Here is a 72,089-nt window from a genome sequence, read left to right as displayed (position 1 = left end):
CGTGCCCAAGGATAACTGCTATTTTTGAACCTCATACACACAAAATCACTCAGATGGAGCATGTGCTCTTTGTGCCTGGGTCCTTCCCTCACCCATTCGGCTACGAGATTCCTCTGTGTCGTATGTGTTGTTTTCGTAATGTTTTCTTTTGCATAGTATTTCCTCGTATGACTGTGTTCTACTTTACCTGGTCTGCTTTAATGGGCATTTGGGTTGTCTTTAAGTTTGGGCTCTGAAAACGAAAACAACCTGCCATGGAAGTCTTGTTTATGTCTTCCAGTGGACGTAGGCATTCATCATTTCTATGGGCTTCAGGACTAACAGTGGAATTGCTTTGGACACAATACGTATTTGCTCAGTTTCAGCAGGTACCACCCAGCGATTTTGCCAAGTGTTTGTGCCAAGTTCAGCCTCGTATGAGAATCCCAGCACCCTTCACCTTGCCCACCGTTGGTCTTGTCAGTAAAACATGAATGTTGGGTGATATCACTTGAGCTCCCAGATCAAGTTGTACCCGAAACTAAATGGCCTTTGGGTTTTCTTTAGTTAGGTGAGCAAATACATCTCTTTCCCCCTTCAACCAGATGGCGCCGGGCTTCTTTATCTTAAAATTGTAAGTGTCTTGGCTCATACAACCAGTGAAACCTTCAATAAAGATTGACTCAGTCTGGGTGTTTGGGACTCCCTGGTACAGAAGGAGGATGGCTTTTTAGTGATGCTGGAAAGAGATGTCCTCATGCGTGGGAAGATGAGAGATGGGGAACCTTGAGAAGGTCACCCAACTCTGAGTACGAGATTCTAGATGAGTGGCTGCAGGGCATGGCTTGTTTCAGACTGGATTTAAGCATAAAAAGCTTTCACGGCCAAATGGAAGTTTCTCACCCAGGTCCATGTGGGCTGCCCTGGGGGTAATCCTTCAACTGAAAGGTGCAGCGTTGGCCAAGTGTAAGACATGCCAGAGAAGGAAGGGGAAACCGGTTCTCTATGGGGCGCTCTCTGTTGCATCAGGATCCACCAGCAAGGTCACTTGGAATAGAGTCCCCTGAGGAGTGGGGAGCAGCATGGGGACAGGCTGACAGGCTCAATTCATCAACACAACAACGTGCGAAGCCTGGAGGGGTTTGCATCGGTTGAGGCAGATGGGATCAGGAAGGGCAGCCCAGGAGACCTCTCCAGTCCTTGAGGCCCAAGGAACCAAGGAAGGGACACAGCATTTGGCTGGCTGCTTTGAGGGACTTGAGCCTGGGCCCGCAGTGGGCTGGAGCACCTCTCTCCGCCTCCTCAAGGGCTAGCCGAAGCTTGCAAAGCCCCCCGGAGTTGTCATCTTTCAGGATCCTCAAGGCTGCCCTGTGGGCCAAGCTGGGCAGACATTACGATGCCCATTTTACAGATGGTGACACCGAGGCTCGGAGAGGACCATTAAGGCCTTCAGACTCCAGATCCAGAGCGCCATCCTCCACCAGGTAAGCTGCTGTCTTTAGGACGCTATGCTTGGATGGGTGTCCTGGGGTAGGCCTTTTGGGCCAGTAAGCCAGGAGGGACCAGAGAGCCCCCAGTGAAGGGACGATCGCTGGGACACTGGGTGCATGTGAAAACTGGCACCAAGCACAGGTGCACCACGGAGACTGACGTGGGCCTGAGCTGTCGGGAAAGAGAGACCTCACAGCAGTCAAAGGGCCAGGAACGTCCCAGCTCTGCTCCTGAAAGGACAGGGCGGGTGTCCCCGCGGGCACGTGAGGTCCCTCCCACCACCGCCCCAGTCTCGCCGGGAGCCAAGTGGAAGGATGCCAGTACCAGGAGGCTCTGAGTTACCTAGAGGTGGCCTGACTCTGAACCGAGGCTGGACAACCTGGAGGTGCCCGGCGACTCATACCTCGAGGCTGGGAAGCCCGTGGGGGCAGGAGAGACCAGGTGCCCGCAGATTCCCCGGGTTTCTGAAGGGCTGGTGAACACAAGCAGGAAAGAGTGACAGTATCAGTGAGGAATGCAATCGCGGCGGCTGTGGGATGCTATAAATATTTGGTTTGAAACAGCAGAGACATTCGAGATAAAAGTTGAATAGAAATAAAAGCAGTCAGATGTTTATTATATGTTGCCATAAAATTCAAGAGCAGCCTAAAAAGGCAGATGAGGATTTGTTTAACAAATAAGAGGAGGGGAATGAAGGAGGTAAGGCCTGGTGGCGGGAGGGTATACGTGTTCTAATTTGGACAGTGACGGAGGCAGAGTGGGAGGGACCCGTCCCACAGACCTGGAGTTGGCTGTCGTTGGGCCGCTGAGAATCCTCAGTTCTCAGGGCCTCACAGAGACCTGTAAGTCCCCTGGCTCTCTGCCCTCCCTGCCCACAGGACAGGGCCAGGCCCAAGGGGAGGGGAGGGTGGGATCTTGGGGGGAGTCCTTCGAGGAAGCACAGTGCACACAGGGGCTGGTGGAGGAGGAGACAGCGCTGATGACATTATGAGGCCGAGGGCACATGATTCCAGTCTCGCTGCCTTTTCCATGGCCAGTCCTCCAAAGTGTCATCGCGTGTAGAAATCACGGAATAACACAGCTGGAAGGGACCTCCGGGGACCTGTGCTCATCCAAGGACAGCAGGTTTTGTCTGTAAAGAGCCAGATAGCAAATATTTTTTGATTTTGTGGGACACTCAGCCCCTCACACGACTACTCTGTCATCGTAGCTTGAAAACAGCCATAGATGATCATAAATGGATGTGCATGGATGGCTGTGTTCAATAAAGCTTTATTTACACGAACAGCCCGTGGGCTAGATTTGGCCTCGGCTGTGCTTTGCCAACCTCTGTTCCAGTTTAATCTTCATCTTATAGACAGGGAGACTCAAGTTCAGAGAGGCAAAGAAACTTTTCCATAATATCCCAGTGAACCGGTGATGGAGATGGGGACTCGGGGCTTCTGGGAACTCGTTCATTATGATTCCTATCGAATCCAGGCAGCACGGATTTGGCCAACCCTCTATCTCAATACCAAACTGGACCTGGTTAGCGGTTAGCCTGACGGTCCAAGGGGATGGCATGGATAGACTTGTGACCTGACAAGATGTGTCCATTTCTTTTTTTTTTTTTAAATTAAAAAAATTTTTTTTTTTAACGTTTATTTATTTTTGGGACAGAGAGAGACAGAGCATGAACGGGGGAGGGGCAGAGAGAGAGGGAGACACAGAATCGGAAACAGGCTCCAGGCTTTGAGCCATCAGCCCAGAGCCCGACGCGGGGCTTGAACTCACGGACCGTGAGATCGTGACCTGAGCTGAAGTCGGACGCCCAACCGACTGAGCCACCCAGGCGCCCCAAGATGTGTCCATTTCTAAAATTCAAATTGGAGACCTAGTTCTTCTGGTGAAGAAGGCTCTTGTGAGCCTGAGTCATGATTTTCCTCCCGGAAAATGGTTCCTGATTGGCAACTTTGGGGGAAATAGTTTTAGAAGAAATTACGTAAAGAGAATTATAGAAGGTTGATTGGTGGCCCCCAAAAGATGCGTCCATGTCCCAGAAGCTGTGGACGTGATCTTATTTGGAAAAAGGGTCTTTGCAGATAGAACTAAGTTCAGGGTCTCGAGACGAAGCCATCTCACACTATCCAAGTGGGTCTTAAATCCAGTGACACTGTCTTATACAAGACAGAGGGAGAGAAGGCATACAGGCAGAAGAGGTAAAGGCCTTGTGAAGATAGAGGCAGAGTCCCGTGTTGCAGCCACAAGCCAAGGGATACCTGGGACACCAGTGCCGGAAGAGGCAGGAAAGGGAGGAAAGGGCTCCCTCCCTAGAGGGAGGACCCTTTGCGGGGAACACAGGCACACAGATGCCTTGATTTCAGACTTCTGGCCTCCCGACCTGTGAGAGAATACATTTCTGTTGCTTAAAGACACCAGGTTGGAGGCGATTTGTTATGGCAGCCACAGGAAACTAATACAGGAATTTCCTCTTGAAACCTACATTTGGCAAAGAAAGGGCCAAACACACAGGGGCAGGAGGGCAAAGCTTCAAGAGCAAGCAGCTGAGGCTTTTTGAAAATAAACAATAAGCAAGGGCATCTGGTGGTCCAGCCAGGCCAAGGAAGCCGAAGCAGCTTCTCCTCCCTCTCTGATGGGAGGAGAGCTGTTGAATGTCTCTGTCCAGAAAGTGTTGTGTCTGCAAATGGAGGTTCTCCCCCGGGCCCTCAGGTGGAGGTCAAGGACAAAGGAGGACCTGCATTGTGCCGCCTCCAGAATCTGCAGGCCCTTCGGTTCCAGAGAAAAGAATGCAAAGCCATGTATTGGATCCTGGGGGTTGGGGGGAGGGGTCACGGCTTGTCGGCTCCCACACTCCAGAACCGGTCCATAGCCTGCAGGGCGTCAGGTCCAGCCACGTGGCTGTCTTGGCTCAAAAACGGTATTCACCGTCAAGTGCAGGACTCTGGACTGCGGTCATGTGTCTATGGCAAGAGATTCTGAAACTCCCTGGGCAAGGGAAGAGGGGAAGCGGCAGGGGAGGGGCGAGGAGAAGGGAGTGGAGATCAGGGACTCTGTGCATGCCTACGGAGGCTGGAAACACCAGGAGAGCCAGTGAAAAATGTCGCCAAAGCCTGTACTCAGCATCTACAGAGCCACTGTCTCCCCTTGGCCCAGGTCATGTCTTCCAATGCTCCACCCCTTCTCTTCCCGCCCCATTTCCCCTGCCTCTTTCCCACCGCAGCCATCCCGTGGGAACACCTCTTTGCTCAACAGCAGATTAGAAGCTCCTGGGAGCAAGATTCAAGACATAATTACATTTCTGTCCCCCACCACACAGTGGAAGTGGGACACGTAGAGCCCGGATTAACATTTCAGTCATTCATGCACCGATGGTGACTGGCGCACCTTCAGCCCAAATGGCACTCTGGGGCTGGGGGACCGGGGGGAGGCAAGAGAGCCCCCTGCCCTCGAGGAGCTTATGGAAACTCAACGGTAGCAATTGCCAGTTTCAGTGATACAAGTGCAGGGAAGCAAGTGCCGGAGAATGTAGTAGATAGGCGAGCGGGCTGGGGGCGGGAGACACGGTGTCTTTGGAGAAGCGGCACGTACCCTGAGACCTGAAGTTGTGTAAAGGGTGCCCTGTGGGTTTAGATTTTCATGAACTCCTTTTGAGCTGACCGGGGCGGGGGGGGGCATTTACCCCAGCGTTCCAGGCCACACCCACTGCTGGCTGTGCCTTGTAGGATCTTCACCACCCCCCAAAAGGAGAGCCCAAGATTTCCTCCCCTAACTGGGAGGGAGAGTTCTCCCAGCCTGGAACTGGCCCCCAGGGGGCCCTACCACCACGGGGAGGTCAGTGCCGCAGGTGCATGGCTGATGGTCCCTGTGGCAGAGTATCTTCACCCCTTTCCGGCAGTGGCTGCGCATGGGACGTTTACAGCATTTTGAACGTGAACGAAAATAGGTGATGAAACGGCAGGCAAATATTCACAAAGCACAGGGGTGGAAGCAAATGTGCCACGCCTGCATGCGGAGCGGTAACGAAGGGAACTGGCCACCGGACCCGGCTTCAAGTCTGGGTGTTGAGGCTAATTCGCGGTGTATATCCGAGCAAAATACTTGAACTTCTCCGCCCTCCATGTCATCACACACCAAATGGGTGCAGAAATCATTAGTTTACTGGGTCCTCGTAACAAATCGAGGAGGGAACACAGGTAACTGTACTGACGAGAGATGATAACAACCGCGGAAGGCCCAGTGGCTACAGTCCAGGGCTCTGTCTGTGTTCTGTGTATTTGATTGTTTCGTTCCTCCAGCAAGCCTGGGGGCATTATTGCTGTCCTACAGTCCAGGCACCCGGAGATGAAGTTACTTGTCCAAGGTCACAGGGCCCGCATGTGGCTCAGTTGGGATCTGAGGCTATGTCTCTGGTGTTGGCACCTGTGTTCTTAACCACCATGGCCACTGCCCCTTGATCCAGGCACTTACCAAGAGCCCGGCTGATGCCCGCTGAATCTGAACCCGGGGAATTTGGGTGGGTGGGTAGGAATGAAGCTGCCAAAGAGAGGCCCCTCCATCTCGGATAAGGCAGGCCCCCCCACACCATCTGAACTCCGGCGGATTAATGGAGAGCTGGTCGTGCATGCAGGGGTGCAGGGGCGCGGGAGGAAAGAGAGGAGAGGAGAGGAGAGAAGGACAGCGGGGGCTGTAACCCCCAACCTCTAGCTAGGAGTTACCGCTGGCGGGCAGAATCCAGCTGAATGACAAGTGGCCTGGGCTGGCTTCTCAGTTCCTGCCGCCCGCCCGCCCGGAGGCCCCTCCGGAGTCCCGTGTTCCCAGAGCACCGCAGTGGGGAGGCGCTGAGAAATCACAAAGCTGTCACCAAGAAACGTCTGTGGGTCTGGGGTCAAGAGAGTGGAGAGAGGCCCACCTCAAAGGGTGACTGACAGGAGACACTGCCCGGGCGGGAGACTGGCATTCAGGGGGGCTGGTGGGGGGCAGTCAGGGTGGGGGAGCCTGGAGGAGGGAGGTGGGGACGGAGAGAGGAGGGCCGTGGGCCAACAGCTGGGGACACAGCTCCTGGAGGCACAACAGGAAGGAGAGCTGGCCAGAGAGGGTATTAATTGTAGGAGCGGTCTCATGCACAGCCAATGGCTCGAACCCCAAAAGTGCCACACGGTACGTTCTGGAGACGGTCCCCAGCGGCCACGCGCCATCCTGCGGCAGCCCCCCCCCTGGCGGCTGGTCAGCTGCCATGCCGGCACAGAAACATTAAAGACACACCCTGAGCAGTAGTTTTAATTTTCCTGTGTCATACCGGAGCTCAGCTACAACTATGGGGACCCGCGTCTGGTGATGAGGAACATACCTAGCCCACGTGTGTCATCGGCAAAGCTGGGGCACCCTTCCTTGGTCACTGGGTCACCCGGGCTGCGAGAAGTTTTCCCTGTAATCAAAAGATGCTTTCTTCCATGTAGAAAACGGACACGACACAAACGTGACATTTAAGGAGAAAACACCTTTTTCCCTTCGGATAGATTAATTAATTCAGATAAGGGGTCTGATTCAAGTATCTAACAGATTGCTCATAAATCAGACTTCCGTGGGAAGCTTGTGAGTTTGAAGCCATCTCAAACACTTCTCTAGGGGGGCTCCGTGGAAAGCCAGGAATACATGCCGGGTTGGGGTCAAGGCTCACCCTCAACACAGGCTGAGCCTCGTGACTTTCCTTCTTACGCATCGATCACAGCTCACCTGCGTTGATCGAGCATCAGCCCCACTCACTTGCCCCCCACTCCGGGATCTCCGTGGGCTCCCTCCCCTCCGTACAGAAACAGCCAGAATGAGGTCTTGAATCTGCAGGGCCCTGTTAGGGTCACATTTGCTACCCGAGCCAGCTGTTCCGCTGTGTCATCTGAGTCCCCGGAGTCCCCTTTGGAGCAATCGTTGACCAGAAGACTGGCTTCTACTCGATTCTTAGGGGTGTGCGGGGCCCCAAGCCCGGTCACTCGATGGGGCTGTGATTGCCGGGTCCATGTGGAGAACAGAAGGCGAAATGGAGGGCACAAGGCCACAGAGAGAACTGCCTGGTCTCTTGCTCCCTCCCCAGCTGGTTTGGAGACAACTTTGTCTCACGATCTCCAAAGAATCATTTCCACTCTTTCTTCAGGGGTGCCAGGTGAAGTTTTAGGGATGTCACTGGCTTCTTTGGAGAGCCATATTTATGAATTATTTTTCACAGTCTAAGCAAAGCGAACCCATTCTCACAACAAACAACCACAACTTAAACTCCAATTCAAAGTAATACCAAATCCTACGTGGAATCTCATGAAACTTCCCGTAGTGAACTTTTCTTTTCTTTCTTATGGAAGTATGATCCACATGTAACATTATCTTAGTTTCCAGTATACAGGATAATGATTTGATATTTGTGTATATTGTGAAATAATCACCATAGGTTCTGTAACATCCCTCGCCATACAGAGTCACAAAGCCTTTTTTTTCCTAATGCTGAGGACTTTAAGATCTACTCTTAGCAACTTTCAAATATACAGTACAGTATTATTAACTGTAGTCACCACATTGCACATCAAATCCCGTGACTTCTTTTTTTTATCACTGGACATCTGTACCCTTTGACCCCCTTCATCGATTTCACCTGCCCTCCACCCCAGCTCCCACCTCTGACAGCCACCAAGCTCCTCTCTGTGTCGATGAGCCTGGTTTTTGTTTTGTTGTTTTTAGACTCCCCGTATAAGTGAGATTGTGTGGTATTTGCCTTTCTCTGTCTGACGTATTTCACTTAGCGTAATGCCCTCAAGGTCTCTCCATGTTCATGCAAAGGGCAGGATTTTGTTGTTATTTTTTATGGCTGAGTACTATTCCATTGTATATGTAAACCACATTTGCTTTATTCATTCAACCATCAGGGGGCATTTAGGTTGCTCCCATGTCCTGGCTATTGTGCATAATGCTGATATAGATATGGGGTTTCAGTGCACTTTCTTTTTTATTTTGAGAGAGAGAGAGAGAGAGAGAGAGAGAGAGAGAGAGAGAGGGAGAATCTTAAGCAACCTTCACGCTCAGCATAGATCCCGATGCGGGACTCGATCCCATGACCCTGGGATCATGACCTGAGCTGACATCAAGAATTGGAGGCTCAACCTACAGAGCCTCCCAGGCGCCCCATCAGTGTACTTTCTTACATGGTTCCCTCTTACAGAAGTCACCTATTAGTGTTCAGCTATGACTTCCTCTGACCAGTACTTTCCCCTTCCGGGATCCCCTGAACTCTTACGCTGCCCACAGAAGCTGCCATGACAGGCCCATGGGATGCATACCCCGGCCACGGTTTATTGGTTCAGGGAGGGACACATGACCAAGCTGGGCCAATCAGGTGCTTCTTGGAGAATCTTAGAAATAAGATTAGCTGTTAGGCTGTACAATTTAGAAACTGCTGGTGATGTGTTGTGTTTTGACTACAGGGAAAAGTTAACCGGCAAAAACAGGAAGGGGGACTAGGAAGGGACCTGCAGAGATGGGAGCAGAGAGAGACAGAGGATCCTAATAGAGGTGGAAGCTCTGGTTCCAGTTATTCTTGAAGGCCAGTTGGATTCTAGTGCGTGGTTCCCTGAGATATGCTAATATTCTTATATACCACCCTTTCCTTCCTTACCCTCATTTGAATTGGATTTCTGTCACTTACAGGCAAAAAAATAGCTTCGATCCCTGAGAAACTCTGGTGGCCTGGCCACGTCGTCTCAAGCTGGGGTTTGCTCCTCTCCTCGCCTCCTGCTCACTGACATCTGGAGAATGTTAGAGCCAGAGAAAAGAATGATGAAGGCACCCTGAAGGATGCTGGACTCTTCAAGGCCACGAGATAGCTCTGGTCACACTTCTAAATAATGAGAGAGCCTTAAATGACACTCATGCTTCCTGAGCCCCAACCTAGCATTGCCTCTCCTGCCAAGGGGAGCGTGAGGGAGGGGTGCCCTGCGCTTAGACGCTTGGCCAGGGACGTGGGGAGGGCGGGGTCATGGCACGAGAAAGCCCTTAGGGCTTTGACTGTCATCAGGAAAGACGGAGCCATTTCTGCCCACAGTTTAAGGTTCTGAACTTCGGGTGCCGTGACAGAGCGTTTCCTCTACCTATATGATGAACAGGTATTTGAGAATCAGAGCAATAAATGTCGTGTGCTGTCCTGTACCTGAAGAACTGACAAGGCTGCCTTCCTCTCAACTACACCCCACATTGGCCGGAGCACCCACCTAGTCTCAGTGCAAAGCTGAGTCTCCCCCACATGCTGGTGGCCGCTGTTCCCCGCGTGGCGGCAGGCCCCGCGGAGCGGTCCCGACCCTAGCCATCGCCCTCGGGACTTGCTTCAACACCCAAGTCACTGGCTGGGAAGGAAACAAAAGCCTCGCTTGAAGTCTCGTCGGCCTGTTTTCCTTGGAAATCTGTCCCACAATGCCTCTGTGAGAGGACCAGCCGCCAGGTCGACTAGCCCCGGCCGGACAACTGTCAGATTGGTTGAAGGACATTAGAGGGAAGTCGATCGTGTGTCAACGCTCCTCAGCGCCCACTCACATCGGGGAAGTGATACAGCTGTCACTGTGGCCGACGAGGCGGCTGGCAGGACAGGCCACATTCACCAGCCCAGCTGTCCAATTAGATGCAAGGGCCCGACCCTCAGGTGTGCACGAGGCAGGGAGTGAGGGCCAAGGAGGGCACCAATCACACTGTCTCGGCAGCCTTCTGAGGGTCCTGGGCTGCATCAGAGCCTGCCCGTGGGCGCTGCGTGGATCAGGGAAAGCCAACCCACTCCCATCTGCCCGTCTTTACCTCCCTTCCCCCTTCCCTGCGTCCTGCCAGCCTCCCTCCCTCCCTCCCTCCCTCCCTCCCTCCCTCCCTCTTGGGGTGGATTATGTGACAAAAATATCAGAAGGGTACCTAGAACTCAGGGCGGAATAGATGAGGTTTGATTAAACACGGAAATAAAAGCCAAGCTACAGTAAAGAACTCTTAATTGCTTTGTTCTAAATGCTTTAAAGAACACTACTAGTGTGATGTTTGATTCAGTAACATCATCGACTTGGAAACACTGTTCAGTGTAATAATATGGGAAAGCGTTGTCGACAGCCTTGCTCTTCTGATGGAAACGAAATCCTTCTCCTTAAAAAAAAAAAATACATATATTGGGGCGCCTGGGTGGCGCAGTCGGTTAAGCGTCCGACTTCAGCCAGGTCACGATCTCGCGATCCGTGAGTTCGAGCCCCGCGTCGGGCTCTGGGCTGATGGCTCAGAGCCTGGAGCCTGTTTCCGACTCTGTGTCTCCCTCTCTCTCTGCCCCTCCCCCGTTCATGCTCTGTCTCTCTCTGTCCCAAAAATAAATAAACGTTGAAAAAAAAAAAATTAAAAAAAAAAAAATACATATATATAAAAACACATGTTTTCTTTGAGTCAGAAGCTGAGCCCTGATTTGGGGTATTTTTGTAGAAACAATAGCATTACTCAGGAGGTGAGTTCGCGGTGGGGACTGGGGTTTAGCTGGATCTTACCTTTGAGGGCTCTTGCCAGGGCCCTGGCTGCTTCTCTAAGAATCAGGTAGGCTGGTAGATACGGCATGATAATTAAAACGCCCTGGGGGACCTTCCTCTGTCTTTGCTCAGAGGCCTCTCGAAATAGACATAAGGAAACCTATCATTTTCATCATGCTTTGAGCTTGCTAAAGACTTTTCAACCCCTTAACTCTTTTTCCTCCCCGCTGTAACCCTGTAGGGCGACCGCGCTCTCTCCCATTTCATAAGGAAAGAGAATGAAACCCCAACAGGTGGGTGCCTTTCCGAAGCACGTGCAGCCAGTAAGTGCTGGCAGATAGACTTGAACTCCGAACTCTTGATTCCAAGTTTACGGGTGTTAATCCCGGAAGAATTCCAAAACGTTGAGCTAGGTTTTAAAGAAGCGTTCTGGCTTCCACTCATCTCCTTGATTTTTGTTTGTTTGTTTCTGACTGTGACCCCACCCCCATCTCACCCCCCCACCCCCCACCCACCCCCTCCCACCCCCAGCAGCTGTGTGATTGAAGTAGTTGAGAGCCCCAAAGTAATAGCCCCTACAGAACGCTACCCAAAGACCTTACCCAAATACCCCTGGGGCTTGGGGTAGAGGTGGGGGAAGAGGTTTTCCTAAGCTAGTCCTTATAGACGCTTCTTAGGAGATCTCATTTCAGGTGTTCTGGATAGGAAACCCTATGTCTTTGTTGGGGAAACCCTAAATCTCCACCACAACTGTGGACCGCGTTAGGCTTGGGATCCTGTCCCAACTGCCAGACGCGGAGGTACAAGAATGGCGTTCTTAGCATCGGTTTCTGAAGACCGTAGGCTGCAAACCCATCATATAGCTGAATTTCCATTTCAATTAGATAATAATCAAGGCTTTAGCCCTTTACTCCCTTATGCACACCCTTCTCCAGCCAAGAAGGGTCACGTGTTCTCCCCTTCCTCATTTCCACCTCCAGGACTTTGCTCTTGGGGAATTCTTCCGGAAGATCCGTCTTTCCTAGCTATTATACCTGTTATTCCCTCCACCCCACCTTCCGTCCAGCCCAAACCACCTCTCCTTTCTGGACTTCCATAACACTTAATTTATGCTTCCCTTCTGGTAATTTCCACTTTTTCCCTAAGGCCGCCACTATCCACCGAGGGCAAGTTCTATCTTTGGCTCGTAACAGTGAATGACACCAAGTTCCAGATTTATATATTACCGATGGCTACTTACTGGTAACCCATTAGGAGGGTTATTGAGGGTTAATATAATTAGGGGCTTATAAATGGATGTTAGTAAACGTACCGCAGTTTGTGGAGGACTTTTCTTTCACGTCTGGCTGGCAGCACGGCAGAGTGCCCCCCTTCCCCACGGAGCGCACTCCGCGACTTTCCAGAAGGACACTCCATGACCAGTCTCTTGATTTGATCATAACGCTCAAAGGCTGCCAATATTGCTTTTATCATTTATAAATTATCTTAGTTATAAATTATCATTAGTTTGCTATAGATTGGTGCCCTACCACACAGTACGTAGAAGTGTGTGCTCCACTCATGGCGTTATGGACCTCTAAATTAAAATTTTTTCTTTAATTTGAAGACATCCTGCCTTGTGGTTTCAATATGAATCATCCTGCCCCCCGCCACCGCAATGCTAAAACCGATTTATACATGATCCCCAAACTGTTGTGCTTGTAAAGTCATGCTTCATGGGTGATGGTCTGCCTGTGAATTTGTTCTGTTTAAATGGCTTGCAACGTATTATCAAGGTAAATGTAATAAAATTGCTGGGCTAGTGTTTAGTTTATGAGGCATTGTTTTGTAAAATAAAACCAAGTGCCTATATGCTCATATTCATCGCTTATAGAGTAAACAACACACAATTTATGTGTGTTGCTAGCCACGTGCTTATATTGTGATTCTCCAACTGTTTGTTATCGCCAGGTCTTTCCCCACAGAAAAATGTCAGTGGCCGAGGTGAGCGGATGGTTGCGTCGAAATGAGCAACGCTCAGAAAATTTTGAGAAAGCCGCCTTCCACTTGGTCACGGCCGATCTCCCTGTTTAGCAATGACCTCCTTGCCCCCTTAGCGAGGTGTCTGGTGGAGACATCTCCCCATCCCAGCCTTTCCTCCAGAGCCTGCGTCGCTTTGCAAATCTTCACCTCAAGATCGATAGGAAGCGAATGAATAAGCCACATGCACAGGGACCACCCACAATGTCAGAAATCCAACCATGAAAATAGTCATAAGCGTAGCCTGTATTTTTCTGGCACTTTCCTTCCTGAGAACTCGCAGAAGTGTTTCACTTCTTTATCTCACGTCACCTCGCTCACTCCTACCTGGGGGATTGAATGTGGAGTCCTCCCTCTTTGGGAGGCTGTCTTTAAAAAGCCCTCCCTCAGCGGCTCTCCGGTTTAGAAACAGCTCAGCTTAGGACAGGTCAGGCTTCTGTTCCGGGGGCAGCTTGGAGCCCACCCTCATCAGGACCCATGGATGCAGTCCCTAATGATAGAGAAACACAGGCAAAAATCAAGGGCAGAAATGCAAACACGTAAAAACGAGAGACAGAGAGAGAGAGAGGGAGAGAGAGAAAGGAATTCTGTCGTGCCAGCAGGATCTCTCGAAAGAAGAATGGGGAAAAGAAAGATTCCTGGGCATTAAGAACGCTTAATTGGCTTAATTTACTTGCTGTTACTCTAAAATATGCCCGTGCTGGCCTTGACACCCCTGCCTGATGTCCCGCCTGGCCCTTGTATCAAATGCATCTCACAAACAGGGGGGCTGTATTTTAAAGTGATGGTTTGGAAAATTAACTGTTCTCCTTTTGCCCTTTCAACTCCCAGATGGAAAATCCCACCCCGATTAGCCGATTGATTTACTCAAAATACAAACACGCACTTCCACCCTTCTCGCCCCTTCACTCAACTTCTGCTGAGGGAGGAGAGCTGGTAGATCTCGAATCTGGGTTTCCTTCTCCCCCCGGGGGTCCTCTCCAGGTGAAGGAGGTGCTTGGCTGCCCAGAGGGCAGCATCCTCTGGGAGGCTCAGTATCGATCAGGAGAACGTCCCGGCTTTCTTTGACAACTGGACGCGTGTCTCTGTCCTCCCCTCCTCCCAAGGGCCGTGCCTCTCGTCTAGCAGATGCATCCGTTCTGGGGAGCTGCACTGAGCAGGCACGGGCGTGCAGGTGGCCGACGGCATGCTCAGAGGTGGGCGGGGACGCCTCGTTCACACCAGCATCCGAGGGGGTGGACTGGGCGGTGAAGGACGGAATATCTGGCCGCTGGAGAAGTGCTTGGCCTTGAGTGTCTTTAGATGCCCTCCACATCAGTGTCTGTTTATGAGCTCTCGTGTTCTGGGTTCCACCGGGGTCTCGAATTCCAGCATGGGAGACCAACAAAATGAGACTGAACCCTCAGCCTTGGAGGTGGCGGGAGAGCCCTGGGGAGGGTCTGGAGACCTGGTTCTTGTCAGTCTCAGCTCTCTGTGGGTTTGCCCTGTGGCCTCTGCCGGCACCTCCCTTGGCTGGGCTCCAGCGGGCTTGAGCTGTGAGACACAGGGCTCTCCCCGGCGCTGGTCTGGACCACCTGCCTTCTTCCGGGTGCTCCCCACGCATCCTGTCCTCCTGCTGTCTCAGGAGAGCGTGCGCCCCCGAGGAGACAGTGTCAGGGGAACGATGACACCTACGACATCCTCTTCTCTCAGAGGGTCTCCCTGTGACCCTCCCTATTCTCCCCCTTATCTGGTCCACAAGACAGTCAATGTGTTCACTTTAAGGAATGTGTGCGTATGTAGTGTTATATTTTTTGTTTGTTTAAAGGAATGGATGTATACTGTTATGTATTATTTTTAGATTTTTTTTAATGTTTATTTTTGAGAGAGAGAGAGAGAGAAAGAGGGAGACAGACCATGAGTGGGGGAGAGACAGAGAGAGAGGGAGGCACAGAATCCGAAGCAGGCTCCAGGCTCCGAGCGGTCGGCCCAGGGCCCGACGCTCAACGACGATCATGACCTGAGCCGAAGTCAGACGCTCAACCGACTGGGCCACCCAGGGGCCCCATGTATACAATGTTACCTTATTTTTGGCTTGTACCCCTAGCATCATGCACAATCCTGCCCCCAGCCCGGGGAGGTGTACAAGAGGCACTACCCCATAGTATGGCTGTGTTGCGGCTTTCTGTGATTTAGGGGTCCTGTGCTCCGACGCTCTGGCCGTTGGGACAGATGGCAACAACCTGGACAACGGGGTCCGGTCCTGGGCGCCACCAAAACGAGCGGCTGTCATCGGGGCGGCGCGGCAGCAGGGTGAGGCCAGCGAGGTGCCAGGTGGCAACGGTCGAGAGGGCTGACCCCCCGCATTTGCATGACCCTGAGAGTGAGGGCTTCCTGAGCTTTTTGTGCCGGCCACCCTGGCTTGCCTTTCCTGGCCCTGGCCCTGCTCCCTAAACCCTCTGAGAGGGGACTCGACTCCCCGCCCTGGCCCCCACACTTCCCTTCCCGGCACTTGCCCCAACTGGAGGTGGGGATTTTCTCCTGCCAAGACATGCGTCCTGGTCTTCCCCACTGGCCTCTGGGCCCCATGCAGCCCGGGGTCAGGTCTGCTCTGTTCTGCACCTGTTCCCCCCGAAGCGCGGCCCGGGGTGGGGGTGGGGTGGTGTTCCCCGCAGCTCAGCCCGCTCTGTGCCCCCAGCCTGCCTGCGTTATGTTCATGGGCAGGGTGGCAATAAATATTAGAATTAAATAAACCAAAGATGGCTGGCGAGGGCTCTGTTAGCTGTCTTTACGGCTTCCGCCGCAGCTGAATGACAGCTCAGCCCCGGAGCCGGCCGTCTCCTCTCTCGCCAAGGAAATTCAGCCTTGGGAAAGGTGAACATCAGCCGACTCCTGAGCTGTGATGGTCGGGCGCCAGTCAGTAAATCAGTCAGGTTTTAATTACTGGACGGATGACAGGGTACGGTGACAGGTTGCAGTCCACGGGAGAGCATTCCTTCAAAGCCGCTTTAAGAAGCGAGAGCATGTCGAGAGGAGGACGCAGGTGAGCCCGTGGGAGCCCCAGCTCGAGGAGGGCGGGCGCCTGTCTCCTCTTGTTGCCCACTTCCCGCCCCCCGTGGGGGCGGCGGCTGGGTGGGGGGTGGGGGAGCGACTGCTGGCCCAGGAGGGAAGTTGGCCACCGGTCCCCCCCCCCCCCCCATTCAGATCGGCCCTTCCCCTTCTTGCCTTTCAGGCCCGTGATTTTTAATAGGTTCCTACAGCTCTTTGCCTGAGCAGCTGTTTCGTGCCAAGAAAGCCACGGCAGATTTGTGACGTGGCAAACCCTGCTAATTAGTTAGATGAAGTCGCCTTTCTGACAGTGGCCTTGGCGTCGAGGAAGGCAACTTACCTTAAAGGGACCGCACCGGGGCGGGGCGCCTCTCCCGTCGCCTTCCTCAAGCTCTCCTATCCTTGTTACTGACTCCGTGAAATCACCCTTCCTGGGAAATCCCACCCCAGAGCTGTTCATTCCGGGCCTGGCGCCCGGTAGCAAGTTTCCCGCTCCTTCTGATCGCCCCGGAGACCCCGCGGTCTTCACGGGGAATGCTGGGCCTCCCGGGACCAGGGACGCGGTAGCTGAGTTCGGGAGGCGTGTGCCCAGTATTTCACCTGGCGTGGAGCAGGGACAACCTTGGAGCAGCCCTAGAGACGTGGCCTAAGGGCCAGGACCACTTCCTGGTGAACCTGATGGAAATCATCCCCCCTCCCACCGCCCCATGAGGTAGATGATGTCCTATCTCCTCTTCCACCTCATCACTTCCCTTGAGAGATTATAAGGCCCCCCAGGGACCTGCTGCTATAACTTCCTCAACTTGCCAATAAGAAAATGGGGACCAGAGAGGGGCAGCGAGGCCCCCAAGTTCACCCAGCTAGATGAGGCGGAGGGATGTGTTCCCCGACCCCCGTTTCACTCAGTCCTATCTAGTCCCGTGTTTGCGATCTATCCCAGTTATGCTTTGTAACAAAACAGCCCTCACGCCTCGATGGCTCGAAACAGCAAACACGCATCTCTCACTCTGGGCCCACGGGTTGGATGTGGCACCTGCTACAGGCTGCACGCCAGCTTTGGGTCTCTCCGTGTGTCCTTCACGCCAGGTCCCAGGCTGAAGGGACAGTGGCTCCCTGGGGCACGCTTCTCTCATGGCCGACCGCAGGAGTGGGAGAGGCCAAGTCACATGGTCCGAACACATACAGAGCCTGCGGTCACATCACGTGCGAGCAACGTTCATTGGCCGAAGCAATCACGTGGCCACGTCCCCAGGTAAGAGGTCACCCACTCTACCGGGGAGCATGGCAAAGTCAAAGTCACATCACAGAAGGTGCGGATATAAAATCTCAGAATGGGAAACAAAAACGTGAGCTCTCACGTGTTTATCATTCCCACCACACCCGAGGGAGATGGCCAAAAGGCAAACTGGACAAAATGGCTTCTTCTCTCCTTAAAACATCAGTAGCTCCCTGTTGCCTCTGGCATAATCTCTAAACTCCTTAGTTAGGAGCCCCGTCAGTTGGCCCCATCTGTGTTGTTAGCCCTGCTTCACCATTCCCTGAACACTTCCTAAGTTGTACAAAGTCTGACCTAGAAAGCCCTTGATTGACCTCCTCTTTCCCAGCTCAGAGACAACCAGAGCCGTGGTTCCTTCTGGAAGCCGCTCTGACGGAGGCCCACAGCATCCCGAGTGCTCAAGGCTGGGGGTTCATTGGCTGAGTTGATTGTTTACCAGGGATCAGATGAGTTTGTCCTCAAACCCGCTCGCACCTGGTTTACTTGTAATTATCCCCACGCAATTTAATAAATTGTGTAAACTGATTAAACGGGAGTGAAAAAATAGATTTTTTTGCCCTATGAAAACTAACTCAAATACTTCGGAAAGACTCAACAGATATGGATTCCTGATAAAAATTCCCGTTAGAGAGAATATCGTATTCATCTGAGGACAGAAATCATGAAGATAAGAGATGCTGCGCCTCACTGGCTGTGAAAGTTTCTCTACTTTGCAGAGCCCGAAGCCAGAAGTTGTGATGGCATGTCCGGAGGACTGCGCATGCAAGACTGATAGCATAGGACCCACTCACAGCCCCTGCCCCAGAGGCTCTGCATCGAAAGATCCGGGTTCTCCATTTTTACATCCTTTTACGCAAACATCCCCATTTGGGTCCCAGCTCACAGAGGGAGACCGGCTAACTGCATGAGCAGTGGGGAGTGGGGATCTACAGCATTAACAGGAGCAGGGTCCATGTGGCCATCAAAGTGTTACACACTGGAGAGCCCCTTCAGGACCCAGAAGTGGTGAGATCCGCCCTGGTCTTGGGGCATGTGCACGTGGACAGTGGGCTCACTTTCTCCCTCCAGCTGTGGTCCCGGCTCACCACACTGTCCCCAAAGCACCAGTCACAGATGGGCTCTGCCTCATGCACTTACCCAGAAATCCTGCCTCGGCCTTAGGGAAGCCCCACCGTGGTCCCCTCTGTGGGGTGCCCCATGACCCTGCATGGGAACCGGCACGTGATAAACACATTTTGCATCAAGGATACCATCCCACGTCTGCAAATGAATTCCTCCCCCCCGGGGGGTGGGGAGTCCTGCCACGCACTTGAACTCCCGATTTCTTTTTAGCATTGTACACCCAGCTTCAAAAATTACTTTAATATCTAGACTTCTGTTGGGAAAATGTTGTAATGGAAATACAGTATTTTCCAAGGATTAAACAAAGCAACCTACGGTGAATGGGCGGCGGGGGGGGGGGGGGGGGGGGGTGGGTTCTCCCTGGTCTCTGCACAATTGTAAATATAATTTTTAATGAAATAAGGTATAATACAAATGATTATTTATGCCTCTTTCCCCTATTCCGAGCAGAGAAAAACCTACCCAGTGTTTCTGCTTTTCTCATTTCTTAATTCCTAAAGTAATTTAACAAAAACAAACAAGTAAACTGAAGGGAATGGTAAAATAATCGGTAACTCTCGAAAGAGAACAGCAGTTTTTCAGCTTTCAGATGAATTCATTTTGTTCAATGCAGATGTGTTAAATCTATTCATATCCACATATTCGAGATGAGTTATTTTACTACATTGTTGTGCTGTATAAAATGAGTTATTTTGGTGAATTAAATGCTGGGGTGTAATTTCCAAAGGAAACAGAGATTTGTAAATGCGGCACAATTTATGTCAGTGTTCCAATGTGATTATTAAATATTACAGGAAATACGTCTCATAATCTTTACCTTTTTCCTTTTGTCTTTTTTTACGCTTATGTAAGTTGCAGTGCCCGCGGATGTTGCAACTCCGAAAGGGTCAAAGGAAAATACACCTGCTGCCGTTCATTCAATGGCACGTCCCCTCAGAGGACACAGACATTCTCTTTTGCCGATCACCCTGGGAGTAACTCCCGTGAGCGCCCAACTGGCCTCGCACAGCCCTTTACAAACCACAGGGAGACTGGGCGGAGACACAGTTAAGACCCACGGAAGGAGCAAATCCCACGGAGTGTTCCATTTGCCAAAATGGTGGCTCGGAGAAAGTTAAATTGGTTGACCAGTGTATTCGGTAGGGATTTAGCGAGTGTTCCTTGACTTCTCAAACACTTCGCCTACAGTTGCACATCAGCTCCGTGACTCTAGGGCCAGGAAGAAAATGCATGGAGACATTCCTTGTCTTTTGGGTCCGTGGCCAACGCCACTGAGCCGGCGAAGGTGACCTCCCCCACTCAGCCCACACATGGCCACAGTCCCTCCTGGATCCAGCTGTCCAGGCCACTCTTACGGATCCATCTCGAGTGTCATGCAAATTGGTATCTTTTTTGTTAGCCCCTGTCCTGAGCAAGCTCAGTGTGATCAGGCTATATTGCAGAAAGTCCTCCTCTTCGTCTCGAATCTCGAGGTTCTTAAACTCCGGCCACTGCTCAGAACGGGTGCGCTCCCGCTGGGTCAGTTGTAGAAGTCAGAAAATACACCCCGCCTTGCTCCTCTTGATTGTGTGAGGGCAAAACCACGAGTATCAGGGAGAAAGAAGAATGGAGGCCAAACCCCCTGTGGGGAAGGAAAGCCGCCGTGCCAGGCTCACGGGCCGCCACCTTGTAGGACGCACAGGCTTTGCCCCGACGGGAGCGAGTCTGAACGCTCCTGAGGTTTCAAATCCAAATATGCCCGGTGCTGCGCAAACGTCTTCTCAAATTTCAGGTTGAAAAAGTGCTTAGAGCTATCCCATTGCAAAACAATTTCACACAAAGCGCTTGATTTTCCCGTTTGCTTTTGCGTCTGACCCGGGACTGAGCGCAGCAAGGAAAGGAGGTAAGCGAGGACATCACGAGGACCGAGTGGGAGAAAGAGAATCCGCGTTGTATCTGTTCCAGGGAAAATCTCCTAACACCCTCATCAAGCAGACAAAACAAAAATTAAACAAAGGAAGCAGGAGAGTTAGAACTCAGGAGTTTCGCCTCCGAATGGAAAGCCCTCCTCGGCAGAAAAGACCCAGATCACTGGTTGGGAGCCAGAGCGTCTCCTCCCTTGGTGCCCAGGCGTTTCGGGGAATCGACTGGAAAGGCCCGGGCAGCCCCACCTTGTCTCTCTTTTCTCTCGTTTAAGTGGGAGCTTGAGTGATTCGGCGGCTGGGTCTGGGAACCTGCCTGCCAAACTCCACCTGCTAAAGGGACCTGCTCCAGCTGTTTCCAAGAGCTCCTCCTCGGCAAAGGTTTATCAGGGAAAAGAGACCTAATAAAAAAACATGATGAATCAGGAAGCCGAGGAGAGCGGAGTGGCTCACTGTGATGAGTCTCCGCTCCTCCCTCCCGCCACAGGCGCCTCGGCTCTGCCCAGGGCCCCCCCTGGATGGGAGCTCAGCGAGGAGGGGGGAGCTCAGCGAGGAGGGGCTGGGAAGCCACCCCCTTGGGTGGCTGGTGCTGACCTGAGCCTCTCCGGTTTCCCCTTGCATGTGGGCACCCCCGGGGTCATTGAGACGCCAGCACCCATTGGCAGGGCGGGTGACAACCGGGCTCCTCACGTTAGCCCGGGCGATGCGACTTTGGGGTACACCCTTAGTAGTTCTCGGTCCCCCTCCCCTGGTGTGAGTATCTCACCCTCCTCCCCAATTCAGCATCCAGGCCACTGTTTTGTATTTGTTTTTAAAGTCATTGTGCGGTTTTTGTTTTTTTTTTTAATATTTATTTTTGAGAGAGAGAGAGAGAGAGAGACAGAGTGCAAGTCTGGGGTGGGGAGTAGAGAGAGAGGGAGACACAGAACTTGAAGCAGGCACAGGGCATGAACCCCCAAACCGTGAGATCGTGACCTGAGCTGAAGTCGGATAAATAACTGACTGAGCCGCCCGGGCGCCCCAAGACCACTGTTACCAGTAGCATGATTTTAGAGGTAAAAAAAAAAAAAAACACGCATGTAGATATGCCATGACTCCCAAGGGCACACTAACTTCTAGGTCCAGCGCTCCACCCCAGGCAGCAGTGGATTCTTGCACTGGAGGGAAAGTGGCTCGCGCAACCGACCGGGAGGTCCCCCGGGGTCCCCAACCGGAGGTTGTCCTCAGGGATTTTCAGCAATAACTTCGGTGCCACCTTTAGACGGCACCTCCTATGACTGGCTTAGGAGAGCTGGAGAGCCCTCGCTGACTCTTGGATCTATTATAGCCCAAGAACAGGGCTTTAGTGCGTAAGACCCCAAGCCCCTCATCGATGCATCTGCAAATACGTACTGGGCATCTCTGAGTCAGATCCGTGCCAGACGACAGAAAGATAGGCCCGCCCTCAAGATGCCAATATTCAGCAGTTCACTGCTGCCCCAGAAATAAAGGAACCTCGAGCAAATAAATAACCTCTGCCACATTATTCCCCAATCCAAGTCTTGCTACAAATTTCCCGTTAATAACCCCGTGATGCGCTCGACTCATATGTGCACGTCTTAACATACCACCATCCCCCACTCGGCAAACCTGTTAATCCCTGGGCCAAGAGGCATCAGGAACTCAGGCCTGAGTCACCATATTTTAGAACCAGGAGGAAAGCCCTCTGCTGTCGGCACAGCACATGCCAAACGGGAGTCTAGATGCTGAGGCTCATTCATTCGTTCAACAAATGTTTACTGAACACCTATTTTGCTCAGCACTGTACCTGATCTGGGGGTCGGCGGGATGAAGGGGATCTTGTCCATAAGAGTCCCACACTCAGAGGAGGGAAGAGACACAAACACTGTCATTAGACAACAGTGTGTTCAGCACTTGCTGAGGAACATGCAGGAAAGAGGGACAGGAATGCAGCCTGGGGCCACCAGGGGAGGCTTCCTGGAGGAGGTGAAGTGCTCATCATGGAGCCATATTACAACTGCCTCGTTAGGTATCTGGAGTTCCCTCCTCCACGTGAGCTCTGGCAGGACGGAGTCAATGTCAATGGCGTTCTGCTTGGTATTCCCAGCCCTCCATACTGATTCCTTGCTGACATCTGGGGAAAGGAGAAGTTTGCAGACAGAGAGGGGAAGAAAAGGCATTTCAGTCAAAAAATACGCAGGGCAATATATAGAAGCAGAGACCCAAAGGTCAGACAACGTAAATCTGATTGGGTTACGATGGGGGTTGAGGGGTAGCAGCACTCCGGGACCAGGAGCGGGCTCCCGACTCCTCCGGGCAGATAGAGAGTCAGTACCAGCCCGTGATTTCACATCTATTTGGCTCTGCACACTTCTCCCGTCCTTCCCAGGCCAATGCAACTCTCAGGGTGTCATACCTGGCCCGTTCCCACTTCTCCCCAAGACAGGAGGGTGGAACACCCTCGGCGCAACCACGTCGGAACAGGTGGCATTGTGTCCTTCGCAAGGACCAAGAGCTCTGCACGTTTCCGAGGGACGCGTGCGACCCCTCGCAAGGGGCCTCCCGCGCTTGCCTCACAGACCACCGGCTTGTTTGACTTGCTCTCCGTTTTCCTCCTCGGAGCGCACGTCCTTCGTCTGAAACACGCACGGCACAAGATGCACTTTTGGAAGCCAAGTAGGAGCTTGCCGGCCACCCCCCCCCACCCCCCCACCCCGGACCCTGTGCAGCCTGGGCGGCCCTGGGCCCCGAACGGCACCGCCTTCTCCACCTCTCCTTGTTCTCCTTGGCAGGTTTCAAGATTTTCCAACACGGGTAAAACAGGTATTTCCCAAGACAGCTTCTACATATGTGGCAGGGATCTCTTTTTAATAAGGGCTTTCAAAAGCAACCTTCTGCTTCTGAGCTTTGCAAAACGCTGCTCTATAAAAAGTTAGCGGCAAGCCTCGTTAGCTCCCCTCGCCATCCGCTTCCTGTTAATTCGGTGATTAAACATTTTGCCCCCAACTATACATGACATCAGATGGAATGGAGCAATCCTGCCATGAAACGGTGGATATTGAGAAAGAGGATGGGTTTTTTTTTTTCTTTTCCCCCCTCTTTCTCCTCACAAATAGGAGATTTACAGTAATTAATGCCATTCCGTTTAATCTATAAATGTTTGAGGAAGTGATGCTATTTGTTCTAAGTGCTACTCTCAGCGAGAAAATGCAGAATCCCCTCCAATTTCTGACTTTATGCTTAAGAGCTAATGAACTGAATTCTCAGTAAACATTGGCAAAAGATGCAAATGAACAGAGAGAGTCTCCAAATGCAGAGGGACACATGAGAAAGAGCTAATTTTACACAATTGACTCGGTAACCTTTTTGGATCAGTGGAATTAGAGACTGATTAATCAGCCATGATTAGCATTTATTGGAGCTTTGACACCGATGCATTGTTCGCTGTTGTTGTGGTGGTGCTTTTTCCCCTCTTTCTTGAAACATGTTTTCCCCTTCTTTCCTACTTTCTTCCCCCCCAGTTTGTCTCCCGGGGTTCGCAGTTTCTAATACATTTAACTGCCAGTCTATCATCCTGGATGGGTCAGAGCTAGTCTTTGCGGACTTTTAAAATTAATACTAGACAGTTCTCTTGTGACATGCCCTTACTTCTGCTGCCGCACTCGGCTGTTTAATTGTAGAGATGGCCTCTTGTGGCCGCATGCTCCCAATGTTTAGCAAGGGTTGGAAATATGGATGTTAGGAGAAAATCTGGCAGATGGCTGACAAGGCATTTTTACTCATAACACACCAGTAAAACTTTAACTCAGAAGATTTAGTGCGAGAGCGTTCCAGCCAGCAAGCTGCAGCCATATGCAGATTTTTTTTTCAAACTTCTAAACTGATGGTTTTGCAAAGTGTGCATAAGCAGCCTTTATTGATTATGATGTTAAAAATTGAAAGCGTCAGTATCATTTAGTTCGAGACAGTTTTAAAGGAAAAATGAACATTCATTTTCATTATGAGCTACGAAAAGGCCAGGGGCTGGTGAGGTCCACATTCATTAGTTCTTAAATTCCAGAGAGGAATTCTCTCAACTAGGTGTCTCTTCAAAAAAGAAAAAAAAAAAAAAAAAAGAAAAAGAAAAGAAAGAGAGCAAGACACAAGCGTGCGCACTTGAAGGATATGAAACAAAGTGCCGTTCGCTTATTCGAGGTTAGGGTATAGGTGGCTCACAAGAGCAACTTGTTGGCTCGTGTGGGGCACAGCCCCCGGACTGCTTCTTGGCACATCGGGGATGGTATTTATAATGTGCTCACTGTGTATTGATCTCACCCAAAACTATGCTAAATAACTCTGAAGATCTGGCAGGAGCCCACAAAACTGGGGCAGGCCGCCTCAGGACCTCTGGCACCCGCCCTAATTCATCCCACGGACAAGGACAGCTCACCTGGGCGAGCCAACCACCTTAACCTCCAAGACATTTTTCCCTCTTTGTCCGTTTGCCTCCTGCTGAGGGGGGGGAGGCTGTGTTTGGGTCTGGGCGCGCCAGTGACACGGACACGCATTCCTCTGAGGACAGCTCCGTACCAGATGATGTGACATCTCCCTCCTCTCCCGATTCGCTGTTAAAAACGCCCCAAGGCATTTGTTTCTATTACAGCTTAATGGCTTAGTATTTCCTTTTTCTTAAGACGGGAAACCATGGCAGCGTCGGAGAGAAAGTGAACGACCACCACAACAAAAAGAAGAGAATAAGGCCCAGGGAAATCACTCTCCTTTGCACCAGCAATCGAACGCAGGGTTACCCCCGTGGGGCAGAGAAAGGCAGATTCGGTCTGCCTCCCTTCCTCTGCACTGATTGCTTCTTCCTATCTGCAAATACTGGAGAAATCAGGACCCGTGAGGAGGACTCTCGAGCAAATGGACTCTTCTCTTCACCTTGCAAAGGAGGGGCAAGAGGCTTGGCGAGTGTGACTGAGGCAGGGCAGGCCGGAGGCGGAGCGCCCCATCCAGCAAAGGCTCGCACGCCTGGCTCTGTGCGACGATACTGCAGTGTAACGTCGTTGAAGCTCAGACTCTGTGTTAGGAGCTGTGACGGGGGCCGCTCCTGCGTTACCTAATCTTTGCAGCCGTCTTATATTTCCGTGTTACAGACGAAAGAGTCTAGTCTGAGGAGCACCGTGCCATTTGATGGCCATCGGGCAAGGAACGTGTCCAAAGACTTCCGGTCAGTAAGGGGGCAAAATCCTCCTGGGAGCTCGCCCTGTCTAGGGGTCGCACACCATCCGGCTCACGTTACCAGCGGCCCGCATATTCCTTAAAAGGCACAAACAGGCCTGTTTCTCTGTTCCCTCACCTCAGGCCTGGGGTCAAAGGGCCTGTCTTCCCAAAAGGCACAGGAGAGGTAAGTCGTGTGGATTTACATATCGTGCCCGCAGCTGGAGGGCAGAGTTCTCCAAGTACCGAGAGATTAAACAGATATTCTTTGCAGGACAACCGCGGGTCACATCTGCTGTAAAGAAAAATGACACTGGCTTATGAGTTTTCTGCAACCGCTGGATGAGTATTAAATATTTGGGTAATTGAAGCAGAAAGAGTCATGGTTATGGCTGGAACAATCCTCCCCCATCCCATCACCAGACAATTCCCTCCTGGCGGGGCAGCAGTCTCAGGTAAATCCATTACTCCAAAGCTAGGGAGCATCGTAGGGACGTTTTACAAGCTTAATTACCAGAGAGTTTAATAGAGAGTCCTCACCCAGTGCCCTGACAGGTGATGAAGTAACCAGGCTGCATCAGTCGGGTTTTATTTTCTGTGGGGTTGGGCCGTTTGATTGCCAACCAGCGAGCGCGGCCGGGACACTGGCCCCTTTCCTGGCTGGGGGAAACTAAGGCGGGGTAAGCATTTGCACAGTCACCAGAGCACAGCCTTGACTTCTTCTTTGTAGAAAAGTGGTTTGAAGAGCAGGCGGGCATATAGACTCTACGAGAAGCAGCATGTTTTTTCACCTTAGCAGGGTTCTTCCGAGTCCCAGTGAGATCCGAAGCAAACGGCCTAATTCTCACGACCGTGTCTCCCAGGGCTGAAGGGATGGCATTAAGGGACACAACTCTGACTTCAAACACTGGGCTGCAAACACTACACTGAGACCGTTCTCAGCTATGTCCGGTGTGGGATGCAGAAAGGTCTCTAGCTTGAGGGAGGAGCCAGGAGGAACCAAAAGGACCACGCGGCATCACAACGCCCCTCGACTCGTAGACAGCTCCCGGCGACTATAGGGGTGGGATGGCACGTCTTTATTGGTCCAAAGTCTGCATTAACTAATGCTTATTGGATGGTGAATTATAACAGAAACTCTGTTAATGTGTGGGAGAGCCACATGAATATCAAACAAATTCATTATGATCGGTGCTATTACAGTGAATACCAAATGAGTTCATAATGATGGAACAATGAAAGTGTTACCGATAGATTTTATTTCTGTAACAAATCCTCCATGTAAAAGCCCCTCCTGTAGTGTTAATTCTAATATAAGTTTGCATTTGAATATTAGCCTCATCAAGTAAATGATGTTTTTCAATAGCCCACACAATAACACCCAGGGCAGTGTTTTGTTCAGTTTGGCTTTCTTGCCACTCGGACCAGCCCTGCACCCCACAATTTCCAATCTGCCTATAGAGTTGGATGACTGCTCTAAAGGGGTCACATTTTCCTTTGAGTGTCCAATCATTAGAAATTCATTTAGCATTCAATGTAGTAACACTAATGCGGCAGGACAGGATGAGTCCGAAATTCATCTTGCATTCACATAGATGGGATGTACTTCGGAAAGAGTGCCACCGTAATTCGACATGAGTTTAGCCCTAGTTCATGGACACATTAAAAATAAAGCGTCACTGGAGAGGAAGGCTCCATTTCTCCTGATGGACATCTGGAATTTCGTGGAGTCACAACTATCATGTCAGAAGAGTTTTTCTAGCCGGGTCTAAAGCCACTCAGAGTGTGGACACTGGTGCTCCTCCGGGCCAGGGCTTGGGAGGCAGAGGCAATCGATCTGAAATGTACTGATAGCTTGAAGGCGAGCCAACATGTATGGTGAGTTTGCTGTGCTCCAGACTCCATGCTGAATGCGCGTAGGTTACCGCTTTAAGTCGGGGAGCTCGGTGCCATTTATACCCAATTTACAGTGGAAGGAGCGGGCGTTTAGAGAAGGTTCTGGTTCCATGCCTTGCAGGTAACGCGTGAAGGAGCCAAGAGGCAAGCCTGTGGTCACATCCACTCTCCGGAGCCTCCTCTTCAAACTGTGGCTTCCCTCCCAGAGCTCAGCCAAGTTCAGGGGCTCAATATATATTTGAATGAATGCACCGTTGAAAGGTGTCCTCTTGGCCAAAGCAATGGCACACTCTGCAGAGAGTTGTTAAGTGATATTTCAAGCTCAGGCACCAACGTCTCCTGTGTATCTTTATTAGCTATTTCCTGGGACCAAATGGTGGATTCCAGAGAATAATAAGGTTTATATTTCTTTGCGCCCTCCTGCATCTGAGCTCCTCTGTGCCCCCCCCCCCCCCACTCCCCCCCATACACAAATAAAGAAGAAACTCGGAGGCACCACGGAAGAGCCTGAACAATCCCACCCAGCCCTTTGCATCGGGCCGCCCTTCCCACTAGGTGTTTAGCACAGAAAATGACCGAGTCATTGCCTGTCATTTCTGGTCTGGGGAAGACACACCCAAATGCCTTACACAGGACTGAGCGAGCATCTTCTCAGTGAAGACCTCATTAAAATGTACACGTGCGCGTGTCCAGTCACACCCTCCCAGCCTCCTGGACGGAGCGCGCGCGCGCGCACACCCGCACACGCGTACGTCCACGCGCGCCCGCGCGCCCACGCCCACGCCCACACCATCTTAAACCGAAACTCAGACTGGCTGATTCCCAGGCTTACAGTTAGCTCCCTATCAAGAATTAATGCAATATCATGCACACACCATTACTGAAAAATTCTACGCTGTTTTTTGCCAAGTGTTCCTATATAACAGTTTTATCACAAGTCTGACAGCCTCCATAAAAATTCCAGGCATTCTATATCAACAGCCCTCTTTGTACTAAGTTATTAAACATTAAATTTTTATTCGTCATTTGTATTCTGTTATGCAAAATAAGCTCCTTGATAAGATGTGTCTTCTTAATTGGGCCCTTGATGCTTCTTGGATCGGAGTTGTCAGATTAGCTGGAAGAAGAGGCACTGCGTTGAGCCAGCTAGCTACCAGGAGACCAATAGCTTTGTAACAACGATATTAAGTTAGAGAGGCCAAATGGAGGGCAGCGCCAGGCTCAGGTGAGGCTTTGCATCTGTGCATGTCTTATGCTCGCGCTCTTTTCTCCTGGCATCAGCAGGGCTGATGGAAATAGATTTGTTTGTTGTTTACAGCATGCAGCTGTGGGCAATGCTGCATGGGAGTTGTATAAGATTGAAGCAAATTTGTACTGAGACTAAAATATTGAGCTTTGCTCCCGTCAGCAGTCTCTGGAATCTTATTGTCGAAAACTTTATCTAGTTGTAACCTTCCCCAGGGTGATTTTCATTTGCAGCTGCCCTGTTCCGTCTCTCATCTCCTGTCCCCCACCGCCACCGCGGCATTAGTACTTAGCGGGAGCCAGCCAGCCAGCCCCGGCCGGAGCTCCGGCTCCTTCCTGACAGGGCCACACAGAAAGGCCTGGCGACAGGGCGGCCATTTTCTCTCCCTGAGCCCTGCCCGCCTGCCTCTTGCCTGCCATCCCGGGCCCGGCTGGACGGGCTCCGGGGAGGGCGACCGCTCGCCTCCCAGCCTGGCGCGGGGCTGCCCAAGGCCCGCCAGATATTTGAGCAGGGAGAAGGCAGCTGAAAATAAATGATTTGTTCTGTATTGGAGCGCATTTGTGTACCTTTCCAGAAATATTTCTACTTTTACCACACGAGGCCTGTTTAGAGTATTGCAAGTTCCTCTTTGTCTTCGGAAGCTGCTCAGAGGGAAAGAAAAAAGAAAAACAAAACAAAAAAAAAAGACTTTCCAGGGACCCCAGGGTAATGTCAATCTTCGATGGGGATATGTGCCTCCATTGTAAGGTCCGGCTGGTCTGGTCGCCAAGTTGAGTGAATTTTCCCCGGCAGACGCGTTAGTGTCTTTAAAAAGTAAGGTGTGTGCCTATGTCTATCTGTGTGTGTGTGTGTGTATGTGTGTGTATGTGTGTGTGCATGTGTAAGGGGCAGCAGCGTGGGGGAATGTTGGTTCTCTGATGTACAGAACACTATTCTCCGATCTTATACAGCTATTGACCATCGTATTTGGGAGGGTGGGGAAGGGAATATGATTCTCCCTTGCTGGTAGGCTCTGAATCTCCTTGACCAGACAGGAAAGAATGCCTCTGGGCTGGATTTGCTTCCTGTGCTGAGAAAAGCCTGCTATCCAGATCCCACGGGAGGAGGGGAGGCACTCACCCATCTCTGCCTTGTGGGCCAACAGAAAGGCCACTGTCCACTTCCTCACGGAGACAAAGGCTCCAAGAGAGAGTAGGAAGAGGGCCCAGACCTTCTGCTGGAGTCTGGGGTCTCCCTGGAGTAGGTCCTCCACACGCTTGAGCTTGTACCTGGAGAGGACTCTACCTTCTGGGCCATCCCACATTGACATGTCTGTGGGGACTGGGGGTCGGCTGCAGCACCAGTGAGATGCTGAACCTTTCAGAAGAGATCTCTTCCATCATTCAGCAGCTTCACTTGCATTTTCTGCTTTGGTAGCCATTGTGATTGGTCTCCTAGAGGGCCTTCTCCACGGGCGGGTGGCAGGTCCACACCGTAGGTGTGAGGGTGGCGGTGTCTTTGCACCTGTTGACTGCTGGCTGAGGTCTCACAGAGACACTGTGTAAGCGGAGAGGTGGCTAGGTGCCTGGAACAACGTGCAGATGTAGCCTACACTGTTTGTGTAGGACTTCTTCCCCCGTCCTGTCATCTGATCAAGGGACCAGTGGGTTACCCTCAAAATGACTGTGGCAAGAACAGAACTACTAGTGACACCAATGTTTGCCATTGTATACACCAAGCTTCTCTGGGTTTCAAGAGACAGAAGTTCAACTCAAAGTTGTTTGAACTAACAGGTAAATGGGAACATATCATCTCCCAGGGTGAAATCTAGGAGTGGAGGAGTTGGCTTCGGGCATGGCTGAAATCAGAGGCCAAATGATGCTGTTATCACCCTGACTTTCTCCATCCCTCTCCCCTTTGTCCCTCTCTGTTAACATCATCCACAGGCAGGCTATCTCCTCACAGCGCTGAGATGACCTCCAGCAGTGCTAAGGTTATATTATTGCCCGCTCAGAAATCCCAGTGGAAATGGTGTGCCTTGTTTATGAAAACACTAGCCCAGCCCTCAAATCACAGGGCCGATTCTCATTGGCCCAATCTGCATCATAGGTCATCCCAAACCAGTCACTGTGATGCTAACTAGACATGTCGTCATGGCCATTTCATAGTTGATACACATATTGAATCATCACGTTGCACACCTGAAACCAACATAGTGTTCTATGGCAGTTATATCTCGATGAAAAAAAGAAAACAAAAAGACGATTAAGTGGCCAGAACTGGCTCACATGTCGGTCCTTAGAACCCAGCTGTGGGGTCAGCCCCAGCGTGGATTGAGAGTGGGGAGGACTGACTCATCAACAGCCTGGAAAGAGGACAAAGGTAGAAGGAGCTGTCACTCCAGCCGTCCCAGTCCTCAGGCTTTGGGTGACGCCCAGCCTTTTAGCTGCATGTGGTCTAAGGCTTTCGTAGGAGGGTCTTTTTTCATGGAGGTCCATCTGTATGTAAATACATCTGTATTTAAACCTGCCCCATGTTCACGAAGATAATGAACCTCTTAGCCCAGTATATTCCTCCATACGCTGCAGATTCCTAGAGTGTCTAATGTACCTGTACATCAGGCACCCAACACAGTGAAGGGCCCAGACTCCATGCTCAACTGAGTTGACAGGTGAGTTCATAAACGGCCCGCATTAAGGGCTCGAAGCCCGTAGCCCAAGTGGAAAAGAAATAGAAGAGAGGGGACCCATCGAAGATCAAAATTCAAAGTTGAGAATCAGGTTTTTTTCACCTTTAGCCTCACTGATAACACAGCAAGATCTAAGTGGTTAGAACAGCTACAGAATTAAGGCCCCAAATTGCCACTGACGATAAAGAGATATGATGGCCTGACTTAGTCTCCAAACAGGCCCAGACTCACTGGGGAAATGCCGAGACCTCCATCCCTCCAGTCTCCCCACACACAGGCTATGAGGATGATAAAAGACAGACATTATCTACATTCTAAATACATATAGGTTAATGAAAAGATCACCATTTTCTGGTAATCCATAATTCTCCCGGGATAAAGGACTCCTTCCTGGACATTCAAGAGCCAATAGCCACTTGGACTGGAGTGGCCTTGGTTTCAGCTCCTGGCTGTGTTTTGACATTTCAAATTTGTAGAGGTCATGTGTGCAGCAGGAATGGCTTGCTAGAACACTGATGATAATATTCCTGGCAGGCTCAGGCGCTGGAAATTCCGGTTTCAAGATATCTCATTATCTGCAGGTGCCATAATGGGAAGCTGAACGCAGAGCTGTCAATCATGGAGGAACATTTGGAAACGCAGCAACCACAAAAAAGCTTTCCCTGACTTACCCCCTCTGCTCAACGGAGGAGAGAAGGAAGCTCAAAGAAATGGTCTCACAAGCAGTTCAGCGGCATCAGATGAAACACTGATGGACTTGGCCATCTGAGGTATATGGTGCCCACCAACAGCAGGCCACGGGAAGAGCCCCAGAGAGCACTTGCCTCTCTCTAGAGTCGAGCGTCAGGGAGGCATTCCTGTCTGCAGACCTGGTGTGGGTTCTCCCACCTCCACACCCCGGGGGTTGCACTGGTAAGACACCCCCCCCCCCCCCCCCCCGTGGAGGTGTAGTCACACCCTTGCTGCTGGAGCTAGATGCTGTTCTGGGTTCTCTAAAGACTTGCCCTTACAGTTCCTAACAAGGGTCCTAACAGGTGGACGCGTGTGGACAACCGCGGATAGTTTCGTCTACACACGTGGAGGGTGCTGGCAAGGGCAGGAGCTCGAGAGGACAGGGACCGCGAGGATCCCGGTGCTTTTGCTATTGTTGTAGTGTGGCTTCACACTGGGGCCAAAAAGTCTCAACAACTCTCGAAACTAAATTGGATGTGCTGCGATCATTAAAAATTAACGCCTCCCACCTGACAAATAAGCACTTGAAAATGGAACCCGTAAGCGGAGGGGCACGGCGCCATGATTTAGCAAGGTTCCACTAATGGCTGTGTTGTTGGCTTTTGCTGGTGACTCCCAGGCAGCCTGAGGACAAGATGTGGACTTGAGGGGCTTTCGAGCCAGAGCCCTTTTGCAAAGACCCATGGGTCAAACAAAACGAATGAATGAATGAAGTTTCATTCTTGCTCGGCACTAAAGGTACACACTGGCTACAGAGAGGAACCACCCATGGAGACGCTTCCTGGAACAGCCAGGATCTACACAATGTGAGGGGCAGGTGGGGGTCAACCATGAACTCGTGGTTGGGGACTGCTTCTTAAGTGGCAGCTGCTACTCAGTTCTGACTAGCTTTTGCCAGGAAGAAAGGGTTGACCAGAGATCTTCTAGTGTTTCTTTCTTTTTCTTTCTTTCTTTCTTTCTTTCTTTCTTTCTTTCTTTCTTTCTTTCTTTCTTTTGTGTGTGGCAAATGTTTCTCTTTTTTAAAAAATTAATTTATTTATTTTGAGAGAGAGAGAGAGAGCAAGCAAGTGAGGGAGGGCCAGAGAGAGAGAGGGAGAGAGTGAATCCCAAGCAAGCTCTGCATTGACAACACAGAGCCCGATGTGGGGCTCAAACTCACAAACCGTGAGATCATGACCTGAGCCGAAATAAAAAATTGGATGCTTAATGGACTGAGCCACCCAGTCAGTGCCCCTGATATCTTCTAGTGTTTCAAAGGAAGTTAGAAATACAAATTTTTACTTAGTTTGTTTTTAATTTCTGGAAAACGGATTCAGATTTTAAGAACAATTTTTAAAAATGCTGTGCTTTGAGGGCGCCTGGGTGGCTCAGTATGTTGAGCGTCCAACTTCAGATTACGTCATGATCTCCCAGTTTATGAGTTCGAGTCCTGCATTGGGGCAGACAGCTCGGAGCCTGGAGCCTGCTTCAGATTCTGTGTCTCCCTCTCTCTCTGCCCCTCCCCTGCTCATGCTCTGTCTCTCCCTCTAAAAAATAAAAAAACATTAAAAATACCGTGCTTTGGATCTTTTATTTACTACTTCTTTAATATGAACTAAAAGGTAATTCTTAAATGCTAGAAACCAAGAATTAGGCTAGGTTATCTATAATCCCCAATAAACACATCTCAAATCCTTTTAACTTTCCCTAAAAAGAAGTAACTTTAGTTATACGAATGGCTTTCCTTTCATATAGGTTACATGATTTTTATCTTTAATGGAGTGCTTCGTTCATTCATTCATTCATTCCTTCACTCAACAAAGAGCTGTCAAGCTTCAGTTGTGTACCTGAGCCATAACAGGTGTTGCTAGAACAAAGATGAATGAAGCTTTCCTTAAGGAACTCAGGGTCCAGCTGGCAAAAGAGAATAGACACGGGAGGATATTTGCTGGATGAAGTGTATGGGCCAAAGACAATGCCCAGGCCCCGTGGGAAGAGGTCATTCCCGCTGGGCTCTAAGAAGGGGCGTGGTTGTCCGACGCCTGCACCTCTGGCCCCTGGGAAGATTCCCGTGCTGCTTCTGAGGACAGTGTAAGCAGGAGGTCACCACTACAGAAAATGCACAAATGGTGTTTGTTTACTCAAACAGTGATGTTCACAGAGGGCTACGGGTCACTTACAGTGCATTTAAGAAAAGGCGACTGGGTTTTTAGAATGAAATGTAGAGCATGGAAAAGATGAGGCTCTAGGGAAGGCCAGAGGTGGATGGATCATGAGCAGGGATGGGAGAGGTGGGCACATCCTCTTACTGGGCCTCCAGGGTGTGATGGCTAATTTTAGTGTCAACCTGACTGGGCTAAGGGGTGCCCGGAGAGCTGGTAGAACATTATTTCTGAGTGTGTCTGTGCGGGAGTCCCTGGGAGAAACTTCCAACTGAATCAGTGTACCAAGTGGAGCAGATTGCCTTCGCCAGCATGGGTGGGCATCGTCCGATGCATAGAGAGCCCGAACAGAACAACAAAGCAGAGGGAGGGTAAGTTTGCTCTATGGGCTGGGACAACCATCTTCTTCTGCTTTTGGACAATGACGCTCTTCTCTCAGGCTTTCCGGCTCGGACCAGACTTATGTCATTGGTTCTCTGATTCTCAGACCTTCAGACTCAAACTGAATCATAGTACACACTTTCCTAGGTCTCCAGCTTACAGACAACACTGCGGGACTTCCCAGCCTCCATAACCATGTGAGACAATTCCCATAATCCCTCTCTTTCTCTCTCTCTCTCTCAATATATTACATAGATATAGATATATAGATATATATAGAATATTATATATAATATATATTAATATATATCTCAATATATATGCGTATATATATGTATATATATCTCAATATATGTGTGTGTATATATATGTATATATGCATATATATGTACATATATGCATATATATACATATATATAACATATATGTATATATGTTACTATATGTATATATGTGTTACTAACAGTGGGATCTTCAGCAAATGGTCTGAGTCTCAGTTTCTTCCTTTGTAAAATAATCCCTTCTCACAGCCATGTGTTGTTTTGTTTTGTTATGTTTTGTGTTTTCAGCAGCCTCCACGCCCGGCGTGGAGCTTGAACTCACAACCCTGAGATCAAGAGTTGGATGCTCTGCCGACTGAGACAGCCAGGCACCCCTCACAGCACGGTTGCCATAACTGAAAGAGATAATATGGGTAGAGGATTTAGCCCAGTTCCTGGAATGTCACAGGAGTTCAGTAAATGTTTTTGTGGACAAAAAGAAAGTACATCGTTATACGAAGTCAACAAACACAACACAACACAACACAAAAGTCAACTGCCTACATAGGAAACAGGCTGCTTCTGAAGGAGTGAGTTCTCCATTATTACAAGTGATCAAGTAGACACTAGGCGGAAGGAACCTTTTTCTCTACATATGGCTTGAAGAATGTTATTACATAACTTCAAGTTCCTTTCTAATTTTGAGCCTGCAGGATGCTTAGGAAAGAATCAGGTACCATACAAGTATAACGTGTGTGTGTGTGTGTGTGTGTGTGTGTGTGTGTGTGTGTGTCTGCATGTGCACTAACACAGAAGACAAGCGATGGGATCTTTAGCTACTATGACAATTAACAACCATGAGTGAACAAACGAATGATTACAATAATTTTACTTCACTTGAGCTTTACATGTAAATATCGGAGACAGTCGACTGTCTCTGCTAATACACCTGCTCAGTTCCCCAAACAAACAGATGTTGTACCGTATCCTCATGAGATCAAAAGAGGCGCTCTCACAATTACAAAGGCTTGGGACCCCTTGGACACCGCAGCAGTGGCAGCAGGAGGGGCACCATCCTGGAGGTGGCAACATGATGGGACCAGGGGACACGTCCAGGCCTTCCCTGCTGCTCTGTGCACGTTTCCCTGTATGTGAGTCCCTGAAAGCGACTGGCCTGGAAGCCATATTGGGATATCTTCTGACAAGCTACTAGGAAAGTTAATTTAATTTTTTAAAAATTAAAAAATAAAAGAGAGGAGGATGTCTGGTCAGTTTGTGGCTCTCCCAAGTCCCATTCCTTGAGCGCTTTGATGTCCTGGCGTCTTCCTTCCCTTCTGTGTGATGTTGAACACTCCTTCACACAAGACGACCCCTCTACCTTGAGCCACTCAGTGATGCTGGCGGTTTATTTGTTGCTGCAGGTGTTTGCCCGTGAACAGAAGTAAAATCCTAGGCCAAAATCAATTCCAGTGGTCGAACTTCTGGCTGGAGGGGGTGGTGTATAAGGGAATCCACTGTGAGAGAAACAGAATAGGGCACGTTCTAAATGAAATTTCCCCATAGAGGCATCTGCCTGGTTTGCTAGTTTGCCCCATGGGGCTCCATGGGTTGCCCCATGACATAAAGATTTGAGCTTCCCAGAGGTGCGAGAAGAAACCACTTACTGTTTTTCACTCCACTGGCTGTGTTTTACTCTGAAGTTTTAAGAAATTGTCCTTGAACTCAACCTATAATTTGGTCTTGGATTCATTAACTAGCTTTCACCCAACAGGAGCCATTCTAGAGACTCCCCAAGCTCAAAGAGTGTTGGCTGAATCCACAGGCCACCAGCGCCCGTTCACCCATCCAGGCCCCCCCCGGGGGAAACCTTGTCCCCAGAGCCTCCTTGCCTCCCATCGCAAACTTGCCTTCGAAGCTGTTCAGTTCTGTCCTGTTCCACCTAAGCTAAAGAAAGTGCTTTTACTCGTATTTAATTGTCTTTATCCCTTCCTTTTGGCCTTTTTGAAAAACGGGATACCAGAATGGCTTCCAGGGCTGCCTTTTCCCTGGCTGTGCGTCCTTCATCAGGTTATCGAACATCTCTGAACAGCAAAAACGCAGATAATAGTAAATGGCCTGGAGTGGCCCTCCACTGGAAAAGGTGGGCTGGAAAGGCCCCAAATACCACCAAAATGCAAGTGAAGAAGGTGACTGTTTTCCTTCTTCCTTTCTTCCTCCCAACCTTCACTCCTCTCTCCCTTCCCGCCTTCTTTTAAAGAAGAGTTAATAGTGGAAACTCCAACGACAGCCAGGAAACAAGCCCGAGTGACCATTGTCCGGCCTCTTGAATGACTGATCAAGAGCCTGGACCCAGGGCATCTCTCCACCCGGGTGTGAGACACTCAACAGGACCCAGGTCATGCTCATGTAGCCTCAGCCCCCACCCCCCCCTCCCCGGGCTCCTGTGCCACAGGCTTCCTCCCCCCCTACTCCCTGGGAGCCGCCAGGCCTCAGCAGCACAGCCTCGTCCGTGCTGCAGGGCTGGCAGTACAGACCAGGAGGGGACACCCTGCATTATGAAAACCTCGCCTTGAAGACGGACTTTGTGGTGTTTCGATGGATTGATTCTTTCCGGCAACGTTTTCTTAAAGGCTTCTTTAGCCTCGTCATGAATTTGAGCCTTTGCGAAAGGCATGTGATTGACAGAGCCACAGACTGGCAGCTTGAAGCTTTTCCCAAGACTTAGGGTTTACAGCAGGCTGTCTGGGCCCAGGTGAGCAAGGGAGAGCAGGAAAGAGAATAGGCCCTTGGCTTTCATTTCGGAACACAGCCGGATTACCTGGCAAAGGTCTTGGGGATTGTAACTTTCTCCCGTCTGCGTTGCCCGAGTAATTGCTTCAGGGTTTTGTGAATTCGAGGAACATTTTTTGAGTCTCCAGGATTTGCATGCTGGATGACCACAGGATGCAAAGTAGGCTGAAATGGTCCCTACCCTCAAGGAGCTCAGTCTGGCCAAGTAACTAAACAAGAGAACCGCGGCCACAGAGGAGGGTCCCCCTGCAGGGCAGCGATCGCTGGGCTGAGACAGCATGGATGCGGGCTGCTAACGGAAGCTGGGGCTTGAAAGAATCACATCATGAGGACACAAGGGCAGGGAACGGCACCTCACCCTCACTTATGCCTTTGCTTGGATGGGCTTCTCAAGTTCAACTAGCACAGCCCCTCACAGGGTGAGTGTTCTCTCATGGCGGGAGTGTCAGATCTGCAGAGGAATGCCATAACATCAGGGCTTGAACATGCCCAGGTTAGAGCATCAGGGGAGTCCTGGAAGGCACGTTAAGATGTTTGGGATTTGGCTTGGCGCCTGGGTGGCTCAGTCGGGTAAGCATCCAGCTCTGGGTTTCAGCTCGGGTCATGATCTCGTGGTTTCATGGGTTCAAGCCCTGCATCAGGCTCTGCACTGGCAGCACAGAGCTTGCTTGGGATTCTCCCTCTCTCCCTCTTTCTGTGCCCCTTCCCCATGCAGGCTGTCTCTGTCTTTCTCAAAATAAATAAGTAGGGGCGCCTGGGTGGCGCAGTCGGTTAAGCGTCCGACTTCAGCCAGGTCACGATCTCGCGGTCCGTGAGTTCGAGCCCCGCGTCAGGCTCTGGGCTGATGGCTCAGAGCCTGGAGCCTGTTTCCGATTCTGTGTCTCCCTCTCTGTCTGCCCCTCCCCTGTTCATGCTCTGTCTCTCTCTGTCCCAAAAATAAATAAAAACGTTGAAAAAAAATTAAAAAAAAAATAAATAAATAAGTAAACTTAAAAAAAAAATACTAAAACATGGGCACCTGGATGGCTCAGTCGGTTAAGCGTCCGACTTTGGCTCAGGTCATGATCTCACAGCTCGTGAGTTCGAGCCCTATGTCGGGCTCTGTGCTGACAGCTCGGAGCCTGGAACCTGCTTCAGGTTCTATGTCTCTCTCTCTCTCTCTCTCTCTCTCTGCCCCTTCCCTGCTCATGCTGTCTCTCTCTGTCTCTCAAAAATAAATAAACATTAAAAAGAATTTAAAAAATAATAAAATGTTTGGGATTTATACTACAGCCAATGGAGAGTTAGGGAGCCTTTCTGAGGAAGCACGTGGTACATATATATATGTGTATATATGTTTAGAGACGTCTCCATCCCATGTTTAGAGATGTCTCTGCCTGCGGCATGGAGGGCAGGTTGGAGAGGGGATACATCAGAGGCGGGGCTGCTCGGTGGGCTCGAAGTTTCCTAGTGTTGGGGTGGGTAGTGAAAGGGAGGACACAGGGGGGATGCTCTAGGTCCTTCCTCCTGCCAACCAGGTGGACGTCAGTGAGTTTGGTCGTGACCATGTTGACGAAAGTATTGATGGAAAACCCAGGAGACACATCTCATAGAAGTTTGAGTTTGGTATTTCAGAGAGAGGGCTGACGATGCTTCAGATTCTACTAAATACTGGTCGAGTCCATCATTCAGAATGGAACTACACTAATTCATCCTGAGCACCCCGGTACAGACTGGCGGTTGGGCTCTAAGTTCACAGCGCAACGCATCTCCACCTCAGTCGTCTGACCAAGTTGACCAGTCATTCACGGCTGCCCCGGGGTGACCCTGGGTGGGAGGAGGTTGTTTGCCGCCTGCGGGGTTCGCACTGCAGTCCTCAGACCCCAGAACGCACAGGTATGTGGGGACCAAGGCCTGTTCCCAGCTCCAGGGTTTTGCAGGCATCCTCTCAGGCACTGCGTCTGAGCGCCTGTCCTCAGCAAGAGGTCTGTGATACTCCTCTGTGAAAGGATCTCTTGCCTTCCCCTTGTTTTGGGGTGAATTGTTTTGTTTGATCAGAAGCATGAGATCATCCAGTGCCAGTTTTTAATTGATGACATTCAGTGATGCATTTCATTTGCAACAATAAACAAAAAAAAGAAAATAAATAAGGAGCCCACACAATGCCTTAGGTTAGTTCAGTTGACTGACTTGGTATTAAAAAATAAAAAAATAAAAAGGAACTGGCAGGCACCGTCTTCGTGAGCCTTCCAGCAAATACCAAAGCCTTTTCGGAGTCCGCTCTGCTTACTCCCGCCATTCCCCAGGTGTCTCTTTCGTCCTGATCGTTGAAGGCTCCTGCCACCCTACCATGGTTTAAAATAGGACGGGGTGAGCAGCATCCCCCTCTCCACACTTTGCGCCTTCATCGGATTTCACCCAGAAACACAGGCATGAAAAAGAAGGAAGGTGCCAGAGACCCCTTTCCCTTACCCGGGAGAGATCTGAAGGAAGAGGAAATAAATGGATGAGAAGGTCCCCACCAAAGTACCCTGTTGGGGAAGTGGCCTTCGGAGGACTCCAAAGGGAACTCCACCAGGATCCCAGGTGGGTCATAGCCTGTCTCCCAGGCAATACTTCAGAGAGTGACATGACGGAGCCAGTAAATTACAGATTCTTCCAGGAAGGGTGCCAGAGAACTTGACATTTCACATTCACTCACACATTGGCAGCTGTCACCATGGGTAACAAAATGCAGGCACTACCTACGGCTCAATAGGTAGCCCGTCCCCCGGAATTTAGAAGCACCCATCTTAATCTCTGACAGCCCAGTGGCCAGGGATGTGACTCCAGACGCAATTCTGATGAAACATGACTGCACGCATGTAACAGGAACAGTGTTTTGTGAACGTGCAAGTTGGGCTGAGCATAAAAACCAGAAAGCAGACAGCTTTGGACCGTATAGGTTTGGCTCCAGATATTTTCACATTCCTCTGTGTGAGTTTTCTCCTTACTTTAAAATAGGGCATTGTCATTGCAGAGAATGTAGAAAACTCAGATGAAAGAGATGAGAAAAAATCTACGAACATCTATAACCCCCTCACCAAATATAATTATTTCTTGTTGTAAAACCTTTGAGATATATAGAAGGTAGGAGATAATATAATATATGTGGAATTAGCAAGTGTATAAAATAATATAGTATAAGGTGTTATATAAACACACATGCTCACGTGTGTGCGCACACACACACACACACCTTCTCTCCTAAATTCAGTGACAGCGTCATAAGAAATACCGTAGTTTCTTTGTTTAGAGAGGGGGTGGCAATATATTCAATGAGCAGAAAAATGTTTTTTACTCAGCAATAAAATGTTTATTTATCCATTCAATTTCATTCTGGTGTATTCTTCTAAATCGCAATTAAAGTTATCAAAATTTGAATCTATGCTTTCTTCGTGTTCAATTTCTCTTGGCCATAAGTGGTAATGCCCAGCTTCACGGGAAAGATGCTCTTTCAAAAGCCACATTGGCAATCTTGATTTTGATATCGTCTCACACTTTTATGATTGACAGCCTGTCTTTGAAGCACATGAAAGGTAATTAGGATTTGGTCTGCATTTCCTCTTTGATTAGACTTTTAAATAAACTTCCCCCCCCCCCCAGCCCCCTGTGATTGAGACATGCATTCTTTTGAAGGCAAGGGTCTTCTCTTGAAAGTCAGTTGGAAGCTTTAGGCAGATACAAGTTCGGCGCTGAGAAAGTCCTTCATGAGTTAGACAACGGGACTTCTCCCAAATGTGAAATGCCTTTGCCTGTCTCTGGAAACCTGCTGGTTTCCACTGCTGTTAATTGCATTGTCAGGTGTGTGACAGTCAGTCTTTGTCCACGTTAACATACTGGTTTTATCCTTAATCATGGCACCGTCTTTCTAAAGACGTTTCGATTGGCAACCAGGAGGCCAAATTTAAGTTAGCGTTCTCTTTTCAATGCTAATGACTCTCGGCAGAGGCGAAGTTCAGACAAACAGGTACACTTCCATCTGGAGCTAAGTTTGCCTACGCATAGATAAGGACAACAGTGCCCCAAAGTACTCACCAAGGGCCAGCTAGTTGCTCTTCAGACATACCGCATGCGTCGGAGGGCCCATATTTGAATCCTGGCTCACCGCTTGCCAACCCAAGACCTTCGACAACTCTCTACATCAGTTTATGGAGACTCTGTGAGGATGGAAATGGACAAAATGGCTTATCGCTGGCACATAATTCAGGTTCACTGAGCACTTCTTCCTTACCCTACCCTGCGCCTACCCTGTGCGGGGCTCTTTTTCAAGTGTTTTACCTGTATTTTTTTTTTTTTTTTAGGGAAACAGGGGAGGGGCAGTGAGGGAGAGAGAGAGAATCCCAGCAGGCTCTGCACTGTCAGCACAGAGCCTGATGCAGGGCTCGAACCCACTAACTGAGAGATTGTCACCTGAGCCAAAACCAAGGGTCAGACGCTTAACAGACTGAGCCACCCAGGCACCCCCAAGTGTTTTACCTGTATTAACTTACGAATTCCTCACTCTTGTCTGCCAGGTAGGTACTGTTCTTATCCATGTGACAGATGAAGAAACTGAGGCATGGCAGAGTGAAGTAATTTAGTCCATATTCCTTAGCTAGTAAGTAGTGAAGCCAGGGTTTAACTGGGTGGTTTGGTTCCAGACCCTAAGTACTACGCATACTTTACTTATGTAGAATGTGTGCATTTACATAAACCTGCGCCCTATGCGCTTATGCATGACACATCCTCTTCTGTCTCCCCCATGTCTCTACAGGTTCCCATAGCACATCCTCCATCCGGGCAGCGGTGCAGCCTACCGGGTGCAAAGAGATGACAATTCTTAGCTGCCTTCTTATTGTTGGGTGCTTAGCTCATTTGCAACCTTTCAGCATTTTAACTAATGCTCTGGCAAAATCTTGGTAGCTAAATCTTAACACACATTTACTGTTAGAAGTGGTATCGATGGGTCGCATGACCATCCACCTTGGTTTAAGTAGGACTGAGGAGTTTTCTCGAAACGGGGCTCCTACTGCCAACCTAGGGCAGTCCTGGGCAAGCCAGGAGGGTTGGGTCACAAGACTTTTTTGCATCTGTCGCATTTGCTAAAATGTTCCAATGGTTGTGGCCTCCTTAACGTTGGGCTAACGGTTGGCTATAAAAATGAGGAAGAGGAGGGAGTCTATCTGGTTGGCCTTTGGAGAGTGGCCCCGGCCTTGTCCAGGGGATTACCATGGGGACTATGGATGTCAGGAGTCCTGAAGAGGGCACTCAATGAGTCACAGAGACCAGTAAATAAATGCAATACAAGGAAGGCCTCGACACCAAGACATGAGGTGTCAAAACAGTCAGAACCACAATGGGGAAGGAACACCATGGCAGCTTCACGAAACCACGGCCAACATGGCCAAGGACATAAAGGGGCATGTTTGCGCTGACGTCAAGACCCGTGTCAATTCTTGAAGTCAGCGCAGTGGGCTTATCCATGCTGGACTTCTCTTCAGCAGTTCAACTCGGCAGACGTTTCCTCTGCGTCTCCTCCGTGCCTAGCGCTGTGCTAGCTGCTGGAGGTCGAGAAGAGGGTAAGCGTCTCTGAGGCGCGGTACTTAACAGGACCTGTGGCGTCCCCACCCCTTGCCAGACACCCAGACCCTCGCGCTGTCTTCATGTATTCATTCATTAGGCAAATATTTACTGGTCATCGGCGCAAGGCAGCCTCGTGGAATTTACAGCTTTCCTCTCTGCCTGGCTAAAAACATTCTTAGGAAAAAAAAATCTAATCTCTGTTTTCACCGGTAAACCTTTTTGAAACTTAATATCATTTTTTAAAAATATTTATTTATTTTTGAGAGTGTGAGTGGGGGAGGGGCAGAGGGAGAGAGGGAGACCCAGAATCCGAAACAGGCTCCAGGTTCTGAGCTGTCAGCACAGAGCCCGACACGGGGCTCGAACTCACGAGCCACGAGATCATGACCTGAGCCAAAGTCGGACACTTAACCGACGGAGCCACCCGGATGCCCCCCTTAGTATCATTTTTCAATATCTCACCTTAAAACATACCTCTCCCTGTTAAAGGGGGCTTCCAAGTCAGGCTGTGGGCAGGGCAAATCTGGGGAGACACAGGACCCTCCTGTCCAAGCTGGCATCACACTAAAGCCAGCCTGCTGTGAGAACAGCCACACAGCCTCATGTAAGGAAAACACAGACCTGCTCCTTGCTGGGTCTGAGCAAAGAGGGGGGGCTCCAGGTGAGGACAGGTGCCCGGGTGGCCAGCTTTAGGGAGTAGTGAGCAGCTAGTTAAGGGCTGGGCCCCAACTCCTGAGGCTTCTCAACCCTCTGCCCTCCTTTACACTGTGCAGTCACAGATCATGCTGAGAACATCATTTCCAAAGTACAAATTTCCTATCCTAAGATTGCGGGAAAGACATTTTATTCTGATGGGAGCTTCTCCTTATTGAGCATCCATCGTGATCCGGGCACTGTGCATAAAGCTGTTGTGTTTTGGAAAGAAGGTCATGGAAATACCTGATTTCAGTAAGCTGGACAAGGTAAGTATTAACATGTCAATTTTCATAGAGTAAGGATGAAGGTCCCTCAGATCCCCCACCATGAAGTGATCACAGTCTAGCCTCAAGAAACTGGCTGACTTTGGCCAATAGCCTTCCTGACTTCCTTCCTCGGGTCTCGTCTTGCCCTGGGACCAGGGGACGCTGGTAGCCATCTTGCTTTCCTCTGGCCACCAGGAGCCAGCAATGACCCACCTCACCTGGGCCCCCCAAAGCACCCCTCCTTGTTCCCACTTGTCCACCGTGTGGCCCATCTGAGGTTTGGATTCCCCACCTCACACCCCAGAGGGCTGGGCTTTGGGCAGAGACTCAGGAAATCCCAGTCTCTCCACCCTCGTGGCATTGAGTCTGCCTTCTTGGGGAACGCTGACCACCACTCAGGTGAGCTCTGTGTACACACTGCATCATACCCATCTGCATTCCCAACACCCCACCTTTTGACTTCAAGTCCACACTGAGCCCCACCTAATGCCAGGTGCTGAGTGGGCCTCTACCCAACTGCCTGCCTGTGCCTGCCTTCCGAGACTTTAGAGGCCATCTCTTCCCAGGACACCAAAGGGGAGCACCTCTGAAAGCAGCCGCGGCTGCTGGAGCCCCTGAGCGAGGCGTAGAGCTGAGTGCTGCCATCCAGCTTTGAGCTGGGAGGTGTGGGCAGTGAGCCTGCTGCCCAGGGTCAACTCCTTCACCGTCCCGGGAAGTCAGGAAATAATGGCGACTCAACAGTCGTGAACCTTGGTGACAACTTCGTGTATGCCGCGTTCCATTAGTGGCTGCATCTCAACCCCATGGGGTAAAAAGCCTTATTCTACCTCTGGCAGGGCACCGAGACTCATAGAGGTAAAGTCACTTGTTCGAGGACCCATGGCTAATCAGGGACGGATCTGGGAGGCCAAACCCAGGTGTGTGACCAGCGCACTATCCTGCCTTTCTGCCACTTCACGCGAGGCCCCCCGAAGCCCGGCTGGTGGCAGAGATCTCGAATCACTTAATTGTGTGTGTGTGTGTGTTTTAGAATGAGCTATAAATGAGATGGCATTTGAAAATCAAAATCGACATCATCGAAGTATAAAAATAATGAGGTGGGCTGTATACAGCACATTGGCGTGTGTGAGCAATTTGCACAACGGAGGAACGGGGGCCATTTAGAGCCAACAAAGAAATGGCTTCTCTGTAGTCACAGATAAAAAACGATCTCCAGTGTTAGGCGAAGGCAGCTTTTAAGCAGTTACACTTATTGTCCGGCTTCCTTTTTGATTATGGCAAATAAGTTTTCCTTTAACGGGAGACTGTCTTCTAGAAAGGAGAAAGGGTGAATACAATAAGCCTGGCATTCTGGTGCAAATGATCTTTTCAGGAGGACTGTCCTCGGCCCACGGCCCGTGCTGTCTGCACATTTCCCCGGGTTCCGTAAGGGCCTTTTATGGAGCAGGGTCTCCGAGGCTGACCATCGAGGCGGCTTATTATCTCCCAGAAGCACATAATGTGTTGTACCAAGTGACTGCATTACAGCAAAGCCCCTAAATTGTATTTGGACAAAGAATAATTGAACGCTGGACAGAATAACAAATGCCCCGGTCAAGTTGGCTTCATGGGTTTATCGTGTTGTATTAACATGATAGAAATATGAATACTTAAATCTTATCTCAGGTATAGTTTATAACTGCATTAATCATTTACTGTATTATATATTTTTCATGTCAGTAAGATTGTGAGGAAAAGATTCAATTTTCACAGCACAGTAGGAGAGTGTGTTTCAGATAAGTGGGAGGCCGGGATTACACCACGGCAACATGGCTTTCAGTTGCAGACCCTATAAAGGAAAGGTTAGCATATATCAAGCAATATTAAGGAAGATCCTTTAGGCTCTGGGAGAATAAATCACCGAGTCACTCGATGCCATCACCGTGTTCGCCCGAATCAGATAAACACTTACAGACTTTTTACTTATACGTGATACAGTGATGATTGCTGACTTCGGTGTGAGTCTGGGCAGGTGCGTAGGGCCAGGCAAGCCGCCGTGGCTGCGGTGGCATTTTTTGACTTGGTGCCGGGAAAAGTCATCACTGTGACACGTGCCTTCCTTCTGAAGGGAACAGTCTTCCAGAAAGGCGGTTCTGGTGAGCCTGGTGCCGGGGCCGGTGCTTCCAGAACTCGGGAGTGTGTTTGCTGGAGCAGCTGAGTGGGGAGGGCGCCGGGTGCTCTTCTCCCCTCTCTAGGTGACAGAGGCGTCCCTGCTCCCCACCTGGCTAAGTCCTTGAGGATCCTGTCAACAAACCACAACAGACATTCTTGCTGGGAAAGAGACATATTTCCAAGTCGCCGGCTTCAGTCCGTTCTGAGGAGGGGCTGGGAGGGAAGAACTTTGCTTTTTCAGTGTAAACTTCCCGAAATGTCACTGCTCCCCAGCTCCCAGCAACGTCTTTCTAAGAACCGATCAGAGGTTCGTCATGGTTGTTTGTGTCCTCTGAGCCTTTGTGTTTGCCCAGCAAAGTGAAGCAGAGGTCACGACATGGAGTAACTTTTTCTCCAAGTTTGGGGAAAAAAAATCAAAACAGCAGGCCATAGAATAGAAAGGTGAGATGCAAAGACACAAATCACTTCCCAGTCACAAAAATTGCCAAAAAATAGCAGCTTGCAGCTGTGCACAGCAGGGACAGAAAACATTAAACACATGTTAAATAACAAATAGGAGACTTAAATATCGCTAAAAATGGACCTTATTCCGAATAAATCATGCAAGCTGCATCTTAACCGTCCTGAGAAATGTAATGGATCATGTGAAATCTGCCAAATTTGTATTTAAAAAAAAAAATCAATAGCGTGTGCCTCTGCTTTTAAAATGACATGATGCTCGGTTCAGGGAAGACGCTCTGTGCTTCCGCTGTCCCCCCCCCCCCCCCCGCCCCCGCACCCCCCACCGCCCATAAGACTACAGCTGGATTTAAGAAATTTCACTTTAGTTAAAGACAAGCAAGACATGCATTTGAATAAGTCTATTTTTTTTTTGGTGGATAAAAACTATTTAACATTCACTTTGCACTGCCTTAGCATTTCACAAGATTGTTCCCTCTTTCTTTTGAACATGGAAAGGAGTTGGCTCATCTATTCCGAACCGTTTTTTTTTTTTTTTTTTGAAAACCGCAGAAGTTCATTTCTCCGATACTTCTCATCCATTTTTAGCCTCTACTAAGACGTAGCCATTGCCACGCGGGCAAAAAGGTTCTTATCCCCTCTCCTCCACCGTCTGCAGGAGGGGGGCATTTGCCTTTTATGACGATAAGGCAAAATAAATCTCCAGGCAGAGTATTCAAATCAATCGTGCTGGCAAGTCTCCTTCTCTTGAAATGTTTGCTGCCTATATATTTCTGTCTTCAGATTATTTTCGAGTCCTTTGGCTTGCCTTCAGCACTTAGGGCCGTATTTTGGTATATCCCATGTGTGTCTCTCTTTGGAGATTAATGCACCTTTAATCCCGGGAGCGAGAACTTGGGAAAGACCGCTTAACTTCGCCGTGATTTTGCCACAGTAGCACATTTTTGCGGCAACCCCCTCACCCACGCACTTGTGCACCGTTTAGTACGGCAGTCGGTTTCTGGATGGAAAGGTGGTCCGCGGTCATGTGCTTTCAACAGCAGTGGGATTCCACTGTTTCCTGTATTTTTTGTCATTGGTAATTAGCCGCCAAGGAGTTTAAAGTGAGGGGCTGCGGGTGCATGGAGGAGAAAGCTGGGGGAGATGGGCAGAACGCTCCTCTGGGGGGGTTGGGAGGAGTCTCACTGACACCGGCCTTTGTGCCTTGCATTCTATTTCCATTCAGAATATTCATAATACTCTCCTAGAGAGAGCAGCAAATGTGTGGCTCTGAGGGCAAAAATGTGTGTGTGTGTGTGTGTGTGTGTGTGTGTGTGTGTGTGTGTGTGTGTAAGGAAGAGAAGTAGACAGGAAAAATCTGAAAAGCAAGGAGCCAGTACAGCCCTAACAGGGAGCCTCCTGAAGCATGCTTAGCATACCTCAGAAGCTCCCCTCTGCCCCAGCGTCCTCCTTAGGCTCCTGCTAGAGCTCTCCCCGAGCTGTGCTCAGATGGGCGCTCTCCAAAGTCAGTAAATGCTCTAATGTACTGAGAAGTCATAAATATGGAATACACTGCACCACTGCTTCCATTTCCTGTATTTCAAGGATATGGGTGAAATTACAGATGGTAGTACAAGTAGTGATTAAAAAAAGGGAGAAAGAAATGCAAGAAGGAAGGAAGGAAGGACTTCTGGTTAAAAAAAAAGGCAAAAAGAAACAGAAGAAGGATGGAAAGAGCAAAGATTGAAAAAGGGAGGAGAGAGGGAGGGAGGGAGGAAGGAAGGAAAGAAGGAAGGAAGAAGGAAGGAAGGAAGGAAGAAGGAAGGAAGGAAGGAAGAAGGAAGGGAGGGAGGGAGGAAGGAAGGAAGGAAAGAAGGAAGAAGAAAGGAAGGGAGGAAGGGAGGAAGGAAGAAGGAAGGAAGGGAAGGAAGGGAGGGAAGAGAGAGAGGGAAGAAGGAAGGGACAAAAGAAGGAGGAAGGAAGGAAGGAAAGGTCTTGATGTGGGTTTAGAACTTATTTAGCATCTATTTGCCCCAGAAATATTGTTTCCAAGAGAAGGACCAATGGACGAACCCCACCTCCCTGTTGGCAGTAGGAAGGGGAGGAATGGTTTATCTGGGCAGTGATATCACCTCCTTAGAGAAAGGTCTGGTCTTCCATGGCTGTGAGAAATCAATTAGGTTTGCTCCTTTGGCAACCTTCCCCCACAAAGAAAATTCCCAAGCTGCCAACCGCCCCTCACACGTTCCCCAAAGGCAGATTGTTTTTGGATTTTCCAGTGGAGGATTAGCTCAAGAGGCAACAGCAGAAAACTATTATTCGCAAGGTTGGTGGCCCACCTCAGCACAGCCCTATTTTGAGACCATTGAAAAAAGAAGAAGAAGAAAAGAAAAGAAAGGGGGAAAAAAAAGAGTATGTTTGCAGCAGACCCCCCCCCCCCAAAGCCGGGCAGATTAATGAAATAAGATCTGAAATGTAGCTTTATTAGGACCCTGTGTCCAACTCTCCCCCTTTCCCCATGTTTGAATCCCCACTAATACAGTTTTTGCTTTTATGCTTTCCTTTGGCTTTAATGGTCCCGGGGATTTGGGGGTTATCTTTTGCTTTGTGTGCTTTTTTTTTAATCTGTTCCTTTCTCTTATAATATTCCTCCTCCAACTTGCCCATTGTGATTCATTCCTTTAAGATCTTGTTTTATTTTTAAGTCATCAATTACTCAAACTTTGTGGGCCTATCTATCCTCAGCCATCTGGACCCCATACCTTATTTTAAAGCATGTTCAAATAATGACAACCTTCTTTTCTCAATTAATTTATGGGCTGTGGGGACCATTTTTCATTTGTTATCATGCAATTCCATTTGATCTTTCATATCTTTCTTCTGCATCTGCAACCATGGAGTATAAATCTTCCACTCCAGCTTTGTCATGGTGTCCAAGATATATAGGTATAACTCCCTATTAGTTCCACAAAACTGACCTTAATTTCTAAAAATGGTATCAGATGTGAATAAAGTTTGGTAAGATGATTTGTTTTGATTTACTTTGTACCACTTATCTTTGAGTTTTCTTCCTACTTTTCTTTTATCTAATTTAGACAGTAGAGTCTCGCAAGCCAGGTTACGGTTTATCCATTACCTCCCCGCCAAGGCTGCTCCTCAGAGAGATAGGGCTGGGAGATTTTTGGCTGAGGATAATAATAATGTGGCCTGTGGACATGCTTGAGGTTGGGTTGTGTTGTTTTCTATTTTATTCAAGCCGACCTCCAAGCTTCAATGTCTTTTCTATTTCAGAAATGTGAATATGTTCCAACAGCATGTGTGTATCAGGTTATTAGGTATTGGGTCTGATTGTTACCTAATACAATTAAGCATGCAGATCAAAGCATCTTTTTTCTTCCGCTGCTCAGTTTGACAAGCAGGGGTGCTGGAAAGACCCAAACCTCTCACCAACCATTAGGGGAGGCTGCTTTTGGATTTCTGGGGGGTTGTGGCCCATAAAACAGAATCTGTGTGTGTGTGTGTGTGTGTGTGTGTGTGTGTGTGTGTGTGTTTTGTTTTACATAAACAGACTTCCGTCCAAACTAAGGAATGCTAATTAAGCAAAAACCACGGCCAGATGTTTATTAACACTTCTCAGGTTCATGGGATTTGGAGAGTGTGCAGTTTTCAGGGGCTAATTTAAAAAGGGAAACACCTTTATTGGAATAATGGCCAGTTATAATTGCCGACTTTGTCTATTCTTTTCTGTGCCGGGAGCTGGGGGAGGTGGTCTCTCACAGTTGAGAAGGGAAGTGCCGGGCCCATCCTGGTGCAGCTGGCTGGAGCCTGCACCCAAGCTTTGGGCGTGGTCTTGCAGCCACACATACTCGTACACACACACACGCACACGCACATGCACACATACGCCCCCGCAGACACACAGAACGAACCCCGGACGGTTTGCTAGGCGGAACCAGTTTGTTTTGTTTCGTTTTGCTTTGAATTGCACTGTGAGTTTACCTTGTGCTCGCCTGCATGGGTATGGGGACAATCGGAGCGAACCCGTTGCCAAAAAGTGGAACGTCTCCGGAATGGCAGCAAGCAGTGCGACAGGAAGAGGGGCTGTCAGGCCTCAGCATGGTGACTTCACTCTGGGCCCCAGATTCAAACTGTGGAGTAATAAAACTGAATAGCACCATATAAAACTCTGCGTTTCATAAGACAAATATTGCTCTATGCATTCGTGTCCCTTGCACTATGTTAACTGTAGGAAGAAATGGAAACAGTTTTAGTGACCCCCTGGGACCTATAAAGGCTATTTCTGAGTCTGAATCTTGCTGTTTAATTTAATCATTTATTATATTAATATTCAAATGGGCTGCATCTTATTAGCTACTGCAAAGATGTTAGTATGTCTGAAATAAATACCTAATTATGCTTTTGAAGAGAGGGGTTCTAAAGACTTTGGTATGTTTGTGCTAATAGAACAGTTCATTTGCAGATTTTTCTGCAGAAATCAGCACTTTGAGCCTTTTTTCCCCCCTCTCTTTTAAGAAAATAAAAACAAGGATTGAATATACACTGAGAGGTTTCAATAGCAGGTCCCAGTTCTGCAGGCTGCCAAGCAGCCTTGGAATTATGGGGTTTTGTTCTCTGCTCCCGAGCGACTGTCCACCTTGGAATGACCAGCACCCTCGGCTCAATAACACATTAATACAATTAACCGTTTTAATCAAATGGCTATGAAATTAACCGTGTTCCTGTTCAAAGGGAAAAAAATAGGTATCTTCTTGAAAATATATTTTTTAGCCCAACATACTAATATTTTTAACATCACCGCTTTATTGTTTTCTCTCTGCATCTCAGTCTCCCTCTCCCTCTCTCTCTCTCTCTCTCTCTGTCTCAATTCCCAGTGCAAAATCAAAATCTTATGTAGGTCATTGATTTTTACATCCACAGACAATGGACACCAGCAACTTGCAGAAATCAGACCGTGCCATTTGGAGACACTGCACAGAGCGTGGAGCCACGCGCACTCTGGGGGTGGGGGGGCGTGGGGGGCACCAACCCGCCGTGTCTGCTCGGGTGTGTCTGAGGCCAGAGGCTGGCAGGACCCATACGGAGTCCATTTTCCTAATGCCGAGCATTAGCTTCATGAGGACGGATTATGCCGCTGGCGTAATATACACAAACGGCGATGATAAATTCTGAGCTAAATGTATACACTGCATTTGGAGCAGTGGAGAAATTAGTGGTAAGTGCAAAAGTTACAGTCTGAGAAACTGGGAACTACACGTTACTATCTTTCTAAAGTAACTGCCACCGGGTTGGTAATCAGTCTTGTTTTTATTTTCTGAGATTACTGAAATGGTTATGTCTGCTAATATCCAATTATCTGCTTCACGATTTTTTTTTTTTTCCCAGATGAATGTGAGGGCCAAAGGTGAAAGTCCTGAGCGAGTGACCAGGAGACTGTTCCCATAGTCGGGGACCGTCTCCTCCCCCCCCCCCACTGACCTCCGTTTAACCTTTAAATTGACCTAGAACGAGTTTATTTTCCTGCTCCTCACATGGATGGCTGTCCCAGGAGAGGGGACCCCTCTTTTCCTGGGTGGATAATTACATTGTGGCTGAAATTTGCTTTCAACTGCACAGCGCTCTCTGTGTCATTCCTTGTTGTGTTGACAAGTTTCCTGCTCCCTTGCACACAGCCTCGATTCTTGTTGCCCTGGACCTGCGTCCTTCCCGGTCCCCACCGCCCAACCCTTTGGCTTCATCCTCACACCTGCTGGATATCGGGTCCCGGCAGGCGGGTGGTTGTTGCCCAGGCGGGGCCCTGGGAACCATGGCAGGTGCTCAGGTGCTGTCCTCAGGAAGCTTTCCTTCTGGCATGAAGGTCACGGTTGTTGAATTTCGTTTGGTTGCGTGTGAGTTTCGTTTCTCTGTTGCGTGTTGCAACAGAGAATCAGTGTCTGCTGTGGCAGAGGGTCGACTTGTAGACGGGACCATGGCTACGGATGAGGAATATGACGCTGTGTATGTGTACCCCGTTGGGGTGTTACTCTCTCTGTCTTCCCTATTTCAAGGCCATGCTGAGTCCTGGATGGTAGGAGGGGGGCTTCCATGGACAGGGCAGCAGGTCTCTAACCTGAGGGCACCAGGCCCCACTCCTCTCCAGGGATCTAGAGGGGAAGGCAGTCTAGGGTAGAAGAACTCACACTTAAGTTTTGGGGTCTCCGAGGCCACTGTGAAAACACCGACAAGTCCATCGGAGCACTTTGGGAGCCAGTAGGAAGTGGGGCTGGTGCCTTCAGTATTAAGATGAGGGAATTCAAGGGGCTGGTTTGGCCTTTCCCCCGAACATCAGCCCCACGACACCATATCAGCTGTATCCAAAAGCCCCAAGGATGTCCCTAGGCGTGAGGACACCTCACGGTGGCCAGTCTAGGAAGTTCTCTGTGGCACTCCTTGAATTTCCCATGGAGCCTTCCGAGGGCCAATAGCGCAAGACTTAGGTGACCAGGAAAGAAGACCCAGGGGCCTGATTCCAGAGGGTGCATGGGGGAGGCGGAGGAAGGTGAGGTGAGGCGGTCCTGCGGGGGGTGCTCCTTGCTGGCCCCAGCAGTGCTGACGCCAGGGAAGGAGGTGACGGGAGCCCCCATCCTGACCTCCTGATTTCCCTGTAGTGTCGAGAGGGGCAAAGTCTCCACCATCCCACACATCCTGACCCTAACAGAAGACGAATCAACTTATTTAAGCAGTGAGGGCAGCTGGTGTGCCTCCTCCCTGTGGTGGGGCCCTGCCACTGTCCATGGACAGTGTCCTCCCTCCAGCTTTCCTTGACTTCCCTGTCTCAAGTGGCCCCCCTCCGACTTCCTGCCTCATGGCTATGACCGCCTCCCCCCTCCCCAATTTCTCGTTAATTTATTTGTTTACTTGTACATCTTCTTCCCTGCACCTTGCAAACCCTTGAAAGAGAAGATCAGGACTGTTGTGTAATTATACAAAATGAGAAGGCAGGGCCCCAGATTAAAAAAAAAAAAACATTGTGGGGCGCCTGGGTGGCTCAGTCGGTTGAGTGTCCAACTTTGGCTCAGGTCATGATCTCACAGTTCGTGGGTTCAAGCCCCGCGTCAGGCTCTGGGCTGACGGCTCAGAGCCTGGAGCCCGCTTCGGATTCTGTGTCTCCCTCTCTCTCTGCCCCTCCCCCCACTCATGCTCTGTCTCTCTCTGCCTCTCAAAGAAACGTAATAAAAAATTAAAAAAAAAACAACATTGTGCATTTCAAGATGGTGACATCAGAGCATTAAGTCAGTGAGGGGACTTTCTAAGTGGCAGCGGGGTGGGGGGGGGGCTGTGGGGTCTCTGAGGTCACTCTGGGAAGGACCCGGCCCGGCACACAACAGAGCTCCAAGCGTACCCAGGAAGGGACGTCGTGGCACCACACGGCCCGGCTGGTGGCGCTCCTCTTGTCCTCATTTCCAGACGAGCCCAGGCAGAAAAGCTGTCTAGGGGTAAGCCCTGAGGAATGGAGGAACTCATGGGGCCAGAATCCAGTCTCTCCTTACATGTATTTCCCAGTGCGAGGCAGAGAGCCTTCGGCTGAGTACTAAATGAGTGAGTGAACGAATGAATGAATGAGTGAGTGAACGAATGAATTAAATATCCAAAGCACTAAAGGGCTCAAGAAAGGAGCGATAACTTTCACCGTGGAAGGTGAGAAGGGGCTTCAGGGGGACAGGGGAGCTGTATTTGTAACACTAAGTAATTTTCAGTAGGAGAGAGGTGGACCCTCCAGCAGAGGCGTGGGGCTGCGGAACTCTCCTGCCGTTTGGGGAGCAGTGGGGAGCTCCCCCTATGGAGCTTTGCTAGAATCCCTGGCGTTTGAGCCAGCAGGAGCTGAGGTTCCGCTGGGAGGTCTTCTCCAACAGCGGTGCGACAAGCAGTTATGTGCAGGGTTGGGGCAAGGCCGCTCCAGGGGCTCCATTGGATAGCGAGCTTCTAGAGGCCGGCGGGCCTGCTTTCGTGTCTTGACATCCCCAGAACCAGCTGGGGCACGGACTGCCGGCATTTGGAGGCCCTGGGATGCCTGTCTAGAAGCTGGGCCTGTGTGGTGCGTAGGAGTGGGATAAGCCAGGGGCTGGCCTTGAACAGCATGAGTTTGCCGGAGGCATGTTTGGAGATACAAAATTTGCTTCCCGTCTGCGTGAAGTCCTGGGTGGTGAATGGAGAAGTGTTCCAGAGTCAACCACGTAGGTCCACTCTCAGGAACAAGAAGGGGCTTCTGGAAAAACAACAACAACAACAACAAAACTTCAGAGTTCTAATTACGTTCATCATGTAGGGGTCAGGGGCGTGGCATAGCTTTGATCGATCCTTGGGGGTAAAATCTCTATTTTAAGTCAAATCCCTGAGCCCACCATCCCATGTGAGTGACTTTTCGTCCCCCGCACGTGGCGCTGGCTTCCAAAGTCATCTTCCCGCTCACTCCTGGACACTGTCTTTAACTTTTTCCGAGGTCTGCTTTGGACTGCGGATGCCTGAGGGAGCAGGGTTAGAAACTGGCGGGAAGAAACCGATCATCCTTGGCCGCAGGACTCTGTCATCCTGTCAGTGACGGCATGGGGTCTTTGGAGCGCGGTGGGGCTGGTTGAGTTTGGCTAGTCCATCCTTGGCTGCTATGACCTCATCGTTCGTTCATCCACCGTTCATGGGGCGAGTGGGTTATGACGAAGCCTGTATGGTGTGTAAGATACTGGCCTGGTTGTGAAAGAGTTAATACGGTGTCCTTGCAACTGAGGGTGCCACCATGCCCTGGGATGGGTGACCACTATAAGGACGATGGTGGATGAGTAGCATATGAGTGAGAAGCTAAAGGCAGGCTACGGGGGCGGAGAAGAGTAAGGCCTGAAGGTGGCAATCAGGGAAGGCTTCCTGGATGTGAAAGATGCAGCCGCCTCCAGGGAGGGGCTCCGTGTCTGAGCCAGAGGCGTCTCCACCTGGTTCCCAGGTCACATGGGTCCAGTCTGGGAGTCCAATGTACCTAGTTTCCAAATGGACCCTTCCAGCCTTCCACAGTGCCCCTCTCCCCAGGGATGGGTCCCAAACCCAGAAACACTATATTTCAGGGGGGATATTAGACGCGGATAGAGGAAGCTTGAGATGGAGCTTGGGGCAGGAGGGGGCCTGACAGACGGGGGTCATCGGAAGAGCTGCCTTCAGACCCAACGAGCCTTTGACCCAACAGAAATTAGCTCCGATTTTTCCAGGTTTCTGTGGCCGGATTCTTTGCATTTAGGTTCGTTATTACAGCCTGTCTTTCTGCTCCCCCCGCACCCCCCCTCCACGAGACTAGATTAGATTCTCATCAAAAGTCTGGGGGTGGGGCAGAGCATTTATGCAGATCAGCCTGTGTTAGGGCACCAACGGTTAACCCGGTAATATACACTTCCATTACCCTCCGTGGAACCCTCGGAGGATCAATGTAAGGGTTTAACTACCACACAACCTGCTGCCTTCGAGCAGCCATCGGGAGGCTGTGTATATGTTTCCCTCATTATTTGGATGTGCCGTTTGAATGTTGTGATCAGTGATTCAGTGCACATGATTCATCAGGAAGACATTTGCTCGGCAGACATGTGAGAAGCTGTCTGCCTCTTCAATCTCACTGACAGGGCAAAAATGCTGATTTATAGTAAATCATTAAAATCTGCTTATTATGGCACGGCTTGTTCCTCTTCCCCACTTCAAGCCCGCAACTTGATCTGCATCGTGTCTCTTACAATTTTATACTACAGCAAGCAGTTATTTAAACAAGAGAGGAAAGATCCTTAGTCTTTATTAGCACATATGAAAGGATATTTTGTTTAAAGAAGACTAATTAAGAATGCAGACTATTTTCTTGCTCAGTTTAAGGGGGGTGGGAAATAAAGATTTAAAATGTCGAAGCGGAACAAAGAATTACTGTACGAAAACAATACCGAAAAATGATGATTTGGTACATATTTTAAATCGTCGTAAAATATCAGTTCACATGTTGCCAGAATTATCGGAAGGCAGGGGCTTGGGGCCGGTGGCCTCCTGGTTTGAATTGGAAGGAGGCCATGTGGATCTCTCTAAAAATGAATGACAGGAAGAAGATAATGGTATTATTGTGTTCAACTCCAATATTGTGACAATGGTTACATTGCTTTAAAAATCATTTGGAAAGTTTTGTTCTTTAAAGGGAGAGATTTAAGATCTGGTGGAAACATAATATGGGAATGTGTTGCTCGCTAGGTAAACAAAGAAATAACACAAAGAGGTCTATATTTTGTGTGTGTTACTTACAGTAAAAAAAAAAAAATTAATTTGATGCCTGGGGACAAAAATCCTTGCCACTGAATTACAAAGACGTGAATAAACGGACTCAAAATTAATCCATACAGATCTGTCCCCTTAATAAGACTAATTCCAGAGAACAAAGCAGAGCATAATGCATTTTAAATTAAGTTGGAAAATGCATAATTTATATTTGTTTTATTTCTTCATATTTTAACACAGGTGCATTCCAGCATGCTAAGAACCAGAGGAGAAGGGCATGCTTCTGTCCGCGGTTTTTCTTACTTTTACGAACCAAACTAACATCTCTCCTCTTGTCCAGAAAGCGAGAGCAGAACCGGGCAGAAAAACTGAACACCGAACCGGGAAAGTGAGTACGTTTGGTTATGTTTAATTTTAGGGACTCCTCATTCCTGATGCAACATTCGGAAACAGAAAATAAAATACGGAATTGATGCAGACGAAAATCCTGTGGTCTTTTGTCTCAAATGTCAGTTTTAGGAGAATCTGGGGGCGGGGAGCTCAGGTGGAGACGTGGCTCCAGGTGGGAGCGGAAGGGGAGAGGTCCTCACGCTAAGGTGTCCAAGGACACTGGGCAGCCGGAGGAGATGACCGGGCCGGGGCAGGGAGGTGGCCGCATGTCCTTGCCACATTCTGCTAGATGGAGACCCAGTCTCTTTCTTTCTTTGTCACCCTGGGTGCCTTCCCTTGATTCTATTCTATGCATCCCTCACCTCACCTTTGCTCCCTCCCTTTACCGTGATGGCTACAAAATGTATCAAACCGGCTGCTTCAAGCTTTCAGTGTAACTCATTAACTCGCCTTTGCTTCCCTCCTTTTTTTTTTTTTTTTTCAACTGTGTTTTTGTTGTTGTTGTTGCTATATTTTTACATCGCCAACAAGACTCGGCCTAGAAAGGACTACTAAAACCAAAGGAAATGTCTTAAAATTGTTCTTTCAAAGAAATGGCTCTTAGGAGATCCCTTTGCTAATGATTAAATTGGAAGAAGCATCTAGGAGACAATAGAACCAGTACCTGCTTAGTTCTCAAGCACCTGGCCTCGGGGGCTTTGCCTACAGTGTTTCCTCTGCCTATCACGCCCTAGAGCTGGGGCCATCCAGGCCAGCTGCTTGGAGAGACCGGAGCCTGAACAGAGCCCCAGACGTGACATTCCACAGGTTCTTCTGAGCCTGTATTTGCGACCATCACTCCTTATGAGCTCTAAAGACGGCTAGAAACAAAGTCCGCCAAAACTTCACACAGGCATTGATGGTTTGAAACCACCCAACATACTGGGGCACCTGGGTTGAGCCTCTGACTCTTGGTTTAGGCTCAGGTCATGATCTCACCGTTCGTGGGTTTGAGCCCTGTGTTGGGGTCTACAGTTAACAGTATGGAGCCTGCTTGGGATTCTCTCTCTGTCTCTCTCTCTCGCTCTCTCTCTCTCTCACTCACTCTTTCTCTGTCCCTCCCCTACTTGCGCTGTCTCTCTCTCAAAATAAATAAAACTTAAAAAAAAAAAACCTGAAACCACCAGCCGTCTTATTTCTGAGGGCTCTGTAAAGCAGAACTGACACTATCACAGGACGGGGACCCCTACCTTTTAGACAAGGAAACTACACTGACTGCTGAGTGGAGTCTGGCTTTGGGGGCTTGGCTCTGATGTCTTCCTCCTTGAGATAGCTCAGAGTTTCTTTTACTTGCGTCCAAAGAAGAAACCAGAAAGCACCGACTTCTGACTTGCGGAGGGGGCATGCGTTGCTTCCGGGAAGTGAAATGGGATGCTCCTTAAAATAGGGGCTCAGGTGTATGAGAGTGAATGATAAACTGGACAAATTTTTATTCCTGTCAAATGTCAAATATTGGTACTTGATAGCTTTGGTTGAATCAAGTCTTAATTTTTCCTTCTTTCTTTTTTCTCCCTTCCTTCCTTCCTCCCTCCCTCCCTCCCTCCCTCCCTCCCTCCCTCCCTCCTTTCTTTCTTTCTTTCTTTCTTTCTTTCTTTCTTTCTTTCTTTCTTTCTTCTTTTTTGTGATCCATGCCAGTCGTATATTTGCTGGATGAAATGGCCTGGTGGTACTTTCTGGGCTTGCAAAGTCACTGCTCTGTTCCTGAGTCACCTTTTGTCCCTGTCTCTGCTGCAGCACACATTTACTAAGCTTGCAAGCCTTGTCCCCTGTCTGACCTCTCACCACTTTCTTAACTGGCTCTGCTGTGCCTTAGACACCATTAATCGTAGGAAAGAGGAAGAGAGGTAGGACATTTTCAAACATGGAAGACAATGGTCATGTACTGGGGATTTCCTCGCAGTCTGGCAGCTGGTTTTCGGCTGCGGTCGGAGTGTTGGCTTTGCGTCCGCTTACAGCACTTTGGTCCCTCTGTTTAACGTCCTCCCACAGGGAGTCTTCCTCTGTCTGGGCAACCAGGGCGTTCCCAGTGTGGGTCTGTGTGGGGAGAATACGCAGGGTGCACATGTGCTGTGGCTTCTGCAAAGCCAAGGATCGCAGTGTCCCCATCTTCCTGCGAATTCTGCTCCCCTCCTTGTGTGCTCTCCAGATGGGTGTGCACGTCCAAGCCTGGCCATTGTGTGCCTGTGCCTGGACTCATGACCCATTCCTCGGTCCTGTAAGACAGGTTCCCTGCCCTCCGGAGAAGACTGATGACAGACTTGCATACTCCCAGTGTCTCCGCCAGGCCATCAGAGAGGACAGATGGAACCAAGACAAGGCTGTCGTTACTGCAAGCCACATCCAGGCAAAGACCCCCGTGGGCACCGTGTCTTTGATGGCTGTCTGTCTTGTCAACTTGCTGGAACATTCCTTTGCTTCACCCCAGGCATGCGGCACATTCAGCTTTCTGACCAAGGTCAGGAGAGACGTCTGAGGCCGGATGCTCTCAACTGCATCACATTGCCCCTTCCTGGGGTCCTTGCCCCCACAGAGTGGCCCTGAGAGAAAGTGTGCTGAAACCGTGGGCAGCGACCCATGGAGGAGTTTCAGCCCAGCGTCGCAGTTGTGGAAAGGCAAGCGTTGGTGGCCACAAAGACTCTTCAGCAGTTTGGAGAAATATTATGCTTTGGGAAGCTTGCTCCAAAGAGAGACAGACTGAAGCCAGGTTCCAGCTCTGAGGGAGCCTGGACAAGTTTCTCTACTTCCTTGAGCCTCGGTTTCCATATTTCAGACAGAGAGGGAAATGTCCCATGTTTTTTTAAATGTTCCTGGGCCCCGGCTTTTTCATCAACAGTTGACAATATCTTCTCTGTTCCCACCATCCCGCCTCCCTCCCGTGGCTGCAGGGAGTGTCCCCCGCCCTCACGGCCCCACAGTCCCTGAAGGAGTTGTCTGCGTTGTGTGCACAATTCTACAGGGCTTGACTGCCCTGAGAGCCCCGTGCCTGGCCCTGGGACACCTCCCACAGGCTGTCACCGCACCTCTGCACCTGCTCCTCCTCCTGCATCTTGACCCTTTAACTGCTCCCTCCTTTCCTGTCGTGCCCAGCCTGCCTGTGTCCTCACCCAGGGCATCTGCTGCTCCCCAAGGCAGGAACTTGCTCTGTTATCTTCTCAATCTGCACAGAGAACTCTTTGCCTCTTTTGAATTCTTTTTCACTCTCGTGGGCTCAAACGGCCCCCCAAATCAATGGCTGTTGGCATATTGGGGATTCCTTGGGAAAATCTGATACAAGCTCAGAACCCTCCCCTCAGAAAAAGGCATCGTATTGGGGCACCCGGGTGGCTCAGTCAGTGAGATGTTCGACTTCGGCTCAGGTCATGATCTCACTGTTTGTGAGTTCGAGCCCCATGTCGGAGCCTGCTTTGGATTCTGTGTGTGTGTCTCTCTCTCTCTCTCTCTCTCTGTCCATCCCCTGCTTGTGCTCTGTCTCTCTCTTTCCCTCTGTATCTCAAAAATAAATAAACACTTAAAAAGTTAAAAAAAAGACATCATATTTTGTATCCTTTTCAGGTGATTCATAGACTCACGAAAGGGCCACAGTATAGTAATAGTAGCAATGACATCAGCAGTGACAGTGACAGCAGCCGACAGGAACTCCTCGAAGGCAATAGAGCAACAATGACTACAGTTAAAGGGATTAGGTCTTCCTCACTGGGGTGGGAGTGCAAAGTAAAGAGAGGCAGGGCTGCTCCATGGACTTTTGGCCTACATTGACCCCATCTCATGCGACTGGTGAGAATTCTCCCCAGGGTCCTCAATATTGTTGGTTAATAAGCCGAATTTCTGTGGCTGTTGGAAATTTCCTCCCTGTCTCCATGAATATCTTTGGGAATCCTTCAAGGGAGGAAAGGGAATCGGGCACAACGCTCTAGCTGCCATTATAACCGGAGGATCCCTTGTGAATGCCTTTCTGTTTTCATTCCGATCACAATTCCGAAATGGTCATCACAATTGCCACCCCCCCCAACCCCAACACTGTATTACAAATAAGAACAGGGGACTCAGTGCCTAGTGTAATTAGGATTTGCCCCCAAGAAGACCTCACCCAGGGAACCGGGGGGTGGGGGGTGGGGTGGGCAGCTGTTCATCTGGGATGTGATCCCAGGAAGCAGAACAAGGTGGGAGACGGGAAAGGAGCAGATGAATAGAATGGGTGTTAACCGGGGTTCCCACTAGGGCAGCCAGAAACAAGGGGTGTGGACCCTCCAAGGGATGCTGTGCAGCAGAACTGTTAGAAATGCAAATCTTGTCCCCCTCTTCCCCACCAGACCTACTCGGTCAGAGTCTCTGGAGGGTGCCCGGGAAGCTGGGTTTTAACAAGGGCTAATCTCTGAGAAGTACCAGCCTAGGACACAGGTGCGCCCTGGTTCCCCAAGGGGCTGGGAAGCTGGGTCATGAGCCAGCAGCGGCCTTCCCTCACCTCCCAGTACATCCAGCCTGCTCTGTGCAGGCACCGTGCAGCACCCAAGGCAATAGAAGGTCTCCAACAAAGACACACAGGCCTAGCCAGGGGGTGCACGTAGCAGCCAGTGTGGGTGACCTTGGGAACACTGGCGGGACACTGACTGTGCTTTGGAACTCCTTGTCTATGGCAATTTTCACACCTAGGTCTCTCCTTCATTCCAAAGAATGGATACACCCACCCAGGTGCCCCAGCCATGTACCCCACGCCTGAGTCAGTGTAGCCATCCCACACATCCCACACTTCCTTGCCCCTCATCACATCCACTGAACCACACATCACCCCATTTCTGCCGCACAACCCCCCAGTCCTTCCACCAGACCAGCCATGGAGTGCTGCCAGCTTCACCTTCTTAACAGCTGGCTGATCCTTCCCTATCTCTCCCTCTTTACTACTTCGAGCCTTGGTCACTTCTGCATGGATTTTTCAGCTGATTAGCCGTTTTATGCGTATCAACCCATTTCCTACATAACTGTCGCTACAGTCTTTCTTCAACACAGGTCTGAGCATGTGGCTCTTCTGAAATCTGTCCATGGCTCCCATCGTCCAAGGATGAAGGCATTGTCCTGACCCACCTGTGGCACCCTCAGTGTGTACCCACAATTCCTGAAGGAGTCGGGCTCCCCCACACCCCATGCCCCTGTTCCTCCTCCTCTCCCTGGCTTAATCCTCTTATTCCCCACACTCAGTCTCTTCCTGGCCATGCGTCTCATGCTGCGTGCCCAGCCTGGCAGCCTTCAGACTCTTCCTAGAGTATTCCAAAGAAATCTGTGTGGTCTCCACTCTTATCATCTATCACACTGTAATGTACTTACCTGGCTACCTGTCTGCCTTCCACACTGGATTATAAGCTCCCCGTGGGAATGGACCAGATCCCACTTAGTTTTCAATTAACAGCCCCAAGCACAGTACATAATATGTAGTAGGAACTCAATAATTCATTCAAATGAACGAATAAATAGATGAGCAAATGAAATGTGCTTCAGTAGGTGTTGGACCAAAGATCGTTCCCTCCTCCTCATGTTCCCTCTAGTCTTGTCGTGTTAGGCAAATGCATAGTCTGTCTTTGAGAAGTCTGGTTTGAATACCAGGTCCTGCTATGCTACAGGCTTGTCGCTCGTCACAGGGCTCCAGCCTGCCCTCCTCTTCCTATCTCAACAGGCCTTTATGGTACAAATTTGCATTCGAGTTCTTGTTTCAATTCACTTCAAAGTTTGTATTTTTCATACTTGTTCCTGCAAAATGGCTATTGTTTATTATGATTGATGGTCTATTTTTAAATTCTGGCATCTCCCTTTGGCTGTGTCTATTTATCATGACGGTCCCCTCCCAGGATCATGGACATGGGAACCAGATGGTTGTCTTTGTGACTTCAGGAGAACCATTATACCATTTTCCTTCTTCTTTAAGGAAGCCATGAAGTCTAGCTTGATGGTGTCTTTAAGAGTAGACAAAGGAAGGCGTACACAGACTTCACATCGCAATACACGTGACCGATGGGGAAAGTCTGTGATGCTTCCTCCCAAGCCAGTATTGGCATCTCTTCCCACTCTAAAAAGAAAGACCCTTACAAAGATGCATTTAAATTGATACAGGGAACCCTGGGCTGCCAATTTCCATATTTTCAATGAGTAGTTATGGTTTACAGCTGAGGTAATCAAAACAATCTATAAAAATTTTGTGTCTAAGTGAAAACATAATGAGGACTTCTGGTTTCGGCTCCAATATGGAAAGAACTTAGATGTCATCATTCTTGTCCTAACAACAACAGAAATTTGGACCAACTGGAAGTCAACAGGTCTTCTTGGGCCCATCAGAGAAACAGGGTGGTGAGGCAAAGCCCTTGGAAACCTAGGGAGACAGGTCCATCCAGGGACATGTGGCAACAGAAATCTACTGACTTGAGCTGAAGCCACTGGAGTCACCAACGGTAGTGTCTGTTAAATGGTAATGGATGAATTGCTGGAGGCTGAATTTGGGCTCATGAAAGAATGAAAAACTTCTGGGATGGAAGTCTTAGGGAGGCCCCCACAGCCTTTACCTCCAGGACCCCCACCAGATTCTCACAGTGACAATAGAGAAATGTTTTCTTATAGCTCTGGCAGTGGGAGAGGGAGTGTGATAATTAATTGAGTAGTACTCCCCAAACCTTCTCCATAACAAAGGCCCACTCTCCGGGGAGGCGGATTTGCCAGAGTGTAATTCTGAAACATTATTGCACTCAGAGGAAGGGCATTCATCTCCACTCAAGGCCCCTCCAGACTTTCTGTCACAATAAAGAGTGGTTAGGGATGGGGACATAGCCAACAAGAATCATGGCTTCAAGGAGATTATTGAGGAATGTCACAGCCAGAAAAGAGAGTAGGAGATGGAGGGAGGAGGGTAAACTATAGCACCTGAGAAGCATTTGTGAAGATCACACAGTGAAAATCACTTAAGTACTGAGATTTAATCAGAGTATTACAGAACGGTCCTCTCCAACACTTTACCACCACACCCACACAGCTCGTATAACAATAGTGGGTCACTGCTGACTCTATCTGAGGAGGATGGAGACTCTATCTGAGGAGGAGTTCATAGGGAAGCCTCAAGTCGAGAGGGGAGACAGAAACATAGACATGAGAAATTTAAAGCTGCTGGTACTTACAGTGAGAACAGGCAGTGAACCCAGCCGAGGTCCTACCGTATTAACATAAATCTTCACTGTAAAGGCCTATTTACCTCAATCCCTAAGGCCCATTGCATGTTTGATTGTCAGTAAAGCGTCGTAAGGCAGGCCAAAGAGCAGGACGAGACATAGTCCAAAGAGACAAAACAAGCTTTAGAAACAGACTTAGGTATGACACAGATTTTGGAAATATCCGCCAAGGGATTTAAGATAAGTGCAAATAAAAGCAAGACCCCGCTAGGGTTTCAAATATTTAACGCCATACTTAAATCTCTCGTTCTCTAATTTTTAGAAAATACCACTAGACTTAATGTCTTGATGTTTAAATTTAAAACAAAGGGAACACAGGAAAACAAAACATCATTCAGAAAGCATAAAACAAACAAACAAAAGGAATCGCTGAGGGAGGACAACAGCGTTGAGCACATTGACTGAATGAAGATTCATCAATTTAGTAACCAAGAAATGACAACAAAGTAAATGAGTTCATCTTCCTTGTTAAGGACAATATTTTGTTGTGGTGGTTGCTCAAGACTTGTAACGACTTAAATAAAAGCTGAAAAGTTGCCAAGGAAAGGCTAAAGCCATAACGATGGCGAAGGAGGTCAGCTTTTCCCAATCCACACTGCCTCCCAGCATAGACCCACCTGTCTTTCACTCAGAGGGTAATCTGACCACTGTGGGGATCACGCTGGCTGTCAGCGCACAGGTAAGACATCCGTGCTCCCTGTGAGCACGCACAGGTCTGCCAGTTAGCCTGGAATCGCTCCCTCCCTTCCTGACCTGCAGTCTTGCTTCCTCTGTGTCTCATGTCGCTCGGCTATTTGGGACCCTGTCCAGCCCCGACAGGGGAAGAGCGAGCCCTTCCATCTTTCAAGGAGTAAATCATGTCACTTCTGTCTTCCTGACTGAGTCCTGACAGGTACAGCAGACTTCTGAATGGCTTTCACGATGTTAGCTTTACTTCTTCCGATCAAACTCAGCAACAGTGGCCGAGAATCTACAGATCAATCTCCAATTTGAGGATGAGAATAAAAGGACAAATGAAATTACCAAGGAAAGAAAATTAGCAGTGTTTTAAAAGAATCATACATTATGACCAAACAGGATTTTTTCCAGGAATGCAAAGTGGTTTAACATGTAAAGATTATATTAACATATGAATATAATTAACCATATTAGTTAATTAGCCATCTACTAATCTGGTTAATTATATCAACATGTTAATGTGATCTTTACATGTTAAGCCACGTTGCATTAATTATATCAGGTGATTAATAATTAATTTGTGCTAATTATATTAATGTGTTAATAGATAAAATGTCGCCATTAATAATAAACAGGAAAACAACCATATTAGTAGCAAAAGTAAATATGTAACTGTGAGAGGCAAGATCCTAAGATTACTCCCAATGAACTGGTACAGTCCCTGTCTCCTGACTATGTGTTGGAACTGTAATTGCTTCTAACCAGTAGAATATGGCAAAGATAAAGGGTCCTGTAGATGTAGTGTTCCTCTGTGAGTTGACGCTGAGTTAATCAAAAGGAAGGTCATCGTAGGTGACCTAATCAGATGAGCCATTTTAAAAGTCTAGTGAGAGCAGAGACTCTCACCCTCCCCCCAAGAAAGTTTCCCTGTTGTGACCCATGGCTCCACGGAGAGGGTCACATGGCTAGGACCCGCGCTCCCCAGGAGCCTAGAGCCGTTCCTGGCCCATATCTTGGCTCCACTCTTGGAGTCACGTCTGTCCCTATATCTTTCTTACTTTTTGCAGCAGAAGGTTACCCTGCAACATGCTTTTCTTGTGGTGACAGCAGAAATCTGCACGAGATGGGACGCCCAGCCACACGGGCACGTAGTTAACCTCTGCTCACAGGCAGTCACTAACATCCAGTTGACCTGTGCGCAGTAATAATAGGAAAGAAACCTGCTCTTCCTCTTGAGGCGAAACCTCAGGTCTCGTGGGAATGTGTGTGAAAACAGGGCGGGCTGATGAATGGCGAGGAATGACACCTTCAATACCTAAATGGTATTTACTAGAATTCAACACTAATTACTGATCTTAAGGAGGGAAAGTAAAACAGAAATAAAGAGAATGTCTTTATCTGGCAAAGATTTTTCTATCTTAAATTAATATTTAACATTTCTCCAAAAGGTAAAACCCAAGAGAAAAAAAAAAATCCCTCATTGGGTTTGATGAACTTTGGTGATTTGTGGAGGAATTTCAAAGCTTAGGAACTTTGAGTTTGGGTGTGGGTGCACATTTGCTTTCATCTGGAGGACAGTGCACATCTTTCAGCAGATTTTCAAAAGGGCCGTGACCTTCCCCACACTGAAGAAAAATTAAGCAATTAAAAACTACTGCACTAGAGGCCTTCTCATTAAAATCAAGACCAATATCACCAATATCAGCCAGTAAAGTAACACATAAGAGATAAATGACAGAAGCTGAGAGAACAGATGATATCATCATCATGTGTCAATAATATGGTTGTTCTGCTTATAAAATCTAAGTTTATTCATTCTGAAATGCAGGAGCTTTTAAAGCTCAGAATGCATTTTACATACAATGTAACCATTGGATGTGGCATTGTTTCTTTGGTTTTTCTAAAGAGTTTGCATTTAAAATTTTGATCCACCTAAAATTTGGTAGTACCTTAAAATAAAAAAAAAAACATACAGTTCGAGAATGGTTAAGAAAGTTCAGAAAGGTGACTAGTTACAAAATAAAAACACAGAAATCATTAGCTGTACCATATGTCAAAAATAACCAGTAGAAAATCAATGAAAACAGAAATCTATTCTGAAAAAAAAAGGAAAGAAATCTATTCTCAGTAGCATTAAAATATGTAACCATGAAAAAATGTCATTAACCAGAAATAGGGAAAAAAACCCGATAGGAATAAAATTTTAATGACACAAAAGATAAAAGTCTCTAAAATAATAAAATATATTAAGCTTTGATTAGGAAATATATTAGCTTTGGAATACGGTAAAGATATCAATTCTTCCTATGTCCGTTCATAGGGTTGATAAAGATCCAATAAAGATCCCAGCAGAGTTTTCTTTTTTTGATTACTCATTTATTGATGTGAATGGCATGTGAGAACTTGAAACATTAATTCTAACGGGAAAAAAAGTTGTCAGGAACATTTTGGAACAGAAGAGTGATGAGGAAGAAATTGTCCTACCAGATATTAAAACAAGATGATTTCAAAGCACCACTATATTTGGTGCAATTACGAAGAGGTAGAAAAGTAACACAGACGAGATAACCCAGAAACCGGGCCTGCTATATTACGTGTTATACACGACATGCCACATTTCCTTAAAGCTAAAATGTAATATTGGTTGTAAGACACGTTATTATTCTACGTACCAATAACCGAGGAAAAACACTCTTGTGGCACCAAAGGCTGCTTTCTTGGTGTCAATGTCCATGAGAAAGAAACCTGTCGTGCAGGACAGGACAACGGAGACATGTCCGTGTCTTAACCTTGGTGTTGTGTGGAGCGAGGAAAGTACGTCTCCCCCGAGGACTGAATTAGAGCCAGCTCCCACCCAAGATGAAGGTCCTCCAAATTTCAGAGATGCTAACACAGGAAAGACACATTTTAGAAATAGTGGAGTATGACAGCTGGAATCCAATACCCAAGGCCAAAGATAAGGACCACTCAATAGAAGGTGACAGAAACACTGTTTAACAGTGTTTCATTCATCAGGAAACTTTTAAAGTAGCAGCTAGACCAAGGACGAAAATGAAAACACAACACAAGTTCCTAAAAGAGCTAGAGGAAAAACATCAATCCAAAAGTGGGAACTGCCTTCCCAGACATGGAACAACAGGCATGATGGAGAAGCATGGGTCTATTGAACTGAAGCAAAATGTAAAATTTCTATACGTCAAAAATGAGCTTGAATAAATTAAAATATAACCGGGGAAAAATAGTCACAACTTTTATGGCATCAAAAAAAAAAAAAAGAGGATAGTAACCTTAACACATTCTAACACTTCAATATGTGCAAGAATTTTCTCCTTGGCAATTTTTATACTAGTGAAAAGATTAGAAACAATTAAAAAGGGGGAATGTGAATAAATTATGACTCATCTATACTAGAAAACATGTTTTTGAAGAAAATTTATTGGCACAGGAAAATTCTTTTAAAACGCTAAATGAAATAAAACAGGATATAAATCATATCCAATGTAAACTAATGTATTTATATTTCTCTTTCTCTTCCTCAGTCTCTGAATACATACAGGAAAATCTGAAAAAAAAATATATATGTTAATAGTGGGTATCTCTGAGGAGTGTCATTATGGGTGATAATTTAGACTGTGGTTTGCAAATTCTCTCAGGGAGTTAGTGTGTTAGTTTTCTATGTGGTCTGTAGCAAGTCACCACAGACTTGGTGGCTTAAGTAACACAACTTTAGTATCATGTAGTTCTCTAGGTGTCCAAGGGCTAGAATCCAGGGCTGGGCAGGCGTGTGTCACTTCCTGAGGCTCCCGGGAAGGAATGCTTTCCTCAGCCTTGTCAGTTCCTAGTGGCCCCAAGGAGTTCCTTATCTGTCTTGGCCTCTTTCCTTGTCTTCAAAGACAGCGATAGCGGGTCAAATCTGTCTCACTCAGCTCTCTCTCTGACCCACCAGAGAAGTTCTCCACTTTTCAGGACTCACATGATCAAACTGGGTCCACTGAGATAATGAGGATACTCTCCCCATTTTAAGATAACAGTCTTGCTCAGGGGCTCCTGGGGGCTCAGTCAGTTAAGCGTCTGACTTCGCTCAGGTCATGATCTTGTGGTCTGTGAGTTCCAGTCCCCCATCGGGCTCTGTGTCGACAGCTCAGAATCTGGAGCCTGATTCAGATTCTGTGTCTTCCTCTCTCTCTGCCCCTCTCCCACTCACGATCTGTGTGTGCCTCTCTCTGAAAAATAAATAAACATTAATTTTTTTTTAAAGAGAACAATCTTACTCCTATCTGCCAAGTCCCCTTTGCCATGCTAGGGAAGTCACAGTTTCTGAGGATTAGGGCAGGCGTATCTCTGGGAGCTGGGGTCACTATACTATCTACCGTGGTTGGTATCGTTTTAAAATTTAAGAAACACACACATATTCCTTAAGGAAAAGGAAGTAAGAGGCACATATTAGCTTCATCATCATTACCATCATCTAAACTTTTATCACCTTTATCACAATCTGCTAATTAAGCCTTTGCAAACGAGTCCACTTCAAACCAGGAGCCTACAAACTATGGCTTACAGGCCAAATCCGGCCCCCGCACCTGATTGGTAAATAATTTTTTCTTGGGGGAGGCGCCTGGGTGGCCCAGCCTGTTCAGCATCCGACTTTGGCTCAGGTCATGATCTCACGGTTGGTGGGTTCGAGCCCCACATGGAGCTCTGCCCTGACAGTGTGGAACCTGCTTGGGATTCGCTCTCTCTCTGCCTCCTTCCCACTTGTGCTCTCTCTCTCAAAATAGATAAATTAATTAAAAGTAACAGTAACGTGTTCCGGGAGCACAGCTACTTCGACTTGTTTATGAAGTGTCTGTGGCTGTTTTCGGTGCTCTGTAGCAAAATTAATTACATAATTACTATAGAGATAGTCCAACCTAAACCCTTTGCTTTTGATCCCTTGTTTTTGATCATTGCTTCAGAATCTCAAGTTATAACTGAACACAGGGTCAGAGGGTGTGTTTTACCTGAGAGAGAGAGCAGGGTCTCGGGGGCCATCTGCCCATTTCATCTTTCCCAGAGAAAACACTGAGACCCAAAGAGGTAAAAGGGGTCTCAGGGACTCCTCCAGGGCCATGGAATGAGACTGCAGAAGGCAACTGACTGAAAAAAAAAAAAAAAGTAAAGGTAAATAGAAACTCCAAAATATTTACAAACGTGGTATCTATTGTGATGGTTAAGTTTAGTATCAAATTGACTGTGCCACAGGGTGTCCAGACTTTCGGTGACAGGTGACTCTGGGTGTGTCTGTAAAGGTGTTTGTGGATTAGATTAACATCTAAACTGGTAGACCAAGTAAAGAAGATTACCCTTCCTAATGTGGTTGGGCTTCTGCCAATCTGTTGAAGGCCTGAAGAGAACAAGAAGGCTGGTCCTACCCCAAGTAAGAGGGAATTCTTTCTGTCTGACTGCCTTTGGACTTCAACTGAAACAGCAGTTCTTCCTGGGTGCCCCGCTTGCCAACCTTTGGATGGAAACTTACAGTCTTGGTTCTCCCAGTTCTCAGGCTAGAAGTAAACCATCAGCTTTTCTAGGTCTCCAGCTTGCCCACCCACCTTGCAGATCTTAGGACTTGCCCACCACCATACTCAAATTAGTCAGATCCTTATAATATACATCTACATCCATCGGTTTTATATCTATCTATCTATCATCTATCTATCTATCATCTATCTATCTATCTATCTATCTATCTATCATCTATCTATCATCTATCTATCTATCTATCTATCTATCTATCTATCTATCTACCTACTGAAAGGTATACTCTGTTGGTTCAGTTTCTCTGAAGAACCCTGATTAATGAACCTACATTAAACTCCCTGGGAATGGTTCTGACGTAGGAGCTTAATGTCCTTGTGGACCAGGAAGGATTGTTGATATTTGAAGTTACCACCATCGTACCTGTCATTCCAAATGGTGGCTCTGAAGGGGAGGAACATGGAGAGAGACTCAGGAGGCACACAGGCTTAGAAGACATACTTTTCTGGCTAGACTCTGAACTCCAACCAGACGAGGGCCACGGATGTCCCGTTGGTCACCAAGCAGAGGAGACCACACTGGGAAGGACGTCCATCATGATTTGCCTTTAATTCCTGCAATCCTGTTACTCAATCAGTGGTGTCCTTTCCTCGGCTGTGGCTCCCAGTGGGAAGAGCTGTCATTAAGCACATATGATAAAATTATGCAAGTTATTACGTAGAATAAGAAAAAACACTGACAAAAATTTTAAAAAGGAAGAAAAATGACCCATAATTTCATTTCAGAGGTTACAACTGCAAATGATTTCGTGTGTATTCACATATATAAGCACATACGTGTTCCATCTTCCGTTGGGGTTGGTGCAAGCTAATATAATCTATCCTATCTTTCTCAACATAGAAATATAAAATATTCACTAATGTAAACGCACTGAGGGTCCTTGTCATTAAGTCACTGCCCTTTTCCACCGTATCTCCCCCTGAGTTGGTGGAGGCGGGATTTTTAGTTTGAGAAAGATCCACGTAAAGGTAGAATACCCTGCATAGAGACCACCTATGCCTACTGCCTCTGGCAGAGTGAGTGTCTCTCAGAAACCACGATGGCTTTCACCATGTAGGATGGACTCAGGGCGCGTCTACACCACTATTGTATTTTAAGTTCACGGGGATTCTGGAAAAATACCCATGCATTTTTAAAAATGCCTGTGA

Source organism: Puma concolor, chromosome E2 (genome assembly GCF_028749965.1).
Source record: "Puma concolor isolate L17-30 chromosome E2, mPumCon1.1.hap2, whole genome shotgun sequence".
Taxonomy (NCBI): Eukaryota; Metazoa; Chordata; class Mammalia; order Carnivora; family Felidae; genus Puma; species Puma concolor.
This window is presented reverse-complemented; position numbering follows the sequence as displayed.